The following is a 72,089-nucleotide window of genomic DNA, read 5'->3' on the forward strand; positions in this document are numbered from 1 at the left end:
AGGACTGCAGATGCTGGAGACCAGAGTTGAAAAATGTAGTGCTGGAAAAACACAGCAGGCCAGGTAGCATCCGAGGAGCAGGAGAATTGACCATTTCAGGCATAAGTCCTTCTTCAGAAATTATTCCTGAAGAAGGGCTTATGCCCAAAACATCGATTCTCCTGCTCCTCAGATGCTGTCTGGCCTGCAGTGTTTTTCCAGCACTACATTTTTCAACTATTATCTAAATGATAAGTGATTGCAGAGTAACCTGTGTGTCTTTGTGCATGAAAGTTAGCACACAGTACGGCACGTGATTCGGAAAGCCAATAGAATGTTATTGTTTATTGTGAGGAGAATTGAATACATAAGTTGGAACGTTATGCTCCAGTTATACAGGGCATTGGTGAGACTGCATCTGGAGTGTTGTGTATGGTATTGGTTTCCTAATTTATGGAGGGATGTAAATATGTTGGGAACACATGTAACAGAAAGTTCACTGGATGAATGTGTGAAACTGGCAGGATGTCTTATGACAAAATGTTAGACTGGCTTGAGTTGTATCCATCACAGTCTGGAAGAGTAAGAAATGACTTGAAACATATAAAATCCTGAAAGATATTAGCCTGAGAATGGGTTGTTTCTTCTACAGAGTCCAAAATTATGAGTTATTTATTGAAAATAAGGAGTTGCCATATAAGGAGAGGGAGCGTTTTGCTTTTCACAGAGGATAGCATGTCTTTGAAACCCTCTTCCTGAAAAGGCTGTGGCTGCCGAGTCTTTGAATCTGTTAAGGTAGAGATAGATTTAGTCTTAATATGCACTAGGGTGAAAGGTTATTGGTGAGAGATAAAAATGTGAAATAATCTAATCAGCTGCAATCGTATTGAATGGTACAGCAGGCTCAAAGAGTCAAATGACCCCCTCCCTCTCCTGATTAGTTTATTTGTTTATATGATCGGCTCTTCCACATAAGGTCAGAAATAGGTGTGCTCATTGATGAGTGCACTCGTTGTTACACTCATGACTCCTCAGATGACAAACTGGCCCATTCCATATACAGAAAGACACAGGCTTCAATTAATAATGGCAAATAAGATTTATATCTGACACACCTGCAAGTTATTGACCACCTTCAACACTGGAGAATCAACTTTTCAGCTGTTTAGATGTAATGGCACTGTCATCATTAAAATCCTCCACTATCAACATCGTTGGGAATGGTTCTGATGAAGAGCCATACCAAACTTGAAATGCTAACTCTGTTTTTCTCTGCACAAATGCTGCCAGACTTGCTGAGTTTCTCCAACATTCTCTGTGTTTGTTTCAGATTTCCATCATCTGCAGTATTCTAGTTTTCTTATACTCGGGGACCTTTAATCAGAAACTTGCTTTCAGTACTGCATTATAACTGTAGCACCACAAAGCAGATGAGAAATTAATCACGAAGAGAGTTAATGACTTGCTTGCTGACTTCACAAATCATTCTTCACCATCAGAAGGCACAATTCAAGAGCATGATACAATACTCCTGACTTGTCAGGGGCTACTCCAAAAACACTTGAGAAATTCAATACCAGCCAGGATAAGCAACCCATTTGATCATCATCCACCCAATACTGAGACATTCATGCCATATGAGCAGAACATTGTATTATCTGCAAGATTTTCTGCAGCAATCCACCAAGGCTTCTTTGACAAAAGCTTTCAAAGTTGTAACCCCTACAAGGTTAGCAGGTTGATTTTGGAGGTGGTCACCATCCTGTGTTTGAGACAAACACTTCCCTGGCTCTAATTCAAAATCATGAAACTCCTGCACCACATGGTCTGCAGTGATTCCAGAAGGTGGCTTACCACCAGCTTTTCAATGGTAATCAAAGATGTGCAATAAATGCAGGTATGCCAGTAATATTCTTGTTCCATTAAAGAACAAAAGTAGCAATTAGCGATCATTCACCTGAATAATGTCAGATAAACATGTAAGCAGAATTTAGCTGAGGCCATTTTCCAAGTATCTCCAGTGGTCACCTAAAATGCGTGTTAGGCCCCTTGAATATTTCCATTTCTTCTTCTTCTCCTTCAGTAGCATCAACATCAAAATTTGACACCAGCCTTTGGCAGCAAATAACAAATGAAGGAAGGTGACTTATAATGAATACAGATTGATATCCCTGATTGTTTTGCAGGAAAGCCACCACCAGGTGAAACCACATCAGGAGAATGATGAGACCCTTGTGGTATGTTTTTTTTGTGTGTGAACTGTTCTCTTCAGGTCTTGCAGCAGACATTACAAATTTCTCCACTGAAGACATTCACTTCACACCTTTAAACTTTTATAAGCACACTTTAAATCATAGAATCCATGCTGTGCAGACAGAGGCCATTCAAGTTTGCACTGACTCTCCAAACAGCATCTCACCCAGGTCCACCCCCCACCTTATCCACATAACCCCGCATTAACCAGAGCTAATCCACCTAAATGACACATTTTTGGGAGGAAACTGGAGCATACGGCAGAAACCCATGCAGTTAGGGGAAGGATGTGTAAACTCCACACAGACAGTCTCCCAAGGCTGGAATTGAACCTGGGTCCCTGGCTGTGAGGCAGCAGTGTCAACTGCTGTGTAACTGTGCTGCCCCTTTGGCAAATAATTGAATTAATGTTTGTCTGCTGTGGAGCACAGGACAGTTCTGTGTCTGAAACTGATTGCCATTACAGCGGATGAGAAGGAAACCTCTGTGAAGGACACAAAGAAAATCATCAAGAAGACTCCCACGAAGAGCAGTAAGAAATAGAAAAAGTCTGGGACTGAAAGGTACACCACAAAGGGATGAAACGGATTCACCCAGACACTGGCATCTCCCCACTCCACCCCCGCCCCCCCCACCCCCCCCGACACCCCCAGGCAATCAGCATCATGAACTTGCTTGGCAATGATATTTTCTGACATGTTGCAGGGGAGACTTCCTGCCTGGTACATCACAACCAAAGTGGCACCATCAGCTCCGGGGAGATCCAGACCATTGTACTCTTGCTGCTGTCTGGGGAGCTGGTCAAGCACGCTATGTTGGAAGGGACAAAGGCAGTGACCAAGCACACCAGCTCCAAGTGAAACACCACACTGTACTGAACAAAAACACCATAGATCCTGGACCATCAGCAAGATCAGCTACAATGGCCACATGTCTCACTAATGTTCATGTGGTTGCTTTAAAGTCCACATTAAATGTCCACATTTTGCTAGTTTAAGTGGTGGAATGTAATAGCCCCATGGGTGCAGACAGGGAGACCACTTAATAGGGTAGCAAGGTGCAGAGTGGACAGCCTGACACCTTCCTGATGCCCCCTCCAATGACATGTGGCAGGCAGTAAATCAAAGTTAACTTTCCTGCTTTTAGGGCAATTGAAGCCTTTAACTTGGCAAGTAAGGGCTTTATCCCACTACTGCATTATCTCACAACCACATGGATATTAAAATCATCTGTACATACATAGAAACTGGATTCAGCCTATTTTAAGTCAAGGCTGTCATAGCTGCACAAAGCCCTGTGCTCAAACAATTTAGTAGACATATTGGGTAAATACCATGGAATGCAGGAATATTCATGGCGGTTGGGATGAGGTGGGGGTTGTGGTAGGTCAAGGGGGTCAGCAAACGAGTGAAGATCTTTGTGCCTGTTAGCTAGGACAGCCAAGAAGCCACTAAAGTACTGGGTGTGGTTAACCCAAATGCAAATCCATTGAAGCATACTTGCAGGCTTAGTGCTGCCAGGATTACGGCAGACTGACTGAAACCTGTCGCCAACTTACTTTCATAAATGCTCAATTTTCTATTCAGTGAAAATAACAGATAAATAGTGATAGATTAGATGTTATCTCTCACAAATAATTTGCAAGCATCAACAGCAATGTTACTGCAAATCATGTTGTCAATATTTGCACAATATATGTTTGAACGAATAAATACAATGTTTTCAATTTGTCCATAATATAAAGTATTTTATGTCATATGATTAGAAAGAAGTACAAGATGGGAATTGAAAAACTTATTATCTTTCATTGTGCTGTATAGAATTTTGAATTTTCCACAAACAGATACAAATGCTAAGAATACTGAAAGTTTGATTAAACAATAGTATGGTAATACAATTGTGTAACTTTTCTCAAATGATTCATATAACCCAAAGGTACATTGTCATCCATCAGTAATCTGTGGATGATAGCAACAGCATTTTTAATTTGAATATTCCTTTTCTTTCTTTGGCACGCTCCTATCTCAATAGTTTGCACTTAGTGTTCAACTATGTTAAGCATTGGAGGTTGTGTCTCAAGCACCCATGGTCTCTGCTGGAGTTGCTGCAGATGAAGGCATTGGACTGTGGTGATCATAATTCTCTTCATGTGATAAAAGGTCCCATGGCACTTTTACCAGAAAGGCTGTCAGAGACTTCTGTTTACTACACAAAAGAAACGATTCTTATATCAAACTCTACCCCAATTGTAATTTATGACACAAACTGCAGCACTAGGTTCAATTCACTTGAAAAAGTTTGCCATTGGTGTCACAACACTGGCATGCAGTCTATAATTCTCGCTTTCCATTTAGGATGGTAGTAAGCTGTAAAAATGACCAATACTCAAAAGTTAGCCCTATTATTCAGAATTTTTTTGTAATTCCGATGCAAAGGATTCCTATAATAACAATAAAAATATAGAATGATGCATTACTCAATAGCCTTTTAATTAGAATTCATTTATTTTAAATCCATCTAGTCATTTGTTGATTTTGTTTAGATTTTCAAGTCAAATTTGAAGATGAATTCTTTATCAGAATTCAAAGCATCATCTGAAGAAGGTCTTTTTTAGTAAAGAGGGAAAAATGAATTCATCTTACATTATAATTGTATTATTGTTCCTTTTTGAAAATGCATACAAGCCCTACAATTATCTGGAAGAGCTACCCCTCTACCATAGAAAACCACATCACAATTCATTACATAGAGGTGACAATGATTGTTTCATGGTTTAAAATAAATGGTCTTTTCAGATGCTAATCAGTCCTTACTGTATTATCTGACTCATTCTTCAGTTACATGAGTTAATAATTTATGGAATGAAATGTGTTATAATTTTACTGTGTCAGAACTGTGTTGTAATTATACTAATGCTACATTTGAATTATTTACAAAAGATGGTTTGATGGTGATAATAACACAGTGCCTTTTGCCTTTCCTTCCACTAAGCTTCACTTAAAGATAAAAGGTTTGTAAAATACAAAAGAAACATCAAACCTTTAAGGACTGTGTGGCAGGAATTGTGTTGTATATCAGTAAATTTAACATGATTAGAAGTTTTAAGCAGAGAACAGTTATTCTGGAAAGTTCTAGGTGTGTGCCTTTGTTATTGTCTTTATAATCGTGATGTCAAGTTGTACGAAAGTACATCTTAAAAAATTGTGTTTTGAACAAATTGCATTTATATAGAACAAAGACATTTTTGTCAGTTAAATAACTGCATTGCTGAGAATGTTATTTGGAACTTTTCAAGAATATCACACCTGTTGTCCCATTCTGTGAATGGTTTATACTTTAAATCAGTAAGTTGGCGTAGCTGTTGGGATGTCAATTGATTTACAGAGGCTGTGTTATGGAAATAAGAACTTCAACAATTGAATTTTAATTTGTGCATACATGTTTTCAATTATTTATGGAAACTTTTCAAGGAGGTATTATCAGTAAACTCTTAATCAGCAATGGTTACTTCTGCAAAGTGACATTTACACATCTGTATGTGTAAATGTGTAAATCTCTCGATGGCAAGATGGCAGCAGAGTAAGATGCTTCAGTTGGAGCTCCTCTGCTCCATCCATTCTTTTTCTTTTCTTTCAAATTTCTAGCTTCAACTTACTGAAGATGAATGGAGGAGACCGGAGGTTGTGACAAGTCCCAGAGATGGCGACAAGCCCAGTCAAGGCCCAGAGGGGAGTCTGTGGAGGCTGCCAGCCCAGGCATGTTTTGGGGTTGATTCCCAGCCCAGGCCTTGTGGGAGTGGAGTATCCAGGCAAGTCCTTGGAGGTGAGTCCCAGGCCAGGCCTATGTGTGAGTGGAGAGTCCTGGCTAGTCACAGGCCAGGCCTTGTGTGAGTGGAGTGTCAGGCAAGTACTGGAGGTGTGTCCCAGGCCAGGCTGGTTTGGGAATGGAGAGTCCTGGCAATTCTTGGGGTGAGTCCCAGGCTAGGCCAGGCCAGCATGGGGCGGCAGGTCCAGATGAGTCCCAAAGACTTGGTGTATAGACTAAAAATTGAGAGATTTTAAAAAATAAAACTTCTGTATTCTTTGTTATCTTTCCATGAAAATGATAACAGATGATCAGTGTCCTTCAAGAAATTGTCATTGTCGCTACTTTTATTTTGAGGTTTCATATAAATTGACATACCACGGAATCTATACTATATAATTGATTGCCGAAGGAAAGACTGTGAAAAATGTATTCATAAGTATTCTATAGTTCAGCAATATTATATTTTTCTGTGCTTTTTCAGAAAAATGACTTTATCCAAGTTCAACATAGAATATACAGCACTTAAACAGAACATTAAGTTCTATCAGTTCATGTTGATGTAATCACATTTTATTTATGATCTCTGGACAAGTTTGTAACAAACACTTAAGAATTCTACATCTAGGTACCTTGTACTCAACATGGCACCAAAGCGGTGACGTTACAAACCTTTCACTGCACTCATTTCAGTGTCCATGACAATAAAGGCTATTCTATTCTATTCAATTCGATTCTATTCATGTTTCTGCCAGTTCTCTACAAAAACTATAGTAGTGAAATGGGAGAACACCTGAGGAAATCTAACAGTCATAGCCACAGATATTGCATTCCCAATGGAAACCACATTCAAGTAAAAAAATGGTGCCAAAGTACAACATTGTTTATATTCTATATCATTTTCAATCTCAGCTTCCTGTTGAAAGCATAGCATAGATGAAATTAAAACATGGTATAATTTTACACTTATAAGAAATGTTAATTTTTTAGTGGTAAATATCCTACTTTCAATTGATTTATCGAAAGACCATTTTGAAATACAGTTTCCAATTGGGCACCATAACTATAAGATATTCACCCACCTGGTAGGGATTATCAGTAATTGGCAAATTATTTGTAAGGGCAAAATGCAAAATCTTAATTTTACTTATTCATTCATAGAATATGATCATTGCTAGTAAGGTCAGCATTTGTTTCTGTTATCTCATAACAGCTCACATGTAATGTATAAATAATAGAGATATTACCTAGCTGTTCAGTGAAGGGCTTTTAGTACATGTGTTAATCTCTTTAATGTTACATAATTAAGGTCAAATGATGACCCACAAATTCATTCATGCACCTACACCTATTCTTGGTCATTTTAAAATGTTTATTTTAGTATAAAATGATTGATAGTAATATTTACCTGTGTTGCACAGTATCATCCTATTTAGACATCAAAGAATCATCAGAATATGTAAGTAAATGAAACACTGCTTCCCTGCTAGATGGGATATTAAAAAAAAACAGTGAAGTATTTCAAGTATCTTGCTGTTTATCAGTCAATAATAGATGGGCAACTCTTCACATTTTCTGTTAGTGTAGCATTGGTAAGTTATTGTCTACACTTGTTAGGATGTCATTTTCCATTATTGCTACATCATTATCTTCAAAGAGAAAAAAAAATTGCTTAAATCAAGTTTATTTTTATTTGTGATTTAAATATCTCTACCTCCTGTTCCACAGAACCCAATTTGTTGTTTTAGTTAATCAATTTCTCTAAATTACAGCAGTTTGTTTTTATAATTGATGGAATAACTGACGAACTAATGATCTTTTTCTTTGAGAATTTACTTGGGTTTTTCCTAATCAGATACCTTACATTCAGCAGAAATCGTCGTTAGCAAGACATTGGCTTCCACTGGAATGATAACAAATTATGAGAGTCCTTAAGAAATTGTCAATGCCTTTGCTTTTATTTTGAAGTTTTATATAGGTTGACATACCATATAATTAATTGCCTGAGGAAAAGGACTAGATTAGGTTAGGGTATCTGGTTGGCATGGATGGGTTGGAACAAAGCATCTGTTTCCAAGTTGTATATCTCTATGAATCTATAACTTCATGAAAAACTCTGCAAAATATCTTCTCATCTATTAGATAATTCAGCAATATTATAGGTTCCTGCACCTTTTCCGAAAAATGACTTAATGCAAGTTCAATAGCACCTGAACAAATCATTAGATTCTATCGGCTCATGTTGATTTAAACAATCCACTTGAAAACCACCCTATATTATCTCTTATAGTTCTGTTTCTGTAACTCTGTATTTCCTCCCGCTTCCTGTGCTAATTTAGCCATCTCTTTAATGCATCTTTTCTGGTTACCTCAACTACACCTTTTCATAATGAACCTCATATTAATAATTTTGAAGATTTTCCTTACTGCTGTTGAAATGTATATAATGTGAATTGTCCTAAGTTCCCCTCTAGTTCTTTTGCTAATAATTTTAAAATTTCTGACCCTGGTTACCAACTTGACAGAGGAAATTATTTATTCTTAGTATATCAGTATCTCTCAAAATTTTGAACACCTTTACGAAATCTCACCTTACTTTCTGTTCTCCAACGAGAACAAGTTCTGATTTTCTCATTTTTCCGCATCATTAAGCACCTTTTCCAGTACCATTCTCTTAAATATTCTCTATAGTCAAGCTCTTGGCATTCATCCTAAAGCATTGTTCCCAAAATTAAACCAATATTCCCTCTGAGGCTTAACCTGTAATTTGTAAGAATTTAACTTGTTTGTTTATTCTATTCCCCATTTACATAATTAAATATCCTCTATTCTTTTCTCTCTGTCTTATTAACTTGACCGTCAAACATTTGTGAATGTGTATTTTCATATATCACACTCCTCAAGCTCACACCATTTACATTACACTGTCTCTTTTTGTTGTTCCTACAACTTACCCTTTATCTGCATTAAACTGTATCAACCACATGTTTGTCAATTTCACAAGTCTATCAAAGTCCTAAAGAAGACTGTTCCTTTCCTTCTTACTAGTTTTTCTTGCTTGTCATGTGCTTATCTTTGTTCCCATTGTTAGAAATCACACAACATCAGGTTTATAGTCTAACAGATTTATTTGAAAGTATTAGCTTTCAGAGCACTGCTCCTTCATCAGCTAGCTAGTGGGGCAGGATCATAGGACACAGAATTTATAGCAAAAGATCATAGTGTCAAACAACTGAGGTGACATATTAAATAAACCTAGACTACTGTCTAGACAAACCTAGATAGCAATCTAGGTTTCTTCAATGTATTGCATCAGTTGTATGAAACAATGGTCTTTTGCTATAAATTCTGTGTCCTAGGATCCTGCCCCACTAGCTACCTGACAAAGAAGCGGTGCTCCAAATAAACTTGTTGGACTATAACCTGGTGTTGTGTGTTTTCTAACTTGACTCAACCTGGTCCAACAATGGCACCTCCACGCCATTTGTTCCCATTGTTAGACTTTCCTTGAACAAGTTGTTAGCTTGTCACCACAGGCTCTACCTTGAATGGTATCATTCTTTATCAAATATAGGTGACCAGGAAACTCTTCTGTCCCTAACGTCTGTCATAGGCCTATTGGAAGGACTTACAGGTCAACAATCAACCTATTTGGCTACATATGAACAATGAATGCACTTTTAAAGGCCATGAAGTCTGGGAGTGGGGCTTGAAATCAAAACTTCTGGCTCAGAAATGGGGATGCAATCCACTACATCACAAGGCTTCCCTCCTGCTATTCACAACACATCAAAGATTTGTACCACCTGCAAATGTCAAAACTGCGCTTGCAAGGCATAGATCTGGATTATTGAAATGGCCTGATCTTAAATGGAAATAGAAGATCAAACATGATTTGATTGCATGGCAGAATAGGTTTAAAAACCAAATGGCTTTCTCCACCCCCTGTTCCTTATATTGTTATGAATCCTAGGGCTCCAATTACATATTTTCAGTCAGAATAATATCTGTCAACCACTTCTTTCTGCCTCCTATCCCTTAACCAATTTCACACTCAAATTATCACTATATTTTTAAATTTCACAGTTATGTGGTTATATATTAAATGCATACAAAAGTACATATATATCATGTCTACCACACGGACATATTAATCTTCTCTGTTACTCCACCAGTTAACTGGTTAGTCAGACATGATTTACTTTAAACCCATCATGCTGACCATTTTTTTTCTCAACACTAACTTCTCCAACAGATAATTAATTTTGTCCTTGATAATGATCTCTTGTAGTTTTCCCATCACTGGTTGATTGACCTGAACCTTCCAGGTTCATTCTTCTCACCTTTTCTAAACCACAAACATGGTGACAGCAGAAATGAGTTTCCTGAATTTGAAGTGTTTGTTGTGCTACTGAAGGTATTTCCAGCACTGTTGAAGGGATTACTGCATTGTTGAAGGATGGACAGTTATCCTCATTGCATTTGGCCAATATTTATCCTTAAATTATTTCCAAGAAAAACCCCCCCATGTTATCTGATTTTTGTCACATTGCTGTTTGTGGGAATTTGCTGAGCGCAATTAATTGGTTGCTACATTTCTTACATTACACTTTGAAAAGCATTTCATTTGCTGTAAAGCAGTGTCAGAAGACTGGTGGTCATGAAAAACACTATGTAAATGCAAATATTCCTTTTTCTCATTTTAAAACCCCTATAGGTTTTTGTGAATCATGCAGCCTTACCATTTCTTTTAACAGCTCATTTTTGGGAGGCGACTGTTGCTATCAGCACCTACATTTATTGCTCACTGCAAGGTTGTGGTGAATTGCCTTCTTTTAAACATTGCTATCCTTAGGGCTGTTAGGGTTTTTGAGCAGATCCTGACTTGTTCTACCTGTAAGTCCAGATGTGAGCATTATAATGGGTGGAGATTACAGTCCTGTTTCAGAAACACGTATAATATTCAGCACCTTCTAGTTGTCAGAATCAAGATTACATTGACATTGACTTAGAATAAGGCTGTTTAGCCTCCCAGCCAAATAATTATGCACAGTAGATCGATTCAAAAGGAAAAACAAGAAGAAAAAGTAGGGTTGGAGAAACAAAGGCAGCTAGGTAATATCCTGTGCCAAAACCTGAACAGTAAACAAATTAGGGAAAGGACACTGAAACATGACAAAATATATTGCGTTTCTTTACTATTAGTAAGAATATTTCAAAAATCAGACACTTAATATTTTGGGATGCAAATAAAGCAATAATCTTCAATGTTAAGAGTAGTTAGAAATTTCCAGCTAGACTGAATGACACATTTCATTGCATTTCAGACTTCTTATATATTTGCAATAATTTTTTTCTGGATATATCTTCATTTTATCAAATATGAGCCTCACATCTGAATTACTTAAATGGTAAGTTTGTTCTTTGAAATCTACATGCACTGTTTTATTGGTAGCTTCATGTTTATTAAAATGCTGTAAGTAATTGACTTCCATTTTCAAAGTTGTAAATATGGATGAAGCATTTGAAATTAATTAACCTCATCAATGTTAGGATTCACAAGTGAATTTTTGTGGAAACAAGCTCATGGAATAAACATTTTGAAAATAAAATTGTAAGGAACTTTTTCACTTGATTGAGTCTTATATGTATCAAATTCAGCAAAAGCAGTGGAAAAAATAATTGATATATTTAGTTTTCCTTACCCATGTCATAGGCAGATTCTTGGGATGTTTCACAAATTTTAGATTGGAATTGCTTCACCTTTAATGAGCTTTCATTTATTTTAGCTCCATTTCTTTTGTATTTCGATTTTTTGTGAGCATAGTTACGAAGAAGCAACTTTTGACCTATTTTTTTCTGCCAACAAAGAAATGATAGAAGTCTCACCACGACTATGGCTGTGTGGGAAAGCTGTTTAATTTTTAATACAAAGTTCATTTGTCCATTCGATTGATGTAATTGATGTGCATCTTTTTCGCCCCAGGATACAGGTTAATAACTCTCTAACCTGAGGAAAAAAAGATTAAAGCAAAATATCCTGTGGTTTAGGTGACCATTAGTAATATTTTATTACAAAAAGGTTTCTCTGCCTGTTTACTAAGATCAAATAATGTCTTCGCACTTTTGTCTTTTCCAGTTTTCTGGCTTTCAAAAACAAGTCAAATAAATAAACTTAGTTGCAAAAATACAAAATATTATTTTAATAAAATATCTGTTCTTTAAAAAGAGATCAGTGACAACAGATGTTCTCCTTAACTCCATTAATGCTGAATTTCATTTGACTTTGTAGAATCTTGCTTCTTTTGCTATGTAGCACAGTACACGTAGAAAGCATAATGTTATAGTTAAAATGCTAAGTAACATAAAGTGAATAAACCTGTCAGCAGGGTGAAATGCAGTGATAGAATGACATTAGTTAATTTGATATTTATTCAGTGCTGTCAGTGTGAAAGAAAATTATGACTATGGATAAAAACGGTAGATTGTCAAATCTTACCGTCAACCTTATCATTTTTAATAAATGATCACTGTGGGATACTGAGGAACACACTGGCAAGCAAATATAATCACTGCACCTTTTTGTACTTGAGTTTAAATTCAGAACAGGCCAACTTTGTAGGTGTAGGAAGGAGGGAGAAAGAATCTCCACTCTCTTGTGACTGTAATATTTCCTTTACAATATGAATTAGGAGATGATTTAATCTACTCTTCAACTTCTGTTTAATGTTATAATTACAACTGCTGTACAATTCAAATCGTGCTTTTTATACTTGCAGTATTTTGGATGTAGTGGTTAGCAATGCTACCTCACAGCACCAGGAATCCGGGTTCAATTCTAAGTTCGGGCAATTGTCTATGTGGAGTTTTCATGTTTGTCTTTGTGTCTGTGTGAGTTTCTATCGAGTGCTCCAGTTTCTCCCCACAGTCTGAAGATGTGCAGGTTAGGCAGATTGACCATGCCAAATTGCTCCATATGGTCCAGGGATGTGCACACTAGTTGGAACACCCATAGTAAATGCAGCTGACAGGGCTTGGCAGGATGTGGGTCTAGCTGGGATGCTCTTCAGAGGGTCAGTGTAGATGCGATGGACTGACCTGCCTCTATCTGCACTGTAGGGATTCTATGAATGTTGTTTTGGCCCCAGAGTGACACCCATATTAAATTTGTATATATCTGATGCAATTTGCACCAAATAACATCTTGGTTATGGCAATAGCATGGAGATTACAAGTGTGTCAAAAGTATGCAGATTATTCTGATGATGATGTTAGTCAGCATGTAAGGCTGACTTGGTACCAGCACACCAACCTTGAACCTTGTCATTTGAAATAATGCACTTTCAAATGCACATTTGATCATATATTCAGTATCGGGAAGGATCAACAACTAATGATTTTTAAATAGATCATCAAAGACTTTCAGTTTTCTGCTGGTTTTGTTACAGTTTGCAGAAGCTGGGTAATTTCGAAGTGTTGATTGTCGTTGAAGTCTGCAGAGAAAAGGTTGAATATGGTGAAGTAATAGTTGCGAGTGCAAGGGATATGAGCAATGCACATGTTTTCAGTCATGTGTGCCACATTGACAGTCCCTTTCAGATTGCAGCAGAAAAGGCAAAAAGAGCAAAGTCATCAAATAGAAAACCAGCTGCCTGCAAAAGGAGGAGGGAGAAGTGAGGAAAGGCTCTCCAGAGGAGGCCTTAGTTATCCAGGGTCTTCTGAGAGTACCTTTCTGAAGCCAGAAGCAATATTTTCATGTGGGGCTCCTGTGATTGATGAAGCAGATGCTTATAGCTAGTGCTGAAAATATGTTGCTGGTTAAAGCGCAGCAGGTCAGGCAGCATCCAAGGAACAGGAAATTCGACGTTTCGGGCAAAAGCCCTTCATCAGGAATCTTATACTGCTTATAGCTAGTGGCACTGCTTGGAACCTGACCTGCAGTTTCCAAACAGGGTGAGGACAATGTTGTAAACTGTTATGTCATCTCTGTTAGTTCCAAGCTATAAAGTATACAACAGACAGTGTTATCAATATCTGCAAAAGTGATCATGACCCTGAATGTTTTCATGTTACCTTTTCCCTGGTTAGAAAGTGAGTCTAATTTAACCATCAGATTCTTATTCATAAGAGGATATCTCCTGACTTGACACAAACTTGCAGAATGTGGGGAAGAACACTGACACATCTTGATCTGAGTCTAGATTAGAGTGGTGCTAGAAACACACACCAGGCCAGGCAGCATCCGAGGAGTAAGAATCACAGGACAATATTCTGAATGACTTTGCCCTTGACCATCAATTGAAATTTCTACTTCATTAGAGCTGCCTGTCTGACTCTGAATTGGATTTGAACTGGTTTCTGGCACAACTTGACTTGGAGTAATTATTAGTGCTCTACCCATATTCCAACTATTCAACATATCAGACCCATTTGTTTCTCCCCTGTTGCAAACTTTTATCTGTGAAGGTAAAACATAAGCTCCAATACTGCATGTTGGCCTTTGATCCTTGAATTGGATGGAGAAAATGAGGACTGCAGATGCTGGAGATCAGAGCTGAGAATGCGTTGCTGGAAAAGTGCAGCAGGTCAGGCAGCATCCAAGGACCAGGAGAATCGACATTTCGGGCATGAGCCCTTCTTCAGGAATCATTCCTGAAGAAGGGCTCATGCCCAAAATGTTGATTCTCCTGCTCTTTAGATGATGCCTGACCTGCTGCGCTTTTCCAGCAACACATTTTAAGCCTTGAATTGGATGGCCAGTTTCACTATAGATCCAGAGATACTTGGCAATCACATCATGTTGTGTTGTGAGTTTCAATTCAATGTGATAAATCAATTCCAGATTAACTTGTGCTTCTTACTATACCACTTCTTACTAAGCATGGCTGATTTTTATTCCTTCAGTGTAATAATTTAGCCCATTGCTTCTTGCAGGTGACTGGTTCTCTCACTCTTCCCATTGACCCAAAGGTTATGATCAGAGTCAAAATCCATATTTCTGACTGAGGAAAGGTACAAATGTGGAAATGAATTATTACCAGTACAGAAGGGAGTTTTACATGGCTAGAGACACACACAAAGGAATCAGGACATACACAATATGGACATGATCACCATATGACGTATAAAATGAAAATTTATTTAAATTTGTAAAGAAATCATCACAGTAAACAGGCATTAGTGGGACATCTTATTAACCATAAAATAAATGATATGCATTGCACGTGCAAGACAATGGATTGATCACCTTACAAGAAATTCTCCAAAGATCCTGAGATAGCACCTTCCAAACCCATGACTATTTTCATCTAGAAATAAAAGTGTTCCGCTGCAAGCTACTTGTCATCCTGACTTGGAAATATATCACTAATCCTTCACTGTCGCTGGGTCAAAGTCCTGGAATTCCCTCCCAATAGGATTGTGGGTCAACCTACAGCACATGAGCCACAGCAGCTCGAGAAGGCACCTCATCATCACCTTTTCAAAGGGCAACTGAGGATAGTCAATAAATGCTGGCCAGCCAGCCATCAACACCCACTTCCCATGCGTGAATAAAAACTAACTAATAACTTGATTACTGTAAAATACATCAACTGCAAACTCATATAGTTTTGTAAAGAATGACAATGTATGATGATAGTTTTGTTATGTTATAATGAGAACAATGAAATAGTCAACATGGCTGCAGTATATAAAGCTCTATAAAAACAGCAATCAGAGAAATAGATACTTTGCAAGTGATTACTCCTGTTTTCTTCCCCAGTATAATAAATCACTGGGATATGATGTGGTACCTGGAGTGTCGGTCCTGCTGCTATTGCATGAACAACCTCAGAAAAGTGCTGTTGATTTTTCTTAATGGACTGCATTTACATTGGTCCCACATGGATGTGTGTGTTCTCATGAGCTGGGAGCACTGAGCAGTCTGCACCAACAGCTTATACAAAGCATTACCTAGTTATAAAGGAACCATGCTACTGAAGAAATGTGTTGTCACCAGAGCTTCCAGGAACAAAATTTACATTCCCGGTACATGCCAAATTTGTGAACCAATGTCTTTCTTACTTTTGCCTAATAAAGTGGCACCTGTCAATGGAGAATTCAGTAGGTTGGGGTGTTAATGGGGATCTCATGGCTTGCCAATACATACAAAATTGGTTCTCACCAGCTGGGAAGGCCAAACAATCTAAAGGATTCTGACAACTTAATATTGAAACTTTAACTTGACATGAACAATCAGAATGTTGGCCTCCAACACTGTTAAATTCCATTTCCTGCCTTTCTAAATGGTCAAGGTGGGCAAGGAAGATTCTGCTCCCCATTACAGCCTTGGTTGAAACAATGATAAAAGAGCTGAGGTCAAGAGGGGAAGTGAAAGTGACTGCCATCATCGAGGTCAACATTTGACCAAGTGTGGCATCAAGAAACATAAGCAAAATTGAAGTCAATGGAAATTGGGGAAGACTCTCTACTGTTCGGAGACATACCTAATACAAGGGAAGATGCTGTTATTTGCCCATTGGCTCAGTCCCAAGACATTGCTCTAGATGTTTATCAAGTCAGTGTTCTAAACCCAACCATCTTTTGTTTCACCAATGGCCTTCTCTGTCAAGTAAGGTCCAGAGTGAGGGTATTTGTTGATGTTTGCATGCCTTCTGTACCATTTATAATTGAAATACTGGAGCACTCCAAGCCTGCATGCTGCAAGTCACAGACAATGTTATGAATGTTCTGACTTGACATAAAATGTGGAAAAGAACATATGTACCGCACTAGTGCCAGGCAATAATCATCGCAAATAAGCTAATAATTAGCTATTGCCCTTGCATTCAATTGCATCATCATTACTGAATCTGTGATAACCCTTTCAAGCCCCATGGGGAATCACTATTTAATTTTCTTGTAGAGCTTGTTGAACATGAGTTCTCTTGTTAACAGACAATGGCTTGCCCTGGAACTCATCACCTGACCTCTTTATAAAGCAGATCCTAAAGGGGCTGTTGCGGTGCAGAAGTAGAGTTCCTATCTCTTGGCTGAGAGGATTGGGTTCAAATCCCATCTGTTCCAGAGGTATGTAATAACATTGCTGAACAAGATGATTAAAAATAAGGTTAAACAAATGGCAGAAGATAGAGGGGCATTTGTGGCATGGTGATAGTATCCCCTAACCCTGGACCAGCAGGCCTGGGTTCAAGTCCCACTTACTTTAGAAGTGTGTAATAATTCCTCTGAACAATAGAAAAATGTATATAAAGTTGATCCAACCCTTCCAACTCCATTTTGACTTTGCCTTTCCCGCTCTCCCTTCTCTCCCTCACTTATAATGGTTTACATTACGCTTAGTGAACGTTTCTTGTAAATTATTCAATTGGAAACATGAGTTGTGGTGATTGTAACAGCTGAAACGCATAGAATATCAGATTCCTGATTTGGGCTATTAATCTGGTCCAATGAGGGAGCTGAAAATGTGTTGCTGGTTAAAGCGCAGCAGGTCAGGCAGCATCCAAGGAACAGGAAATTCGACGTTTCGGGCAAAAGCCCTTCATCAGGAATGAGGAAAATGTGTCCAGCAGGCTAAGATAAAAGGTAGGGAGGAGGGACTTGGGGGAGGGGCGATGGAGATGTGATAGGTGGAAGGAGGTCAAGGTGAGGGTGATAGGCCGGAGTGGGGTGGGGGCGGAGAGGTCAGGAAGAAAATTGCAGGTTAGGAGGGCGGTGCTGAGTTCGAGGGAATCGACTGAGACAAGGTGGGGGGAGGGGAAATGAGGAAACTGGAGAAATCTGAGTTCATTCCTTGTGGTTGGAGGGTTCCAAGGCGGAAGATGAGGCACTCTTCCTCTTACCATCGTGTTGTTATGTTCTGGCGATGGAGGAATCCAAGGACCTGCATGTCCTTGGTGGAGTGGGAGGGAGAGCCCTGCCTGACATAAAATGGCTAAATGTCAGGCATACTGACACTCGGGTACCTGACTTTGTATGAGGCATCCCTATAGTCAAGGACTGTTCCTATGTAAGTAAAAGGTGATTTGGTGACAGGTTTGCAAAACTGGGACCAGCCGAAATACGCTATGAGTAGAGTCTCTATTTTTGTGTTCAACAATAAACAAAGTTCCTTTCTAGTTTAGATTCCTGTGTTATAAAACACTCACCATTAATATTGTAGGGTTAGCATCGACAAGAAAGTTAATTAGATTAGCCACATAAATACATTTGCTACAAAAGTAGGGTCAGAAACTGGGGACTCTGTGGCAAGTAATTCACCTCTAAATTCCAAAATTATCACGTGTATTGAAATGAATGATATAAGGTTGTTATAAGTGTTCTTTTCATGTTCACATGGCTTTTGAGATCTGATATGGGTGTGGGGATTTTATGAACTTCTCAAATAACTAATATTAGTGAATTGTATATTGCTAGGAAAAAGAAGTGTGATGATCACCAAAGTTTCTTTCACAACAAAACTTGAGAGCTTTTAATCTGCAGTAATACCTCCAATATTTCCAGAAAAAACATAATTAAATTCAAGCTTTAATATGGTATTAACTTCAAAGGATACATTTACATCAGATTCTCAGTCAAATATACTTATGGAGGAAGAAATTTTGAGGCAATACAAGGAACTGTGTTGATATCAATGGGGAACTATGGTAATTTGTAGTACCAGACAAAGTCAGATATTTGTTCCACTATTTAATGGTCCCAATGGTCTTGATCAGCCTAGCTGACTCAGTCAGCTCTTTTTGACACTGAAAAATTGTAACAAAATAAAAGCCATGAATGCTGAAAATATGATATAATTGAACATGCTGGAAATGGCTAAAGGCCAGTCATAACATCTCAGAAAGAAAAAATCCGGACCAGTATTTCACTGTTCAGCAGAATTTCTGTTGAAGTACGACTGATGGTTCGGCTGTAGATTTGTCCATTTTAAAACTGTGAAATAGCAGCACTAAAATAAAGGAGCTGATTAGTGCAATGTCCAGTGACCTACTTTTCAGAATGTGGTTGACAATGGCAAGGTCACATTTATTACCAGGCACTGGGTGCTTGTGTACAACATTTACTTCACAATTACTTAAGTTTGGAAGTGCTACCCTTCAAACTTCTTGGCAATTTACACAGAAAGGATTTGGAAATGATTAATGTCGAAATGCTGCATTATAAATTAAGTTCATAATGGTTAAGACACATCTTATAGCTCAATGCTAGAGCTTCTGGGATCCATCTCTGCAGCTCCTCGCAAACATTTCCAACACTGGGTTTGGTGCAGTTCAGCTTTGGAGGAAAGTAAATTCAAAGGGGAGGTGCAGTAACAGGCTTGATTGGAAGCATTACTGCCCAACCCATGGCCAGAGGGAGGAACTAAGCTTCAAACTTTCTAGTAGACAGAAAATAAATCCTCACAAATTCATAGGACCAGTTTTCATAAGGACTGGAAAAAAAGTCTATGACTTGCACTAGGAATTCAGATGTAGTCAGTTCAAGTTTGCAGCTAAATACTGAGCAGAATTAAAAATAAATCTTTTATGGGATGTGGACATTGCTGGCTGGGCATTTGTTGCCCATCCCTCATTGCCCTTGAGAATGTGGTGGTGAGCTGCCCTCTTAAACCTCAACAATCTTTGGTATATAATGACATACACAGCACTATTAAGAATGGAATTCCAAAATTTTAACCAAAAAAAAGTGAAGGAATGTTATGATATTACGTGTCTGAAAGGGGAATGTGTAAATGTTGGGTAACTGCCACCATTGTCTTTCTTGATGGTCGGGGATGTGGGTTTAGTTAATGCTGTGGAAAGGATGGAAGGAGACTTGATGAGTTGTTCGAGGGTACCTTGATGATCCACATTTAATCTGCTGTCTGCCTGTTGAAGACGCTAGATAGGATATCAAGCAGACAGGATGCTATTCCAGAAAAACAACTGCAGTTATTTTAATCCATAAATGGGATTGCATAGAATATAGATTTATGAGCTTCAGGAAGCGTAACAGATATAAACATGTGTGGAATTACAAACATAAATGGAGTTATATGCATTCTACAGAATAAAACCTGCAGTGGATTTCACATGAGCATACATGTAAGTCACTGCCTAATTTGTATTTCAAGGCAGACTACGTGATCAGGCTTTCAAGGTATCTGAAACATGTAACAAAATAATTACCTTTATAAATCTTTAGATGTTACACTGATACTTGATGATGTTGATATCATATTTTGTATACTTTGTCAGTTTTTGTTACTTTGCATCAAAAGGTTATATGAGTTGCAAAATGGTCTGATTAAAACTATTGAAGTCAAATTTAACAACAAAATATTAAGGACATGATTTCGTCAAACTATAAGTTTTACTTCTCGATATATTAGAAAGTATAAGTTGAGAAACTAAAGCCATGTTAATGAAAAATAAATTTAGAGCATATACCATAAAAGATTTTCAATTCAGATAAATGTTTGAAGTAATATGATTAGAAAATTAATAAAGAAAAAAGCATGGGGTTATTTAGTTAGAAATACAATTAGTCGTTATGATCCATTTGTTAATTTACTGTAAGGGTGAACTTTAATTGATTCAGTGGTGTTTCTTGACTCTGACTCATCTGTTCCACTGTATATATCTTTTTCCATTATCGACAACCATTATAGTTAATGTTGGGAAACATGCAGTTGGCTCCATCTGCACCCTGATCTCTATAGTCTCAGCAGGTGGGATCAGCACAGACCTCGCTGACTATGCAAAAATAATGTTTTTTTTTCTCAAACCTGTCCAATGTTTGATTGATAGATCTGGTTTAAATACATTAAGAATTTAAATAGTTTAAAATATTAAAGGCACCAAGGGAAACATTAGTGCAAAGGAACCAAATTTAGCCCCATGACGTTCAGATCATACCATCAACATCAGTTTAATATTTGAAGTTCTGATTATGTAACGGGATTTAAATCAGTTAAGCAAGCACCACATTGTGAGTTAACTGGAAGTAGGTTATATTACTTTAAAATATTACATTTAGCTGACATAATATGGAGAAATATGTTCAAGGATAAATCAACTGAGCAACATTTGCATTTATCCATGAATAGCAGGAATATTCACATTTTATATGCATGCTTGATCTACAGCCCTTTTGCATTAAAAACACCAATAGTTCTGTAAAGTGACCTGAATCAGTGAAACCTTCTTGATATAAATATAACGTGTTTCTGTTTACAAGTATCCCAATCTAATGGTTGTTCTGAAATCTGCCAAGAGGACCTAAACATTGAAGTAACAGCCAGAAACACATTGTAGGAACTCAGAATTAAAATAGTTGTTTTTGTTGGAATTCTGTAACATCAGATTTGTCATTGATCAGCTATAAATAGAGGCCATCATCCAGAAATCATTATTTAAAATTGTATTATCAGGCTTAGAGTAGTGCTTTTATGTTCTGACTAATGTCATTAGGGCTAATTTTAAAAATCTGTACTTATTATCCATGCAAAAATGATCTTATTCTGTAATGTCCCTCAACAGAGAGTTATTGTATCCTGTTCTGTTCATGCGAGACATTGATTTCAATGTGGAAAACATGAAGCACTACAAAGTACAGCCAAAAACCATCATTGTTGTTTATTTAAGATCACATCTTGAAAAAGGTGATTGTGCTGCAGATTAAGTATGGTGCTAAATTTAATTGAAGTCAATCAAATCATAATTGCACAATGGGAAGCACAAAAGCCCTGTCATCTATTTTTATTAGAAGATATGCAACATTTATATTTTATATACTTGAGTTCTATGATCTTGGCACTGAAAGAAAAATGCTTGCTTCATAAACAACACACTACAAGCAAACCATATATATTCAGTGCACATGTTCTGAGTAATGTGAAAGATTTCGAATATCTTGATGTAGGTTATATCTTGATGCAGGTTATATATGATTTATCCTTCAATATTAACTGATATCTTTGGGAGTATATTTACACTATTATGTAGATACAAATGCTAGCTAAAATGTCATAATGATTAAATTATCTAGGATGATAGAAAATGATCTGGTTACTGCAGGAAGAAAGAATCATGTAGCATAACCTCAGCAGCGTGGTATTTTTGAGGAGATTTTTGTGTGATCATTATGACCTCAATAAAAATTTCTAAATTTAAATTTAAAGTATTATCTTTGTCATTAAGTGGTAAAAGGCTTCATTGGCTAATTCCTGGGATAAATGGATTAACTTTGGAACTTATAAACAAGGATGTGGCATGGTGTTTTTATTGACAAATGTAAGATTCAAATGTAAGATTTTGACCGGGTATGTGCTGAGAGGATATTTTCCTTTTTGATGGATTCCAGAACTAGTAACATAGTTTAAAATCTGGGCAGTTACGTATAAGCATATGAACATTTAAATAGAAGCAGAACTAGACCATACGGCTCTTTGAGCCTGTTCTGTCATTGAGTAAACTCTTGACTTTTTGTGTTTTGAATTCCACATTCCTATTTATCTCCAGTAACTCTTGGTTCGCCTGCCCAACAAGAATCCACCCAGCCCTGTCTTGAAAATGTTCAATGATTCTGTCTCCACTGCATTTTGACATAAAGAATTCCAAGCTAGCGCAATCCTCTGAGAGAAAACAAAATTCAGAACATCTCTGCTATGAAATGACATCCCCCAATTTTTAAGCTATTAACCCTAGTTCTGGACTGACTTACAAGAGGAAATCTATATTTCACATCCACCTTATTAAGACCATTCAGGATCTTATTCACTTCAGTCACCTCTCACCTCTGGACTGTTTGACACTCCAGTAGAAACAAGAGTAGCCTGTTCAAACTGTTCTCATAATACAATCTACTCATTCTAGGTATCAGCCCTCCTCTTCTACTATCACCATGCAGTTAACTTGTTGTTTAATAAGGCTGACCAAAACTGTTCTCAACAATGTCCTTTAGAATTGAAGCATAACTTACTTAATTTTATTTTCAATGTGTTCCCTTTAGACTTCTTGATTACCAGAACACCCCTCGAAAACTCAGAATTATTCCTTTTTCTCACTCATGGAATGAGGGCATTGCGGGCTAGTCTGCATTTATTTTGTGCCCCTGTTTGCCATTGAGAAGGTGGTGGCGAACTACCTTCTTGAACAAGTGCAGTCTATGTGCGGTAGATGGACCCACAATGCCACTGGGGAGGAAATTCCAAAATTTTGGACCAGCAACAGTGAAGGAACAACGATATATTTCCAATCCAGGATGGTGAATGACTTGGAGGGGAACTTTCAGGTGGTTCTGTTCCAATGTATCTGCTGCCCTTGTGTTTTTAGATCAAAGTGACTGTGTGTTGGTGAATTCTACAATCCCTCTCTTTTAAAGTAATAGTCTGCCAATGACATTCTATCTGCCAGATATTTTGCCCACTCATTCAACCTGCCTATATCTGTCTGCAACTTCATTATGGCTTCTTCACAACGTACTTTCCAATCCACCTTTGTGTCATCTGTGAATTTAGATATCATGTCTTCATGCCCTCATTTCAGTTTTTGCTGCAAATTGTAAAAAGTTGAGGTCCCAGCACAGAACCCAATGGGACACTACTTATCACATCCTGCCAATTACAGAACGACTCATTCATACATATTCTCTGTTTTCTGCCAACCAGGCAATTATCTGTCCATGTTAATATCTTACTGCTACACCATGAGCTTTTATTCTCCATAATAATCTTTGATCTGGCACTTTATCAAATGTTTTCTGGAAATCCAAGTATGATGTGTCTGTAAACTCTTCTTTATGTACAATACAGTGTATTCTTTCAAAGAACTGCAGTAAATTGGTTAAACCTGACTTCCTTTGACTCTTCCCGACTACTTTGTTTTTGTAAATAATTCAGCTATACCCTCTTTATTGATTATAACACCTTTCCCCTGATAGATACCAAACTAACTGATCTATAATTTTCTGTCTTCTGCCTAGAACATAGATCAGTACATAAAGCAGTACGGCACAGGAACAGGCCTTGCAGCCCACTGTGTCTGTGTCAATCATTCTAAACAACTCTTATCTGCCTGCACATGATCTATATCCCTGTATTGCCTGCCTGATCTTGTGTCTGTCAAAAGCTTCTTAAATGTTGCTATGTATCTGCTTCTATCACCTCCCAGGCAACACATTCCAGGCACCTACCACCCGAAAAACTTGCCTCTCACATCTCCTTTAAACTTTCATCATCTCACCTTAAACAAATGACCCCCTAGTATTTGACATTTCCACCCTGTGAAAAAGACTCTGACTATCCACCCTATCCATACCTCTTATAATTTTACATAGTTCTATCAGGTCACCCCTCAGTCTCTAATGCCGTAACAAAAACAAAAATCCAAGTTCTCCAACTTCTCCTTAAAACTAATATACTCCAATGCAGGCTACATCCAGGTGAACCTCTTTTGCACTAATCCCAAAATCTCTGCATCCTGCCAATAGTGTGGCGACCAGAGCTGGATGCAATATTCCAAATGTGGCCTAATTAAAGTCTTATGCAGCTACAACATGTATTGCCAATGTTCCTACTCATACTCCTATTGATGAAGGCAATATGCCTTCTTTACCATTCTTTCTACTTGTGTTGCCATTCTCAAGAGCTATGGAGTTTGACCCCAAGGTCCCTGTGTATATCATTGCTAAGGGTCCTGCCATTTAATGTAAACTTTCCTATTGCATTTGACTTTCCAAAATGCATCAGCTCACACATGTCTGGATTAAACTCCATCTGACATTTCTCTGCCCAAGTTTCCAACCTATCAATGCACTGCTGTACCATACTGCACTACCCACACCTCTAACAATTTTTGTATCATTTGCAAACTTACTAATCAGACCACCTACATTTTCATTTAAATCATTTATATATATTACAAACAACAGAGGTCCTACCATGGATCCTTGTGGAGCACCACTGATTACAGACCTCCAGTCTGGAAAAAAAATCTCACCCTCACTCTACATTTTATGACAAAGCCAATTTTATATCCAACGTACTGACTCACTGAGGATCCTATGTGTCTTAATTTTCTGGACCAGCCTACCATAGTTTAGTAAAGTCCACCTAGAAAACATCCACCGCCCTACCCCCCTCATCAATCGAGTAAAAAGTGAGGTCTGCAGATGCTGGAGATCAGAGCTGAAAATGTGTTGCTGGTTAAAGCACAGCAGGTTAGGCAGCATCCAAGGAACAGGAAATTCGACGTTTCGGGCCAGAGCCCTTCATATCCACCACAAATTCACCTGCAAGTCATTCCTGATGAAGGGCTCTGGCCCGAAATGTCGAATTTCCTGTTCCTTGGATGCTGCCTAACCTGCTGTGCTTTAACCAGCAACACATTTTCAGCCCCCCTCATCAATCATCTTCTACACTTCCTCAAATAATTCAATCAAATTTGAGGGTCTGGACCTCCTACACATTAAGGCATGTTGACTAATCCTAAAAGTCTATTCTTTTCCAATTGCAAGTCAATCCTGTCCCTAAGAATCATCTCCAATAATTTCCCTATCATTGGGGTAAAGCTCGTTGGCCAATAATTTCTTGAAGTATTTCTGTTGGTCTGTTTAAACAAAAGAATAACATTAGCTGTTCACCAGTGTTCTGGGGCCTAGCCTGTGGCTAAAGAAGGTATAAAGATCTCTGTCAAGGGCCCAGCAATCTCCTTCCTTGTGTCCTTCAGTCTCCATGGATAGATCCGACTAGGCCCTTGGGACTTATCTACCTTAATGTTTTTTCAAGGCACCATTTCCTTCTTAATATCGACATGCCCTGGAATATCAACGCACCCCTCTCTAATCTTGCCATCACCATGTCCATCTCTTTGGTAAATACGAATGCAAAGTACTCATAAATGTCCTCACCTACATCCTCTGGCTCCATGCATAAGTTCCCTTCTTTGTCCTTGAATGGGCCTACCCTTTCCCTAGGTAGACTCTTGCTCCTAATATATGCACAAATGCCTTTGTACTCCCCTTAATCCCACTTGCCAAGGGCATTCTAATCAATCTAATTCTTTGTTTAAGTTCTTTCTGCTTCCTCAATATTCAAAATCTTGTCTGATTTCAGTTCCATGAATCCTACAATGCTTCCTTTTTCTTTCTGATGAAGCTTTCAATATCTCTTGTCATTCAGGATTCCTGAATCTTGCCATCCTTATCGTTTATCCTCACAGGAACATGCTGATCCTGAATTCTGATCAACTGGCCTTTAAAAGACTCCCACATGTTAGATGTAGATTTACCCTCAAGCAGTTGTCCTTCTTCTAATTACTTCAGTTCCTGCCTATACTTTTTAACTTCCCCCAAATTAGCACTTTCACCTGAGAATCAATCTTATCCTTATCTACAACAATCTTAAAACTCATTGAATTATTTTCACTATTCTCAAAATGCTTCACCACTGAATGTTTGATCACCTGGCCAACTTATTCTTCAATACAAGATCAGTATGGCTCCTTTCCCTGGTTGGAAAATCTATATATTGTTTCAAGAAACCCTCTTGGTCGTACTTAACAAATTATGTCCTTTCTCAGCCTCTGGTACTCAGGGAACCCCAGCCAATATTGGGGAATTTAAAATCACCCACTGCAACAATGCTGCTGTTTTCACATCTTTCCATGATACAGTTGCATATCCGTTCCTCTACCTCCTGCTGGCTATAAGGAGGCTTATGTTATAACCCCATAATAGCGATTGCACCTTTCTTATTCCTGGATTCTATCCATGTGGCCTTAATGGATGAGCACTGCAAGATATCCTCTCATAGTGCAGCTGTGACATTCTCCTTAATCAGTTGTGAAACTCCTTCATATTTTACATCTATCAAGTCTGAAACGTCTAAATCCTTCTTGATTGGAAGTGTTATTTTTGTGACTTTCCAGTTTGCTAGAACCTTTCCTAAATCTAGTGATTTTTGGAAAATTTACACTGACACATCTGCTACCTCTTTTAAATTTCTTGGATTAAATCCATTTCGACCTGGATCCTTGTCAGTCTGCAGTTCCATCAGTTGCTCAGTACCAATTCCTTCATGATTGTAATTTTGCTAAGTTGTGCACTCCACCTTCAACCACTTGATTTACAGTTATTACTGCAATGTCTTTTTGTATTCTCTATGGTGGAGAAAGGAACAAAAATATTTGTTCATTTCATCAACCATTTCTTCATAAAGCACTATTAACTCACTACTCAAATTTTCTAGAGGATGAATACTTTACTTACACTTTTACTTTTTAAATATCTGTGGGAATTCCTGTTTTCCATTTTTACTTTTCTAGCTAATTTCTTCCTCCTGAATTTTCTACTGTTCTTTATATTCTCATCTAACCTGCCATCTAACCACTCATCTAACCTGCCATGAATCAATGTGCAGATGCATGCATTTTCCTTAAGTTTGATGCTTTCCCTAACATTTTCATTAGCTATAGATGGTAGGTCAGTCATGGAGTCACAGAGATATACAGCATGGAAACAAATCCTACGGTCCAACTTGTCCATGCCGACCACATATCCTAAATAAATCTAATCGCATTTGCTAGCAGTTGGCCCATATCACTCTAAAAGCTTCCTAATCACATACCTATCCTGATGCTTTTTAATTGTTTAAGTTTTTTTAGAGCTTTTCTTTCCTAGTAGGAATGTTGTGAATATTCTAAAATATCGCCATTTAAAACTGAGATGAGGAGAAATTCCATCTCTCAAAGTGTTGTAAATTTTTGGAATTCTCTACCCCACATAGCAGCAAAGGTTGGATCAGTGAATACGTTCAAGGCTGATTACAGAGATTCTTTATCTAAAAGCAAGTTGAGGGTTATGGGGCTCAGGCAGGGTTAAGGTTACAATCAGATCAGCAACCATCCTATTGAATGGTGAAACAGGATCAATGGGCCAAATGACCTATTCCTGTTCCCATTCCTTTGGATTTTATGTTCTAAGAAATTATTAATATTGAAATGCAAGCGATTTAATTGGGGATTGAAACCAGAGTCAAATAATCAGCATCACTTTCCAGAAGTATTGCATTTGGAGAGAAAATTAGTTTTAGAATCAGAATTGAACTTATGAAGCCTTTGTTTTACTGTTAATCTGGATTATAAAGTCATATTATAAAATGTTCCTTTTTATTGAAATGACTGATGAAAACAATAAATTCCTTTGAAGCTAGTATCAGTGAATCACGAGGTAAGAGTAACTTTGTCACTTTACTGTGCATAATTTGCTATTAGTAGAATAAGATGTAATTTTACTGAACAAAAAATGCAATCCTGACACATAATTGCCTTGTGTGCTGACATCTTTGACAGGAGACTTAACTTGTTTTATTCATATTATGTAAAACAGAGATGGCAATCTACAGTAAATTTAACTTTAAACTTGCTCTTCAAAAAATTGCATTTTTTTTCTGATTATTCTGGTCATGATGTGAATTTTACTGGTTACAGTATCTCTTTGAGAGTGTTCAGTTGTGGAGGTAAAAGTGTCATTATGTCATTTCGGCCACTCCTTATTTCCCCCCACCCTTTGTCGATCTGATCGAGGGATTCAGTATAGAGTACCATCTCTTCCCATGTGAGTTATTTCTGAAAATGATTGCTGAACCATAAGGATTATACATTGTTTGGTTGCAAAAATAACTTAGAAGTGATCCAACATGTAATCTTAAAAGGAAGTTCTATTTGTCTATATTTCATTAACATATCCAAATATTTGAGAGCATTGAGTGTTAGCTTTCTGCTTGTTGCTAACACTTTCTATATTTTACTTTTTGTAAATTAATTATCAGACAATCACTACTTCTTCATTTTTAATGCAATCATTTCTCATTTGTACTTAGAAGAAAACATCTAAGCAGATATAAGCTGTTTGTACATATGCAAGGAAGTGTGACTTGATAGTTTAACTGTCAATTATAATAGACAATAGACAATAGACAATAGGTGCAGGAGTAGGCCATTCAACCCTTCGAGCCTGCACTGCCATTCAATATGATCATGGCTGATCATTCCTAATCAGTATCCGCTTCCTGCCTTATCTCCATAACCCTTGATTCCACTATCTTTGAGAGCTCTATCCAACTCTTTCTTAAATGAATCCAGAGACTGGGCCTCCACTGCCCTCTGGGGCAGAGCATTCCACACACTCACCACTCTCCCGGGGTCTCTTGCACCTGTATCCTCTCTGCCTTCCTCATCGTCCGCTCTCTTCTGCTCTCTTCTGGCATGATTGGTGTAATAACCTCACTGAAGGTCTTGTCCATAACTTAGGACGAGTCATGTTTAAGGCTTAAAGTACAAATTATCAACTGAAATGTAATATTTGCAATTTATTATTTGAATAAAATGAACAAAAAAGGAGAAAACTAAGTTTCTAAATTGGGTCTCTAATGTGGAAAAGATATCAAATTGTTGTCATTGCTTCCCTACAATGAAAGCAAGAAATTCATTCAGCAAATAATGCAATGTTTTCTTAATATTGGGGATTTGATTATCTATCACTGTTTGCTATGGTCTGGTCTGAAGAGAGTAAATATAATTATTAGTAAGTTTATAATTATTCAGTTTGTTTTGAATCCAAGTATATGGTACATGCATTTAGTGGCTACATTTCCACGCTGGAGCATTGATAATGATCTGTCTGTGTACCCCTGTTGTTTCAAACTTGTTACTCACCATTTAATTTCAGTTGCCTTCTCGAATGCAAATCTATCTTCAACAGATTGATCTACTTAAATCAGACTGCTGTAATGGGCAGAATTTCCCTGCTCCTGCAAGATTTGGCAAGAAGGTTTGCTGAATACTGTAAGAATGAAAAATGAGATTCTCGATGCTTAGGAAAAAATGTCTAATTTTCCCTTTACACTTTCGAACAATAAGATGAGGATCTTGCCAGAAAATGGCAAGGACCCTATTTGGCAGGCATTAACATCTCATTATTATATCATCTCCACTTGGTGAAATGCAAGTTGCTATTTTCCCAGTTACTGGTGGAATATTAGCTGGTTCCAATCCCCAACTTGAAAGCGAGAGCGATAACTTGGCAGCTGCAGCTTCCCAGCATTTTCTACAGACATCCACCTTGGCCAGCATTTTCCAACACCTCAGGGAATACTACACAGGCAGTGACTGCCTGCATCATTCATACATGGTGACAGGCTTCAACAAAACACCAGCCTCATCACATCATCATTGCACATCTCAGACTAACTTCTAATACATTTCTACATTTCAGCACTGTACATTGGAGTTCAATGACACCTCACATTACAAAGTTGCTGCTAGGCCACTTTGCGTAGAAGGGCCAGCACCCATTCTATGCATCCAAATGGAGAGCCCTTCAGGGTTTTTAACTTTCTTTCTCAGTGCTCCCTCACTTTATACTTGCTTGGATGCTCCCCACATCTCTGCTGTGCCTTACCTTTTAGTACACATAGAAAGCCAGGCAGTTTGTCATGCTTGCCAACACTGGACAGTCAATGGAATGGACATGTTGATGGAGGATGCTGTGCTACATCAATGTCACACCTACAGCATGTCGCAGCAATGTATATAATATACACAGTGAACATGCTTCAACCAATAGACCATGTCTGAAAGTCCAAGGAGTGTAATACTTGGTCCAGTCAAGGATGTCTTTTGTCAGTGGTAGGCTTGGTCCTTTCTCAGGCAGGAAAGATGATGAGGTTTCCAAAGTGAGTGAATAGGAAAGTGCAGAGGGCAGAAAGGTATAGTGGTTTGGTGGGATGGAGTGGCTGAGAGCCATTGGAGGAAGATATTGCATACAATACTGATGGTGGAAGATTTCAAGCCTTGGTGGTGCAATAACAGAATTAAGACAAGTGTTTTACAGTGGAGAGATGGTAATGGCAACTGCCCTTATGAAGCTCAGAAGGTAATTAACCTCTTGTGATATTTTTGCATGTCACTTTGGATACCGCAATGATCTACATCCTTCTGGTTACTTTGGTTTAGCCTGTCAGGATCTGGCACCATGGTTTCCTTTGGTGGTCCTGGGGAAAGAGAACAGCTCTCCTCTCCACCAGATCATCCATCAGGGGCTCTGGTCCCCAGTGTGACGCAGGATGCTAACTTGCCTGTCATAGTCATGTCATTTGTATTGCACAGCAGCCTACCATGGATGGGTTCCTGGCTTGCAATGTTTGAAATTGTGAAATGCTGTTGTTTAAATATGGTGCCTTTGGAATGAAAACCTGAAGGCCCCAGATTGCTGAGCCCTTCCACCATTACTGACTGCACGATAATGTGCAAGCAACATTCTAAAGGTGGGATGCATAATTAATAAGGTGAGCAGTGGAGTATCGGGTGAGAAAAGTCACCAAAGTTCATAGAGGGAAATGTGTTTATTGAGTATTCAAGGCCATTCAAAGACTGCTGCTATTAGCTTCTGTTTCATTTTAAACATAAAAGTTCCATTCCACGTCAAGGTTCCAAATGAACTATGATTAAGTGGTTTTACAAACAGATCCTATTGAACTGTTGGGGCTGCCCATGGCTGAAAGCAGACCACGATGGCCAAAAGCAATTTTTAGTTGACTTAGAATAGCTTGTCTGGTATAGTTTGTATTGGAGTAAATCATAGGTTAGAACAATCGTAGCTCTATTGCCAGAATATATCCAAGATAACAAGATTAAGAGAATACACAAAGGGTCCTGTTACAGACGCATAGCTGCAGTTGCTTTAACAGATACAGCTGGATATGGATTCCCTTGAGTATGCTGATAAAAGAATTCCATACTTAATTGATTTAAGGTCTGAGATCCATCACAAATAGATTTACTTTTGTTAAGATTTTCAGATAATCATAATTATAGATTTTTGAATTAATTATAGATTTTGACATATAACCTTAAAAAAACTGCAATAAGCATTAAAGAGATTCTACTAAAAATCCTACAGACAAGACTGCCGTGGCCAGCACGAGAAAACTCCACACTACTGTCAGGGATGATTGAATTACAGGTGCAGAAGTCAGCAGTTGTGGAATGTGGTTAAATACAGTATGCATTGTGAAAGTCCCAAGGATAGAAAGAAAGGTGTCTGGGAAACATCATGAGATCCTGGGAACCCAAAGGTTGCCAATCGTTAACTATACAGTCACATGATTAATTTGGGTGTATGTGTAATTAATTAATGATGTGATTAGTCTGCAGATGCCAAAGATGAGCTGAAAACAAATGTACAAACATTTCATTCTTACCTTTTTTCATTGAGGAAGCCTCTGACCCCCAGAGGTTTCTTCCTGCCTGTGTAACTTAAATAAACTCTTTGATGCTAGAAGTGGATTCCGGGTGTCAAGTGATTTATTTAGTCATTCCGCCCCAAAAGAACTTACCCCAGTTTGTTTTTTTTCCCCTCTCTGTAGGAGAGGAGTAGTAGCTCAGTCAGCAGTGGTTACAGTTGGGAAATAATTACAAATTGAAGGACAACTACTTGCACGAGCAGGAATCTGATGTTTCTTGTAGTTAAAGTCATGCAGAGCACATCCATGCTGTTTTGGCCAGTTAGATAATTTTTTAAATTCATACTGCACAACAGGCAAATGTGCATTTTATGAGTCAGAGAAAACAATGATTTTAGGAGGCAGTGATATAAAGTGGTGGAGGAAGGAAAATATGACTAATGTAATAAGGAGACAATGGCAACAATATTAAAATGGGGGAGAAGAAGAGGTTGCATTCTAATTTAATTCGTGTGACACATACTCCTGGAGAATTTGAATCCCCCAGAAATCTGTGAGCACATTGTCAGATCGGTAATTTTGGCCCTCCTACATCAGTTGTAGACGCAGCGTTAGTAAGCAGTTGATGCAAAGTAATGTATCAACTTTAATACTATGACAGGTAATTAATTACAAGTTGAACAAGTGTAAAAAATGAGTGAGTAAAGAAAGTATAGCGATTTAATTTTCATTTAAAGAGACAGGCTGCTGAAGCTTTCTATCTTGCATTCATCAGGACAAGTTCAAGGAAGGCAAATTTCGAATGGTCACAGCACTTTATACCAAAAGAGAAAAAAAGAACGGATTGGTAGCAAGTCAATTCTAGCAACCAATCAGCACCCATCAATGGGATAATACATTGTGATCATTTTAAGTTTGACATTCTTGTATTTATTCAGATGAGTGTAACATGCGAAGATTCAGCTCCATGCCTCTCTTTTCAGCAATATTCAAGTTCTAAATTTATTTTACCAGAAAGTCCTTTCATTATGTATTCCAATGAATGTGCAGAGCTTTCTCTAAGACAGAAACCTGTCATTATAACACCATAAGACCAAAAGACATAGGAGTGGAAGTAAGGCTATTCGGCCCATTGAGTCCACTCCGCCATTCAATCATGGCTGATGGGCATTTCAACTCCACTTACCAGCGTTCTCCCCATAGCCCTTAATTCCTCGAGACAACAAGAATCTATCAACCTCGGCCTTGAAGACATTTAGCTTCCTGGCCTCCACTGCACTCCGTGGCAATGAATTCCACAGGCCCACCACCCTCTGGCTGAAGAAATGTCTCTGCATTTCTGTTCTGAATTGACCCCCTCTAATTCTAAGGCTGTGTCCACGGGTCCTAGTCTCATTCTTCACGAAACCAGAGATACCATAATATGATCTCTCTCCAATAGTGGTAGCTTATGTTTTTATGTAGCACTTCCATTTTTCTAACTGAAGAGTTACATTGAAAATGAAGAGTATCTTGGCTTCCAGTTGAAGTTTGACCGCAAGTCACTTGGCCCATAAGGAAGAAAGAAAACAGTTGTTTAGGTGTTTCTTGGATTGAAACAACCCTAAAAGCAGTGGTAAACAGAAAAGAATAGGTGGGTGAAAGAAAGTTATGGAGAAGATGCAGGTGGCTACTGAGTCAACAAATAAAGAACAAAGAACAATTCAGCACAGGAACAGGTCCATTGGTGGAAATTGATTTAGCTCAGTTAGCTGGATTGTTGGTTTGTTGTGTAGTATGATGCCAACAGTGTATGTTCAATTCCCATCACTGGTTTGAGGTTACCATGAAGGACTCTCTTTCTCAACCCCTTGCCTGAGGTCTGGTGGCCCTCAGGTTAAATTGCGGCCAGTTGCTTCTCTCTAATATGTGAGCAACTCCTATGGTCTGGTAAGACTGCAGTGACACAACAACAGGCCCTTTGGCCCTCCAAGTCTGCACCACCACATTTTATCCTTCTATACTGAAGCTGCCTTTACCTACAGGATCCATATCCCTCTATTCCCTTCCGATTCATGTATTCATCCAGCTGTTTCTTAAATGTTGCTATTGTGTCTGCTTCCACCACCTCTTCTGGCAATGCGTTCCAGGCACTCGCCACTTTGTGTGAAAAATGTGCCTCACACATCTCTTTTAAACTTGCCGTCTTGCATATTGAACCTGTGTTCCCCTCAAAATTGACCCCTCTACCCTGGGAAAAAGCCTCATATTTTCACCCTATCCACGCCATTCACAGTCTTATAAACATCTATCAGGTTGTCCCTCAACCGCCTGCATTCCAGTGAAAACAAACCCAACTTAAGCAACCTTTCTTCACAGCTAAAATCCCCTATACCTAACAACATCCTGGTAAATATTTTCCGTACCCTTTCCAAAGCATCCACATCCTTCTGATAGTGTGGTAACCAGAACTGTATGCAATATTCCAAGAATGCCCAAACTAAAGTTCTATAAAGCTGCAACATAAGCTGTCTATCCTTACACTCAATGTCACTTCCAATGAAGGCAAGCCTGCTTTGGACTTTTTTTTACTAACTTTATCTACCGTCACTGCCACCTTCAATGATCTTTGGACCTTCATACTTAGATCCCTCTGCGTATCAATACACCAAAGGGTTCTGCCAATCACTACATAATTTCCACCTGCACTTGACCTTCCAAAATGCATCACCTCACATTTGCCCAGATCAAACCCCACCTGCTAGTTTTTTGCCCATACCTTCAACTGTTAGATTAGATTAGATTAGATTCCATATTGTATGGAAACAGGCCCTTCGGCTCAACAAGTCCACACCAACCATCCAAAGAGCAACCCACCCATATCCCTACCCTGGATTCACCCCTAACCAATGCACCCAACACCATGGTTAATTCAGCACGGCCAATCCACCTGACCTGCACATCTTTGGACTGTGGGAGGAAACTGGAGCACCCGGAGGAAACCCACGCAGACATGGGACGAATGTGCAAACTCCACATGGACAATTACCTGAGGTAGAAATTGAACCTGGGTCCCTGGCGCTGTGAGGCAGCAGTGCTTACTACTGAACCACTGTGCCACCCCTCCTGATGTATCCTCTGACAATCTTCCTCACTACCTGAAAGTCCACTAATCTTTGTATTGTCTGCAAACTTACTAATTAGACCAGCTATGTTTGCCTCCAAATCATTTATGTAGATCATGAACAGCAGAGGTCCCAGCACTGATCCCTGTGGAACACTACTAGTCACAGCCCTCCATTCTGAAAATCATTCTTCCAACGCTACTCTCAGACTCGTATGACCAAACCAGTTCTGTATGTATCTTGCCAGCTCACCTCAATACCACGTGACGTCACCTTTTGTACCAGTCTGCCATGAGGGGCCTTGTCAAAGTCCATGTAGACAACATCAATCGCTTTTCCCTTATCCATCATTTTTGTCACCTCCTCAAGAAAACTCAATCATGTCAGTGAGGTATGACTTCCCTTGCACAAAGCCATGCCATCTATTCATAATGAGTCAATATGTTTCTAAATGTGTATAGATCTTGTCCCTGAGAATCTTTTCAAATAATTTCACTGCCACTGATGTGAGACTCACAGGCCTGTAACTTCCAGGATCATCCCTGTTATGCTTCTTTGGTTCTTCACTTGAAGGAGGGATTACCAACCTTTGCTCTTTTAAACAAAATCATTTATATTGTCATGTAGCTCTGTCTAAGGTGATTCTTCAGCTGAAAGTCTTGATGCTCCTTTTCAGTCATTCTCTCAGAGCTAGGGGGCAATATAAAAGAGACAAAGACTCTAAGGGGACCCTTATGAACAAAATATTTATTTTTGATTTTAAAAAACATAAATGAAAATAAACTTATTTTTATGGTTAAAGTTATAAAAGTTAAATGCTTGATACACTCTCTGGACTCTTCAAATCTTCATGTTACATTTTGTCATCTCTACTGAGGTTAGATGATTATTGGATCATATAGTACTTAACAGCTTGTTAAATGTCTGTAGTGACAAAAACTATTAAATCACACTAGTCCCAATTTCCTGCACTAGATCCATAGCCTTGAATGTTATGACTCTTCAAGTGGTTATCCAAATACTTTTTAAAGGCTGTGAGCTTTCCAGCCTCAAATATCCTCCCAACCGTGTAGATTTCCACTACCCTGTAGATTGAAATGTATTTCCTCAAATCCCCTCTCAACTTCCTGCCTTTCACTTTAAAATTATGCCAGCTTGTTTCTGATCCTTCAACTAGGGTGAACAGCTACCTTATGTTCACTCTGTCCGTGCTCCTCATAATATTCTTAATCAGGTCCTCGCTCTGCCTTTCTCTGCTCTAAAGAAAACAACACATGCCTATCAACCTCTCTTCATAGCTTAAAAGTTCGATTCCAGGCAATATCCTGGTGAATCTCCACTGCCCCCTCCATTGTAATCATGTCCTCTCTGTAGTGTGGTGACCTAGAACTGCACATACTACTCCAGCTGTAGCCTAACCTAAGTCTTTACAGCTTCAACATAACCTCCCTGCTCTTATAATTGTCCTGCCATCTTCAAGGGATCTGTGAACAAGCACTCCAAGATCCCGAGTGTTCGGCCATTCATTGAGTCCTCCTTTACTTGTTACTTCCAAAGCGCATCACCTCACATGTCAATTCCATCTAACACTGATCTGCTCATGTGACTAATCTGTTTATATCCTCATACAGCCTAAGTCCTTCCTCCTCACTGTCAACCATTGACTAATCTTCATGTCATTTGCAAACTTACTTAGCAGTCCCCCAACATTTTCTTCTATATCATTTACCTACATATTTATATAAATTACAAACAATAATGGACCCAGCAGTGATTCCTGTTGTACGCCAATGACATCAATCTTCAGTCACAGAAATAGCCTTCTATCATCATCTCTGTCCCCCACCAACCTCACCCTTCAACTCCCCCCACCCCCTCACCCATCACTATTTTGGATCCAAGTTGCCAAGTTGCCCTGGAGCCTATGTGTTTCTACCTTCTTTATCAATCTCCCATGAGAGACCTTGTCAATGGCGTTGTTGAAATCCATGTAAATGACATCAACTGCAACACCCTCACCTACACCATGTCACCACCTCAAAAAAATTCATTCAAGTTTGATAGGCATGACCTCCCTCTGACAAAGTCATGATGACTATCCCTGATCACACATTGCCTGTTCTCTCCAATAGTTTCCCTATCACTAATGTAAGATTCACTGCTCTGGAATTCCCTGAATTTACTCTACCACCCTTCTTGAAAAGTGAAACAACAACATTAGCTGTCCTCCAGTCCTCCAGTACCCCCAGGGATTAAATAAGCATGCAAAGGAATGCTTTTGGACACATAATTTGTATTTTTCAAAATTTCCTTGATGATCCATTGTCCTGCAGCCAGAGTCGCTGTTATCCGAAGGCAATTGGTATTTATTTATCGACTGCATTTGTCCCTCTGAAAGAGAGCATTGACAAATGGAAATTAAATACATCAGGTGTTCCTGCCTACTTTTTGCTGCTTAACTGTGGGTCAAATTTTCTGAGGGCCATTAATCCAGTAGTGAAAGCTCCTGTTTGAATCAGGCTCCAGCTTTATAAATACATAGAAAAATAAATCAAGTGAACATATTTTCCAAACTCACTGCCGAGCAATTTTTCTTCAAACAACTTCTGGCTTTTAGAAGTTGTTTGTAGATTTCATTCTCTGTATGGAAGTATTTTGAAACTTTTAGCAATGTGGTTGTTTCTTATTCTTCTAAGAGTTGCGCCCCTGAGAGGCAGGAGAAGGACACAGTAGAGTTGAAGTTGGAGGCCAGCAATTTTGTTTTAGGTGATTGGTAACTATTCCAGGGATTTTAACAAACTAATACAATGTATGCTTTCTGGAACAAAACAGTTTAAGTTAAGGAATACACCATTGGACTGGTGTTGGCATGCTATTTGAAAGGTATCACTGACCTGAAAGCAAAACAGACCAGTCACAAATAACAATAGTCTGAGGCTGACATACCAGAATCTCCCATATAATTCACCATTCATCAACTGGTTTATACTTAATAAACTAGAACAATTATAAACAGAAGGGAATTTATTAATTAGGCAAACATTTTCGATTTGCCTAATTTCTGAAAACAATGGTCTGATTTTGCTATGCCAATAGTAAGTGGACAGCTATTTCTGGGAAAATCTGACAGCAGCATTTGGCATTGGCTCATGCATTGTTAAGTGCAGAAAGTTGCAGCATGGGACTCCTGCTCTTCCAAAATGTGCTGTTATAGTTTTCACTGGTGGAATCTGCACATCACTGTCATTCAGGCAATTACCCATTCTTCTTTTTATAAAAATGGTTGAAAGAAGCTGGGGTTTGTGCATTCAGGAATATTTGACTTTTTATCAGTGTACTAAGTGATAATTACTACTGAAATGCCTTTCTAGACTGTCAGATGAAAATTTGTCGTGCAAGTATTAACAATAAACCTTTGCACAGTTTTACATTTCAGCTCTTATTATGTTTTCCATAACCCTATCTGTATTTCCAATATTTTGCTTCCTGTGCTATGATTCAAATATAATTTATATTTCCTGTTATTTGTATGTGTCAGTGAAGATTATTTGTTCTCACTGGTTGAACAAATTCCCTGCTGCTTGTCTTGCATCCAGATGCCATAAATGTGCTGTAAAGGGTGCTGAATTCAAGCTGATGTCAAAAAGAGGAAGGTTCCACTGATGAGCCTGTGAAAATAATGTGGGTGACAGGACATGAGATGGATCATAACAAAATCTGAACCATTATCTTTCATAAGTTTTAATGTGCATGGTTCACCAATTTTTGGAATTTCATTTACGTCAGCTACAAGATTGTCACTGATGCTACACTGAACCTCAGAATTTACGATAGAGAAAAGTAAAAGAAAAGCAGAATATTGACATTTTAATGTTATTTTGTATAGATACACTTTAAAGTTGTTCCAAAATAAGTAATCTGCATGAACAGAAAATTTACAAGCAAAAAATTGAATTCGGCATACATTTCAGAAGAGCATGCAATGAGAAGTGCCTTGAAATATTACGTATGTTACAAAGTGCCTTGAGACATGTTGTAATAGAGTTTAGGCTGTTATCATTACTGGCAGCCTGGAACATTCTCACAGCAGGTTTTCTGAGTTAGATTGCCCCCTGCTGCTTGTATACAATCGAAGGAATAGAAAACAACATTGGAAATCTGCCATAATCTAAAGCATTTTCAAAATAAAAGAATATTCTGATCAGTTTTAAATGTGTTATGTAGCAATTTGTATGGTGCTTAAAATTGCCTCAAAACACATACAATAATACAGTAGGCCTGGCAAAGTCTAAACAGCATTTAAAGTGGAAAATGCACGTTTGCCCCAATTTCTGTGTGCACCAAGGAAAGCTCTGAAGCATAACACAACATATTGAAAGCTAGAAAGACCAAATTCACAAGCGTTGCATGCCTAAGAGAGTTAACATGCAATTAATTCATTAAGCTTAGATGCCAGTGAGCTGAATGTGAAAACAGCAGTGAATTATATTTGGAAGGGCTTTATTAACTTATTAGCTTATTTTCAAAACTGTTTTTGAGATGTGAGTAATAAATTGCCAGAGTAATTTTCCTATGTCAATGACTCATTGTATGGTTAAAATTATTTTATCCAAATAAATTATTATGCATACACTATTTTTCATTTGAGTATGGGATCTGGTCAGCGTGTATCATCCATCCCTAATTACATTTGAGAAGGTACTTGTGAGCTCCCTTTTAATCTGCTGTGGTCTGTATGTACAAATTATGCAGACAGCACTACCTGAACTGATTTGGATATTATGCAGCAATATTTAATGTTTAAATGCAAGTATGATAAAGTTAACATTAGAAAAAAGGTTTTTAAAACTATTACAGAAGCAAACATATTTGAATAACATGCTGTAATGAAGAAAATTGCTTGTCCAATGCCATTGATATTTAATATCAGTTCTGACTAAATTATATAACTGTCATTATGGAAATAAATAACCATGTTGTAAATTTGTGATGCAGAATTTTCAGAAGAAATTGTTCATCTTTTTCTTTATTAATAGTTGAGGAACAGCCAATTTATACTATAACTCATTATTTACTGCATAGGAAAGGTAAAAATAAACAGTGCTGACATTTTAACTTTTTTTGTAGGTAGATTTTAAACTTAATGCAGAATGACTAATCTGCATGAATGTAAAATTTAGATGTAAAATATTGAATACAGCATACATTTCAGAAGATCCTGCGATAGAGATTTTAAATCCTTGTGATTATGTGACAGGGCCAGCAAGGCAAAGAGATAGAAGAAAGTTACAAATACAGACAAAATGCTATTATTTTTAAAATTATAACCACTCAATTTGCACTATATTTTGCAACAAAAGTATATGCTTATGTCTCAATAAAAACAATTTTAATATTCTGTTTTCCCAAATTGCCATGGCTCATTCACTGTGAAAGGAGCAGCAGATTGGACTATACGCTGAGAAGCTGACAAAGCAATTTTGTTTAAAGATTCTCTGGAATCACACTGCAAGATCTTTCTCTCTCTTAGCAAGCTTTTGTGACATAATTGCATCCACAAGAGAATTTTAACTATATTTCTCAGAGGAGTGTGGAATCACTGTAGCATTTGATGATATTTGACAGTTACTGCTGTTACTAGGACCCAATGGTTCTGCATTCAGGTCAGTAAATAAATGGCTGACCTGGATAAAAGTCCCAAACCAAGGCTGCAGTACAGTTTTCTATTCATAGTATCTGATCCAAAAACACACTCCCCACAAAATATGCTATAATAATCTGTATTTCAGAATCAGAGAAGTTTATCCTATAGCATTCTGGTTTAAGAAGTGTTTATTAATAATAGGCACATGATAATACAAAGAGCAACTTAAAACTCAAATTGTAAATGAGTAGTCATGAACTATCATTAGTTGGCGGCACGGTGGCACAGTGGTTAGCACTGTTCCCTCACAGTGCTAGAGACCCGGGTTCAAATCCCGCCTCAGGCGATTATCTGTGTGGAGTTTGCACATTCTCCCAGTGTCTGTGTGGGTTTCCTCCGGGTGCTCCGCTTTCCTCCCACAGTCCAAAAATGTGCAGGTTAGGTGAATTGGCCACGCTAAATTGCCCATAGTGTTAGGTGTAGGGGAATGGGTCTGGATGGGTTGCACTTTGGTGGGTTGGTGTGGACTTGTTGGGCCGAAGGGCCTGTTTCCATACTCAGAGTAATCTAATCTAATCGTTGTAAGGTAGCATAGCTGAATCATTCTCATTTACATTCAGACACTACAAGCTGGTGAATACACTACTGTTTCCACTTCTCTAGTCAAATCTGAAGACCATTTGCTGAGGACGAGCATATCAAACAACAGTAACAGAAGCAGAACAAAATTGAGTATGCGGGAGCCCAAGCAATTTCAAACTAGACCAGATTAGAAAAGTTCAGTTTAAAATTGACCAACCAGCATTGAGAAAGCAGAGAACATGCAAATAATTCAATTTAAATGATTCAGTCCAATTTAGTGCCAGCACCATCATAGATTCATGCCTCAGTCCTCTTCCCCCATTCTCTCATTAATACTTAGTCATACATTCAACCACAAAATAAAATCTCACAGTGTACATTTCAATGCCAGGACTGTTTGAAGATTCTTCCCTGAGGCAGAATTTTGACATTTTCTATTCTTCCATTTCAGTGGGGCTGAAAGAACAGTGTCGAGTCCCTGAGGAAGCATGCCTATCACAACACACAGAGTGTTCTTTGCCACTTTTGCCAAATACCAACAAAGCTACACATGCAATCCAGGGGATATAGGGAAGGAAAATGAGAAACAAATCAGGAATCAAAACTAAAGGGACATCTAGCAACTGGGTGAAGTCTGGTAAAATTTTGGTTACAAAAATGAGGGAAGTTATTTTTAAGAGTTTGGTCAAGGTGCAAATTGAGCATTATACCACGACATGTTAGAATTAGACAGGTAGACACAGAGAGACGACAGTGCTCAGAACCGTCATGATTTATGTGAAGTTTTGAATCAAGGACATCATCAAACGTCAGCAAATGCTGTAACAACCCCGGATTGTACTAAATATAGAGAATTTGAATCTTTTTAGCAAAGAATTTCTCCTCAATATCAGAGATTCGGAAATATTTCTCAATCATATCGAGCTTAATGTTCACAAGTTTTGGCAGAGTGCTTATTGATGCAATTCATGGCACATTGTCCATCATGGCCCATATTGATTTTAGGCAAGCAATCTTCTCATTATTTATGCAACCAACTTTTTCACGTGCCCATCTTGTGGAATGGGGTGGAAGGAAAGGCAGGCACACTCTCCACTGTTGTGATGCCCATGCCTCTGGCACTTTATTTAAACTGCAGCTGGGCACACTTCAGGCTCAGAAAGCCATGAATTGTCCCTCACACTGTGGTGTTCAGCTATCTTTATGAAGACCATGACTCAGTATAGAAGCTGGGATCCTGCTTTGCGGAGATGCTGTGAATGGGGTGAGGAAAAGAAGAGCAGGACTGTATCCTGCTGACCTGCAAAGGATGTCTTGTCACACTCAGCCAACCTGGTCCAAGAAGGTGACCTGGGTCAGTATGGTGTTGCAAGTTAAAAGAAATGCCGAGCAGTGAAGGAAGAAGATTATGGTCATCTGTTCTTAGCAATGATTTCAAGTCGCCAGTGTTGGATTGGTGTGTACAAAGTTAAAAATCACACAACACCAGGTTATAGTCCAACAGGTCTATTACGAAGCATTAGCTTTCGGAGCACTGCTCCTTCATCAGGTGGTTGTGGAGAATAAGATTGTAAAACACAGAATTTATAGCAAAAGTTTACAGTGTGATGTAACTGCAATTACATATTGAAAAAGACGTGGATTGTTTGTTAAGTCTCTCATCTTTTAGAATGACCATGTTGGTTTCATTTCTTTCCTATGTAAATAGCAAAACTTTTTTTAAAAGTTACATTCTCAAGTGAACTTTATCAATTGGTATCGTGTTGGCCCAGATAATGTATGAAAGGTGTGAGTTTCCCTGCATGATTTTTAACTTTGTTCTTAGCAAGGGTAAGTGCAACTGTCTTCTCTTTGTTACTTCACACTCAAAGGACTAATATTCACTCTATCTCTGTTGAATGATTCTCACCAAGGGACATAGGCTTCGATTCTCACTACAGCATGCAGCTCAGTCACTTAATGACTCTCACCCACATCTACCTCCCAAACTGCTAAACCTTCCCATCCAAGGCACTTCCTACTGAATCACTGGGGATATCTCACCACCTCTCCTGCACTTGAAACACCATGGATGGCTTTCCAGCTCTCCTTTTGCAGGAATAAATGTCTCATTTATTTCTCTCATTGCAGGAATAAATGTCTCACAACTGGACCGAGAGTGGAAGACGGATAGGGTGAGGATGGGTTGTCCGATGTCAGGTTCCTCAAAGTATTTGAGGAGCCGATTTTCATTTTGGTCAGAGAAGAGCACAGCTGCTCATAGAGTCACAAAGAGTATTCACAGGCAACCAACCCTGTAAGCTTTATCATGCTGTGCTGCTTTCCCATTACCACCAACGCTAACTCATTCCAAACCTGTGTAAATTTCCAACCTTTTTACTCCTCTCTTCACCTAGGCAGACACTAGTGGTACCAAGCAAACCTCACCCTGATGAGGTTAATTCTGGAGACCCTCAAGCCTATCTCCATCTCTGTCTCTAAGGAGAAATCCATTGAACTCTTAGGGGATGCACTGGTGAAGCTTCCTCCTGCACCCTCCAGAGACTTTCACTCAGTTGGTTCTTGATCTGATTTTGACAAAGGGAGCACCATCTACTGCACACATAACTGACACATCTCTGTAGATGGGCAATGGAGAGATGCTCCAATTTCTGTCACTGAAAGGACAATTTGAGACCAGGTACCTGTTCAACCTGGTGCAGAAGGTATTGCCCTCATCTCACCCATTCATGACAGGATCGAAAATGCACAAATGGGTACAGGAGCAGCAGGCAGGTTTGTTAGAGGCAGTCAATAAATTGGAACATAGAATGGTAGGATTCACAAATGGCATCAGTACAGTGCTGACTCCAGCATGCATGGGTTTGGCTGCCTAATGGACAGGCTTACTCCTGCCATAGAAACCAAAGTCTTCCTACTCAATGTTTGCCAGGTGTGTGAACAAAGCTGCACTCCATCGCTCTAACCATAGATGTTCAGCATTACTAGCAAGATAAGAGGGGGCCAAAGACCATTCAGTTGCCCCTTCCTCACAGCAAGAGAGACAGGTGCCAAGAGGCCCCCTAAGGAAGAAGAACCCACTGAAGCTTCCTATCAAGACACTCCTAGTGTTGTTGTTGGACCTGGAGAAATTACACCCACTTCAGAGATAAACAACCTCTTCAAATGTTTAATCTTTCCTCTTCATTGTATTTTTAAGTCCTGGCAACATTATTGTAAATCTCCTCTGTGTTGTCTCTTGACCATTTTTTTGTTCATTCTTAGAATGTAGGTCCATTGCAGGTTAACCCACAATGTTCTTAGGAAGGGAATTCCAGGATTTTGATCCAGTGACAGTGAAGGAATGGTGATATATTTCTAAGTCAGGATGGTGAGTGGCTTGGGAGGGAACCTGCAGGTGGTGGTGTTCCCATGTATCTGCTGCCCTTGTCTTTCCAGGTGGAAGTGCTCGTGGGTTTGGTAGGTGCTATCTGAGGGTTTTGGGTGAATTTCTGCAGTGCCTCTCATAGGCAGTACACTCTGCTACTAATAAACATGGATGGTGGAGGGAGTAGGTAATTGTGTATGTGGAGCCAATCAAGTGTGCTGCTTTGTCTTGGATGGTGTCAAGCTTCTTCAGTGTTGTTGGAGTTGTACCCATCCAATCAAGTGAGGAATATTCCATCACAGTTGTGACTTATGCCTTGTAAGGTGGTGGACAGGCTATAGACAGATTGGAAGTGAGTTATTTTCCATATAATTCCTAACCTCTGACCTGCACTTGTAGCCACTGGTTATATGGTGAGTCCAGTTGAGCTTCTGGTCAATGGTATCTCTAAGGACGTTGATAGTGGAGGATTCAGTGATGGTAATATCATTGAATATCTAGGGCTGATAGTTAGATTAACTCTTATTGGAGATGGTCATTGCTTAACATTTGTGTGGCATGAATGTTATTTACTCAGTGTCAGCCCAAGCCTAGATATTTTCCAGATTGTGTTGCAGTTGAATATGGACTGATTCAATATCTGAGGAGTCATGAATGTTACTAAACATTATGCAATCATTGGTGAACATTTCCACTTCTGACCTTATAATAGTCTTTGATGAAGCAGCTGAAGACGGTTTGGCCTCGGACACTGAGCTGAGGAATTCCTGAAGAGATGTATGGAGCTGAGATGATTGACCTCCAACAACCATGACCATGTTCATGCTTTGTGCCAGATATGACTCCAACTAATGGAGAGCCTGACCCTGAATTGGACAAGCCCCTTGAATAACTGAAGAGGCATACCCAAATCTTTGGCCCAGTAAGTATCAGACCCTGTAGACCTTCAGATATAGCCATTTAGTTGAAGTATATACAGTCTACGAAAGCTGCTGAAACATACTGTAGGTGTGTCATTGAGGAGATACAATGATATACAGCAAAATAACTGCCCTCTGACTATTCAGTGCTTCAAACTGTGACAAGTAGCCTGCCCTTTCCTATGCACTAAAAATAATTCAAGCCACAGAGGCTAGCAACCTTCAATTTCCCTGGGTTGGGGAGTCCGGAAGGTATAGGTTTAGGTGAGTGGGGAAAGATTTAAAGGGGCAACCTTTTCACGCAAAGCGCGGTGCATGTATGGAATGAGCTACCAGAGGAAGTGGTGGAGGCTGGTACAATTACAATATTTAAAAGGCTTCTGGACAGGTATATGAACATGAGGGGTTTAGAGGGAAATGGGTCAAGTGCTAGTAAATGGGACTAGAATAATTTAGGATAATTGGACAAAATGGACAAGGTGCACTGGAGGGTCTGTTTTCATGCTGTCCAGCTCTATGACTCTCAGTAAATTCAAAGTGAGTGAGCACTAAGAAAGTAAGCTAAAGGCTGTATGATACATCCTGCATAGATGCATGAGATGCATGTCTGCCCCTACACACAAAGTAACCTGATGGTCATATGCAAAGTGGCAAGCTGCTGCAACCAGGGAATGCCTTGGAATATCATATTGGGAATGATGACTTTTTCTTTTCATATGGTAGAACAGGGCAATTGGGAGCTGGAGGTGAGTTGGACTAGTAATTCAATGCAAGTTCATGGAATTAAAGTAATCATTGTTCATTAGTAAAATTCAAATCTTGCTGTTTAAATCTTAAGGGGAAAATCCATAAAACATTTTCTCGATGTCAAAGTTCTGACTTTTTTCCATTTTTCAGTATTTTTCCAACCTCCTCACCATTGCCAACGCTGCTCAAGGGAGCAGAAAATTACATCCACTGTTCAGCATGTGAACACACAGGAAGCAGTAAAGGCAGTTCAGGAAGCAGCAATAGTGCATTCAGTGGGAAGTAAGTGTGATAATTCACAGTGACAGGTGACAAGACTTGCACAGGTCCAGGGAATTGTAAAATTAGTCAACTTAATTGCAGCCAGTTATGAGTTGGATAGTAATTGGTGCTCAAAATCGAATTGCCCTATGCATTCTAGAAAAATGAACTGCAGATATAGGATTGTAAAAGCACATGCCTTTTTTTTTGCCTCCAATTATGATGAGTCCAAAACAATATTACTCGGTTGAAGGAAGGGTGAACAAGCTTCTGGAAGGGGATAACAGACAAAAAGTTAGATGGTGATGTTTTAATTTATTCTTTTATGTAACATGGCATAAATTGTTTATGTCTAATTACTCTTGAGAACGTGGTGGTGATGAACTACTTCTTGAAATGCTACAGTCCATTTAGTGCAAGTACAGCCTTGGTGCAGGTATGAAGAGATTTCCAGGATTTTGAACCAGTAATACTGAGAGAATAACAATGTAGTTCCAACTTACGACTGTGTCTGGCTGAGAGGGAAACTTGCAAGTAACGGTGTTCACATCCATCTGCCGTACTTAATACATTTAGGTGGCAGAGGTTGCAGGTTTGAAAGATGTTTTTGAAGAAGCCTTGTTCAGTGCTGAAATGCATCTTTTAGATGTTACACACTACTGCCACTGTGCATCGGTGATGGAAGGAGTGAATGTTTAAGAGGTGCCAGATGAATTATACCTGATATTTTGTTGAGGAGTTTAAGGCTTCATCACAAGATGAAAAAAATGTCAATGTCAGAGGCTGGCATTGGAGGAAGGGTTTATGTTCTTATGCTGCAAATGTGTTGCTGGTCAAAGCACAGCAGGTTAGGCAGCATCTCAGGAATAGAGAATTCGACGTTTCGAGCATAAGCCCTTCAATAGAGAATTCGACGTTTCGAGCATAAGCCCTTCAATAGAGAATTCGACGTTTCGAGCATGTTCTTATGGTAATGGTGCAAATTGAATGTTACACTGAAAAGGCAGCTTCACCTGAACAGAAATATCAACATGTGGCAAGGCTAAATAGAACATGGAGGAGATGTACGGAGGGGTGATCTAAATTCAGATGCCAGTATGACAAGGTCAGATTTGAGATAGTCAAAACACTAGAAACAAATTAGGAATATAAAAAGAAACTTGTTTGAGATAAATCATGAGAATGTTATCAGAAAGGAAAAAAGATGCAATCAAGTAATGGCAGATAAAAATAGGCATTAGGGGATATAACAAAATTAATGCAAAAATTAGAAAAACGAATAAGTGTCACCAAACCAAATTTGGAGGCTGGATGAAGTGATGCGTGTGAGTGCACAATGCCTTCAAAACAAAATTGGAGCAGCTATAATAGACAGTTTTAATCTTGTCAGTAAAGATGTTGTAAGATTGGACAGTATTGGGAATTTAATGTTCCAAAATTTTCAAGAGTGAAAATAGGACAAAATGTAGATAACTGTACGGTAAATGATTGTATTGCTGCATTAGATTGTTAGCATTTCCCAGGTGATGCATTATATAAGAAGATCCATTAGGGTAAGAAACTGTGCTACTTTTAGCATGTATTTTGTGTTATTAAATTGTGGGGATGAAGCAGAACTAACTGAAGATCTGCTGACGATGGGGAGGAATGGAAGAACAACAATAATTTTGTGTGATTTTTAATGATCCCATGATGAATTGGTATAAAAGCATGTATTGAAGCTAAGAATGCTTTTTAGAATGTATCCAGCACAGCTTACTTATGCGTAATGTTTCTAGTCCAATTCTAGAACTGCTTGATTTAATTCTGGCAAGTCAAGTGGGGACAAATAATTGATGGGAAAGGGAAAAAACAAATGCCAATCACAAACAACATTGTCAAATTCAATGCAGAATAATGAAGTTGGGTTAGATTGGAAAGTTTTTGGCCCAAAACATTTAGTTTTGAGAAATTAGCAAACAGATTTGCAAGGAAACAGTGAGAAATCTTAACAGGACGTGTAAAGTTCAAATTATATTTCTGTATGTTAGAAGTGCGTGCATCACAAAGTAGAGTTTGATGGATAGTTAGATGTTAGACTAAACTAGAAGCAAAAGCTTTTTTCAAGTTAGAATTAATAATACTAGGATTGCCGATGCTTATGGTATGCACCAGGTCAAGCACTGTCAGGCAGGAACTCCCTTCACCATTCATGTAGTGGGAAGAATACCAAAAAGCAAACATTGCTCAAGGGAGGGCAAAACTGTGAGGCTGTAAGATGTGAATGACATAAGTGTGCAAAACGTCAAGGTCAGGTAGGTTTGAGCAGAATCTTCAGAGCCCCATTCAATATGGGTAGGAGTGAGAAAATTGGAAAAATAGGATGAAATTGGCAGTGATGAGACTGAGAACAAAAGGTTTGATTTTCCAATGAACCGTTTAATGGAGAGGCATGTATCTCACTCGTGAGCAGCACAATATCTGTTTGCAGCCGTTAACATGTCATTATTATCCAATCCTGTCCATTTATTTGCAGTTTTCCATTCTACCACCCATTGGATTGAAAATAAATGGCAGAAATTCTCAAAATGAAAGTCAGAGCAGTTATCTGGATGATGAGAAATGTTGTAAGTTTAGTTAAAATGGAAAAAATTAAACATATGTAAGATTTAGGAAACAAATCAAACAATGTCTATGAATTGTATAAAAGAAGCAGAGAAGAGTTTATAGAAGAAATGAGGAGGTCTAAAAGGTCTATGAAATGTCCATGGCAATTCCAATCAAGGAGAATCCCAAGACAATGTAGATGTATAATAGAAACAAGAGGGTAATTAGGGAAAGGATAGGTCTACTCAAGGACAAAGCAAGGAATTTATGTGCGGAGCCTAAGGAAGTGGGTGAGGTCTTTTATGAGTACTTTGTATTGGCATTCAGAAGGGGAAAGGCATGGATAATCGATGGTTTAGAGAGGGATTTGTTGATATTCCAGAGGATGTTGATATTAAAAAGGGATGCTTATGTAAGATTTAGGAAAGTAATTGAACAACGCCCTTGAATTGTATAAAAGAAGTAGAAAAGAGCTTATAAAAGAAATTAGGAGGGCTAGAAAGGCTATGAAATGTCTATGCTGAAAATGTGTTGCTGGAAAAGCGCAGCAGGTCAGGCAGCATCCAAGAAACAGGAGATTCGAGGTTTCGGGCATAAGCCCTTCTTCAGTAATCCTGAAACGTCGAATCTCCTGTTCCTTGGATGCTGCCTGACCTGCTGCGCTTTTCCAGCAACACATTTTCAGCTCTGATCTCCAGCATCTGCAGTCCTCACTTTCTTCTCCTATGAAATGTCCATGGCAATTCAGATTAAGGAGAATCCCAAGACATTATATATGTATAAGAGGAACACAAGGTAATTAGGGAAAGGATACGTCTACTCAAGGATAAAGGAAGGAATTTATGTGTGGAGCCTGAGGAAGTGGGTGAGGTTTGTTTTATGAGGACTTTGCATCAGTATTTAGCAAGGAGAAAGGCATGGATAATCAAATGTTTAGACAGGAGTTTGTGATATTCCAGAGGATGTTGATATTAAGAAGGAGGAGATGTTGGGATTCCTGAAAAATATGAAGGTAGCTATGTCCCAAGAGCCTGATAGAATCTCATCCAGATTACTGAAGGAGATAAGAGAAGAGACTGCTGGGGCTTTGACAGAGATCCTTGTATGGTTTTTGGCCACAGACGATTGGAGAATAGCTAATATTATTCTTTTGTTTATGAAGAACAACAGGGAGAATCCAGGAAGTTATCAGCTGGTGAACCTTAAATCAATGATAGGGAGATTATTGGAGAAGATTCTTAGCGACAGGATTTACTTGTATTAGGAGAAGAATAGATTTATTAGGGATAGTCTGCATGATTCTATGCAGGGGAGTCTTGTCTCTCAAACTTGATTGAAGATTTTGAGGAAGTGACAAAGGTGATTGGAGGGTAGAGCACGGCTCCACATGGACTTTATCAAACCATTTGACAAGGTGACTCATGGTAGGCTGGTTTAGAAGATCAAAGTGCAAGGAATCCATGTTGAGTTGGTATGTTGGATACAAGATTGGCCTGGCTGTAGAAAGCAGAGGGTAATTGTGTGTGGATATTTTTTCTGACTGGAGTCTATGACCAGTGGTGTTCTGTAAGGATAAATGTAGAGACCTCCTTTTTTGTAGCATATATAAATGAATTGGATGAAAATATCAGTGGTTTGATGAGTAAGTTTGCAGATGACACAAACATTTGTGGAGTTGTGGATAGTGAGGAAGGATATTTTGGGAGAAAATATGGGTCCCGGCCTACCCATGGTATGGCCACAAAACAGACAACACAAAATGTCTGTACTTAGCCACTAAGCCTACCCACAATGCCCCAAATTGGCCAAACAAGCAGCCCCAGACATCACACATACCTCAGGACATGACTCATCCAGCCCCAAGCTAAGAGAATATACTTCTTCAGATTAACTGATAATGAGCCTCGAACTCCACAATAGCCCAGCACCTCTGGTGCCCTTAGGGCACAACTGCTCCCAAAAGGAGTCAAGCCTTCTCAGAGCACCCAGACAAGGAGGCACCAAAGGTACTTCGCTTGCCCCCTCAATACATTGATACCAGGATGAAACCCACTGCTACCTACTCCAGCGAAGGATCAGAATCTCCTGAGTCAATTAAGAAAGTCATCATCAGACACCGGACACTTGAATCTTTGCAAAGAATGAACTTTATTTCTTTTTCTTGTACAACTCACACCATTGTCTCATAACTCACACTTCATTGTTGTAAGGGTATTAAAGTCCACTGTAGTCTCTGTTCAGGGAAAAAGCTGTGGTTTCTTCTGAACAGCCTGTCAGTGACTGTTTCAAAGGGGTCAAGTCTCTTCTGCGATATCACTGTTTGGTAAATAAATCCTTGTCAGTTGTCAGTCCGATCTGCATGTTTGTGATTTCTGATTAATTGGGCTAAATTCTCTGACAGTTATCAAAAGATGCAGCAGGATATAGACTAGCTGGAAAGTTGGGTGGAGAAATGGCAATTGAAGTTTAATCTCGGCGAGTGCGAGATGATGCATTGGGGGAGGTCAAAAGCAAGGGGAAAGTATATTTTAAAGACAAGACCCTTAGGAGGATTGATAGACAGAGGGATCTAGCTCCCTGAAAGTGGCAACACAAGTGGATAAGATGGTGTAGAAGACATACATATGGCATGCTTGCCTTCTGGACTAAAGTGTGCAGTTCTGGTTCCTGCATTATAGGAATGATGTGGAGGCTTTGGAAAGCATGCAGAAGAGATTTACCAGGATCTTGCCCGGATTGGCTATGAGGAGAGTTTGGATAAACTTGGATTGTTTTCATTGTAGTGTTGGATGCTGAGGTGCGACCTGGTAGAAATATATAAAATGATGAGAAGCTTGGATAAGATGAATAGTTGGAGTCTCTTTCCCAGGGTGGAAATTTCAAATAATGGGGAGTATAAGTTAAAGGTGAAAAGGGAAATTTTATAGGAAATTTAACTTTAGGAGTTTTTTACATGGGGGGTCATAAGTGCACAGAACACACTGACAGGAAAGGTGGTAGAAAAAAAATGACAATAAACTTTCAAAGACTTGAGTCAGACACATGAACAGGCAGAGAATAGAGGGATACGGACTATGTGCGGGCAGATGGGACTAGTTCAGAATAACTTCGTGGTCAGCACAAATATGGTGGTTCGAAGGGCCTGTTTCTGTGCTGCATTGTTCTATGTACCAGCTCAGTGCCTGACCTTCTGGACCATCACCTTGGACAAAAGACACTGACTGCTCATGGAATGCTCCAAGGGTAGTGACTGTCCACAATCTCCATGTCTGGCACTATCCAAGTATGTGCAATGTGAATGAGCACTAAATCAGCAAGTGAGGAGATGCAGTATGATCTAATCTTTAAAATGGGGCCTGTCACTCTGCACAAAATGTCCTGGCAACTGTGTTCCAATGAATGGTGCCAGTGCACTCCAAAGTGAAAGTGTACCATTGAAGTACAGAAGTATGTTATAATTAAAATGGAGGGGGTGTGTCATGAAGTGGAGTTGGTACATGTCCAATGACAATTTCTGTTGACAGAGACAGGGAGATTGTAGGTCATTGCTGGCTTGGAGCATTCCCTGAGGTGTTGGTGACTTTTGTCCAACCTGGTCACCTGGAAGAGCAGGCAGTGAGCTGGAGTTGCCAGGTAACCATCCTGACTTTCATGTTGGGAATTTCCATTTAAGTTTCTATCTATTGGGTGGTAAAATGAAAAGCTGTAAATAAATAAAGCAAAATTAGATATTAAAGACATGTCAATAGCTGCAAATAGATATCTCACTGCTCACTAGTAAGATTCCTGCATCTCCATTCAACAGTTGTTTGGAGAATTAGATGTTTCATTCCAATTGTCAAGAATCGCATCACTGCCAACTTTGTCATATTTTCCAACCTTCTCACCAATGCCCACATTGTGTGGGACTGGGAAGATTCTGCCCATACCTACACAAGAAGCAGGAATTGCTGGTATAAAACATGATCAGGTGCCAATGTAGTTCACCTTCTATTACTTACTATTCACAAGTTATTATGATATTGCTGCTGTTGACAGGTGACAGCAATCAATAGCTACTAATTAGTCTGCCAAAGATGTTGACATTGAGTGGGGAAAACCTACTGGAGCTCTAGGAAGAATCATGAATGCTCAAAGACAGTTCCCTAAAGCAACATTGGTGGCCACTCCTCCCTCCAGAAAAAAACTACACACACAAACCCATTTATTACAATTTGCATGCCAGTCGAACTGCAAAAAATTGCAGTGTACAGCCCTGCCATCTCATTTTCCACAGATAAACTACTGGCTGGCCTTGTCTTTCAAAATGCCTGAGCCTTCTGCTGCACCTATTCTGGGGATCATAGTTGGAAAATGTGTTGCTGGAAAAGTGCAGCAGGTAAGGCAGCATCCAAGGAGCAGGAGAATCGACATTTCGGGCATAAGCCCTTCTTCAGGAATGAGGAAGGTGTGCCAAGCCAAGGTAGGGAGAAGGGACTTGGAGGAGGGGCATTGGGAATGCGATAGGTGGAAGGAGGTTCAGGTGAGGGTGATAGGCCAGAGAGGGGGTACGGGCGGAGAGGTCGGGAAGAAGATTGCAGGTCAAGAAGGCGGTGCTGAGTCCGAGGGTTGGGACTGAGATAAGGTAGGGGGAGGGGAAATGAGGGAGCTGGAGAAATCTGCATTCATCCCTTGTGGTTGGAGGGTTCCTAGGCAGAAGATGAAGCCCTCTTCCTCCAGGCATCATGTTGCCATTGTCTGGCGATGGAGGAGTCCAAGGACCAATGGTGCAACCTATGGTTCATGCATTTTTCTTACTTTCTACGTTAAATGTAAAATTTCCTGTATATCTTGTGAATGTTTTCAAGAACATTTACATGCTACAGATGCACAAATAGCAGCTGAAGGACATCTGACAAACTTGTGCCAATTTCCACATGGATATTCTTTTAATGAATAGAAATATGATGTCCCATTTGATAAATTTGGCTTTTTGTAAATTGCATGCCATAAGGGACAACAGTGGAACAGAGTGGCAAATTTCATTAGCATAGGAAATGTTTGATCACATCCATTGGGTATAAAGGATTCTACGTAATTTTATATCAAATTCACAGAGTCACAGAATTATTACTCTGCATAATGAGACCATTTGGCCCATTGTTTCTGCCTGGGCTATCTCCAAATAAGTAATTCACTTTGTTCCCTTCTCTTGCCTTCTCCCTTTTAAATAGTTTTATTTTTGGTTTTCCTGATGTTGGTATAAATTGACATTATTTTGGTACTTAGAGATTTACCCAACCATGAGGTGGGCAATCTGAGCAGCAGGTAGGTGCAATCACCTGCAGAACTGTAAACAAACACACTATTTTAAGCTACAGTAACTGCAATGATTTTTTTTTCAATTGCTGTTGAGGAGCTCATTACTTCTTGCACTTTGAAGAAAGGCATGTTGAGAATGTTGGAATAATCTCACATTATATGTTAAAGGAGAATTCAATACACAAGGAAATTAGTTACATATCTTATGCTGGAAGTACATTCATAAGGGTCCCCTTTTTAAGTCCATAAATCACATTTGCCTTTCTCTGGACAAAACGTGATGAGGTAAATGAAATTAACAGTAAAAGTATTAAAATATTGATAGCAATCATTCCACATTCATGCTTTACCAATTAATTATTAATTCCACCTTGAACATAGTTTGAAGCAGGATTCATTTTATCTTTACTGTTCACAGCAAGATGTTTGATGCTTTCACATCGGTTTTCAGCACTCACCAACATTTTGACTTGTAATTATGGTATCTTTTATGCTGCTCTGTGGATGGGAACAATCCGTTATTAGTTTTCTATGGAGAATGAATTAGAACTTAATCTTTCTTTCAATATCAATAAATTATCTGTCCTTTCTATGAGAAGAAATGAATTTGTGAGCTATGGTCAAGGCTCTAAAGGAAAGCAATAAGATGAGTTAAAGAAAACACCCACATGTCACAATCGTATGTGAAGAGGCAAATTTGTGCAAAGTGTGTTTGTAGAATGCTGCCCTGATGTTAATGAATGTTCCTCAAACGTTCTGACTCTGTGGTGGTCTTGCGATTGAAGGTGAAGGACTAAATGGCTCGTTTGTCTCAGAGACACTACTGCCATGATCTGTGAGTTAGAGTACATGGAGAGTGGTGATAAATCAAGGACATGGCTATGATGTCAGAAGTATTTAATAGGCTACCAAAATTGCCAAGGTTTGATACCTCTTCAGAACTCTCTGGTTGGGAGTCCAGCCCTGAGTTTCCCCCTGCACTTTCAGTCTTTCTGGCCCTAACTGCAGAGGTCACATTTCTAGTCACAACTGACTTATTGCTACACTTCCTTCATGGCAGCGGGCATTTGCTTAATGTAGATGTAGATTTCTAATCATTGCGAACAATGCCCCCCTTAATAGATTGAAAAGAACTGGAAGATAGAAAGCATAGTAACCTTAACTGCAAAAAGCAATCCAGGCCTGGTCATAAATCTTGTTATTGGAGGCGTCATAGGTCCGTGCATTTCTGAGAGAAGTGCAAAACCTTACATACTGCTTTTCTGGGAAGTGTATAGATATTACTTTGGGCCTTTACCGTCTATGAGAAAAATTGAGATGTTTATAAACTCTTTGAAATGGACTCCTTGCCTCAACATGAGGGCGGCATGGTGGCACAGTGGTTAGCACTGCTGCCTCACAGCACCAGAGACCTGGGTTCAATTCCCACCTCTGATAACTGTCTGTATGGAGTTTGCACATTCTCCCCGTGTCTGCGTTGGTTTCCTCCGGGTGCTCCGGTTTCCTTCCACAGTCCAAAAATGTGCAGGTTAGGTGAATTGGCCATGCTAAATTGCCCGTAGTGTTAGGTGAAGGAATAAATGTGGGGGATTGGGTCTGAGTGGGTTGCTGTTCGGAGGGTCGGTGTGGACTTGTTGGTCCGAAGGGCCTGCTTCCACACTGTAAGTAAGTAAGCTCAATGTATTCCTTCTATTTGCTGCTGTGACTCTTCCTCTGAGGGGTAGAATGGAATAGACAAGAATTGCCAGTTTCAAAAAATGAATATTGCCACTATCACCTTTGGGAAAGCTGTCCAGTAGTAATCAGCAAAAATAGTGAGATGACATACAAGGGACAGAAAGGGTTAATGTCTGAAAGGTGTCAGAAACTCCAACCACTGCGATGTCAGAGATCGTGTGGGAAAGAGACTTTGGATAGACTTGCATGTATTATTGTGATTTTGTACATAGTTTATAAGTAAGCATGAAGCTAGTTTCTGTTAATACATACAAGTATCTGAAACTTCTATGGGCCCAACCCTAAGCCTCCATATTGTATATACTAACCCAATGTTGTTATGGTAAGTCCTTATAAAATCCTGGGGAGACTGGAGAAGTTGAGATTGTTCTCCCTGCAAGAAAAGGATAAGAGGAGATTGGGCAAGACCTGGGAAATGTAGACCAGTCAGCTTAATGAGCAGTGATAGGAACAATGCTGTAACCTGAACTGAAAGTGGAGAAAGACACATAATATGACTTAAGGTATCAGGATTCTGAAAATCTTCACAAAATGAACAAGAGGAAAAACACAGTGGCTGTTATTAAATTCTAAATAATGTAGCACACAAAGAAGTTGGGTAGGTACTGAATTAGTAACAAATTGGCTAAAATCCAAAAAGAACAGTAAGGTAATGATTGAAGAAAACAGGACAGTAGCAAAGTAACACCACTGGACTAGTCATCCAGAGATGCAAGCTAATGCTTTGGGCACAATGGTCAATTTAAATTCAATTAACAAATCTGGAAGTCAAAGCTGGTCTTTGTAGTGGTGGGTAATGATGAAACTATTATTGATTGTTGTAAAAATCCATCTGGTTCACAAATGTGCTCTAAGACTCTTAACTGAAATGGTCAAGCAAGATACTCTGTCCAAGGGCAATTAGAGTTGGGCAATAAATGCTAGCCCAGCCAGTGACATTCACATTCCAGAAAGACCGCAAATTAAACACTGTTTCACAAGGATGAGTGCTGAATGAACTGTTTTATATCATTTAAATTAATAAAATCAGTTTTAAGAGGAGCAACTCCATATAACGTTGAGCAGCTAATACCAATTTGGGAGGCATAGCTAACATTGAAGAATACTAAATACAAGATGACATTAGAAAACATGGAGACTGGGTGATTAAGTAGCAAATGAAGTTTAGTGTAAATAAAGAAGCAAGAATAAAACAGTGGAGTACTCAATGAATGACAGGACACGAGGAAGATCAGAGGAACAGAGGGATCTTGACGAAAGAACAAAGAACAATGCAGAACAGGAACAGGCCCATTAGCTCTCTAAGCCTGTACCGCCACATTTTGCCCTTCCATACTAAAACTGTCTTCACTTACAGGATCAGTATCCCTCTATACTTTTCCTATTCATGTAGTCGTCCGGGTACTTCTTGAATGTTGGTATGGTAGCTGCTTCCACCATTTCCTCTGACAGTGTGTTCCAGGCATTCACCACCATTTGTGTGAAAAATGCACCTCGTACGTGCCTTTTAAACTCCGTCACCCCCCATACTCCCACCCCCACCCCAACCCATCCCCGCACCTTGAACCTGAATCCCCTAGGAATTCCAACCTGGGAAAAAGTCTCATACTTTCCACTTTTGATGCCATTCACAATCTTATAAACCTCTATTAGGTCTCCCCTCAACTTCCTGCTTTCTAGTGAAATCAAACCCAGTCTATCCAACCTTCCTTCATTGCTAAAATGCCCATTACCAGGCAACATCCTGATGAATGTTTTTTGTACCCTCTCCAACGCACCTACATCCTTCTGGTAGTGTGGTGATCAGAACAATATTTCAAGCGTGGCCTAACTAAAGTTTTGTAAAGCTGCTTTGAAAGTAAGCTGTTAATTTGCAAGTAAAAATAATAGGTCACAGTATTATTTAAAGGGTGAAAGATTGCAGCATACTGTTGTGTAAAGGGTCTTGGGAGTGCTCATAAGTGAATCGCTAAAAGTTGATTTGCAGGTGCAACAGGTAATCAGGATGACAAACGGAATATTGGCTTTTGTTGCTAGAGGGATTGATTTTAAGAACAGGGAGGTTATGCTGCAATTGTATAAGGTGCTGGTGAGGCTGCACCTGGAGTATTGTGTGCAGTTCTAGTCTCCTTACTTGAGGAAGGGTATACTGGCTTTGGAGGCAGTGCAGAGGAAATTCACCAGATTGATTCCAGAGATGAGGGGGTTACCTTATCAGGAGAGATTGAACCGTCTGGGACTGTACTCGCTAGAATTTAGAAGAATGAGAGGGATCTTATAGAAACATATAAAATTATGAACAGGATAAATAAGATAGAGGCAGGCAAGTTGCTTCCACTGGTGGGTGAGACTAGGACTAGGGGACATGGCCTCAAGATTAGGAGGATTAGGACAGATATGAGGAGGAACTGCTTTTCCCAGAGAGTAGTGAATCTATGGAATTCTCTGCCGAAAGAAGCAGTAGGGGAAGCTTCATTAAATACATTCAAGACACAGCTGAATGGGTGTTTGCATGGCAGGGGAATTAAGGGTTATGGGGAGATTGCAGGTAGGAGGGGCTGAAACAACAGATAGATCAGCCATAACCTTAATGAATGGCAGAGCAGGCCCGATGGGCCAAATGGCCTACATTTGTTTCTATTACTATAAAACTATGAAACTAACACTGCAAGCAAGATTTTGCCTATTATGTTTGGTAATTTAAGTAAGAGCAGGTATGTATCTACCCCACAGTGTACTCCCCATGATTTGTTGGAGTGTTCAGGAAATAGTGGAAATAAATGTTGATTCACATAACATTCATATCCAGATCCTATGATACAACAGGTCTCAAAGTGAATAAGCTGACCACCTAACTTGGGGCCCCTTTGAAGAAGCTGGCCTCCAGCATGAACGCTGGGTTTACTGCAGGAATGATCATTCCCAGTAATAGCAGAGTAGACAGCAAAGCAAAAAAAAAATCAGTCCTGTGGTTTTATTGTTTGCTTATAAAACTCCTAGTGTTGGCTATATCTTTCAAGAATTGTTCAGGCTGATTCTGAAAGCACATGCCAGTCATTGCACGGAAAATGACATTTTAAACCAGATGATTCATCAAAGAATCGATGAAAAATCTTGTGTTTGTTGTGGACATTATGCTAAAAAGTTTGGTTTTAATCTTAGTTGCCAATAGAAGACAAATTTTAGTATAGCAACAAAAGAGAAAAACTGGTCTCTTGAATTCTTTTGCTGGATGTATTCTTTTTTTAATAGTTCAGTGATAATCCTGATGCCTGTTGCATCTAATATAGCCTGTGTGTAAGCTTCATACTGATTACTTATTACCATGACTGCATCTTCCAGTCAGCATGAACATACTGATGCATTGCTGCAGACTTTAGTGAATGAGGTAGATTGGATGCTTACGAAATCAGTGAGAGCTATCCTGTAGCTTTTAAAGGAAAAGAATGTTTTAATTGTGGTTGTAGCATGTGCTGGAAATCCATCTCAAATGCTTCTACCTGCAGAAAGCCACATCCATTAGAAAGAGCACCCACCGTGACCTCCTGAAGATCAACTAGCCTTCATCATGGAGAGAAGGAGAAATGCATCTGTATGGGGTCCTGCAGGAGTCTGTGCTGCAGCCTCACCTCTTTACAATTTATATCAATGACTTAGATGAGGCAATCGCATGCATAGTGGCTATATTTGCAGACAGTCTAAAATAAGTAAATAAGTATGTTGTAAATATGATGTAAAAAGGATGTAGACTGATATAGACAAATTAAATGAGTGGGCAAAAATCTGACAGATTGAGTATAACGTGGGAAATTTGGTTTGCTTTGGCAAGAAGAATGAAAAAGTAGAGTATTACTGAAATGGAGAATGACTGCAGAATTTCGAGGTGCAGAGCGTTCTAGGTGTTCAAATGCATCAGTCACTAAAGGCAAGTATCCAGGTACAGCATGCGAAAGCTGATGGAGTGTTACCTTTTACGAAGAGAGGAATTGATTACAAAAGTAGGGATATTATGCTTCAGATATACAGGGCATTGGTGAGACCATATGTCAAATACTGTGTGCAGTTTTGGTCTCCTTGTTAAAGAAAAAATTTAAGTACTTTAAAGGTAGCTCAAAGATGGTTGACAGGATTGACACCTGAAATAAGAGGGTTGTTTTATAAGGATAGGTGGCACAGGCTGGATTTGTTTTCAAAGGAGTTCAAAAGTGCAAAGGGTGATTTGATTAAAATGTATAATATCCTGAAAGGTCTTGACAAGATAGATGTTGAAAAGATGTTTCTTCCCTGTGTGATTCCAGAACCAGGGGGCTGTTGTTTTAAAATTTGGGGTTGTCCTTTTCAGGACTGAGATGAAAAGAAGGTTTTTTCTCTCAGCAGATTGTAAATGTTTGGAACTCTGTCTCAGGAGAAGTGGAGATGGAGGTAGATAAGTTTTTGTTAGGCAGGAGAATTGAAGGTTATTGAGAGTAGATGAGGCTGTAGAATTCTGGACACAAATAGATCAGACAGAACCTCATTGAATGACAGGGCAGCTTGAAGTACTGAATGCTCTACTTCAGCTCCTAGTTCATAATTTTTGAAGGGGGCAGGAGGTCTTTCAGACACATGCTTGTCAGACAATGGGAGTATAAAACCTGGTGGTCAATGCTACGAATCTAGCATTTACGATGCAGTGCTACAAGTTCAATGAGCTTATATATGCACTATTGTATTCTGTAGTGCTCAGTGCTGCAGCATTCATATGTTGTGTGATTTCTGCTTGTGCTGTAATGGGAGCTGAGATATTGTCATCTGGGCATTGCATCATAGTTGTGCCCATTGCCTACAAATAGTTCAGAGAAGGTTTACCTCGACTAATATTTGAAATGAACAGGCTAGGATTGTATCAGTGAAGTTTAGAGGGCTCAATGGGGACTTAATTGGAACAAATAAGATCCTGAGGGGACTTGACAAGGTAGAAGTGGACAGGATGTATCCTCTTATGGGAGAATACAAAGAAAGGATCACTGTTTAAAAATAAATGCTTTGGCCATTTAAAACAGAGATAATACCTTTCCTCTTGGGAGGTTATGAATTTTTGTCACTCTCTTCCCAAAAATGTAGTCAAAACAGTATTTGAATATCTTTAAGGCAGAAGTGGATAGATTCTTGGTAAGCAGAGGGGTAAAACATTATCAGAGGCATGCGGGAATGTGGATTTGATGTTTACCTGAACCATCTCTGACACCTCCCTTCCCTTCCTGGACCTCTCCATCTCCATTAATGACGACCGACTTGACACCGACATTTTTTACAAACCCACTGACTCCCACAGTTACCTGGATTATACCTCTTCCCAACCTACCTCCTGCAAAAATGCCATCCCATATTCCCAATTCCACCATCTCCACCGTATTTGCTCCCAGGAGGACCAGTTCCACACAGAACACACCAGATGGCCTCCTTCTTTAGAGACTGCAATTGCCTTTCCCACGTGGTTAAAGATGCCCTCCAACGCAACTCGTCCACATCCTGCACCTGTGCCCTCAGGCCCCACCCCTCCAACCATAACAAGGACAGAATGCCCCTGGTGCTCACCTTCCACCCTACCAACCTTCGCATAAACCAAATCATCTGCTGACATTTCTGCCACCTCCAAACAGACCCCCACTACCAGGGATATATTTCCCTCCCCACCCCTTTCTGCCTTCAGCAAAGACCGTTCCCTCCGTGACTACCTGGTCAGGTCCACGCCCCTCTTCAACCTACCCTCCCATCCTGGCACCTTCCCCTGCCACTGCAGGAATTGCAAAACCTGCGCCCACACCTCCTCCCTCACCTTCATCCAAGGCCCTAAAGGAGCCTTCCACATCCATCAAAGTTTTACCTGCACATTCACCAATATCATTTATTGTATCCATTGCTCCCGATGCGGTCTCCTCTACATTGGGGAGACTGGGCGCCTCCTAGCAGAGTGCTCTCTGCCTGTATTTCTGATGAAGGGCTTTTGCCCAAAATGTTGATTTTACTGCTCCTTGAATGCTGCCTGAACTGTTGCGCTTTTCCAGCACCGCTCTAATCTAGACTCTGGTTTCCAGCATCTGCAGTCATTGTTTTTATCTTGTTAATTTATATCAACCCTACTCTTGTTAAATCCTGAAGCAGGTTTGAGTGGCTGAATAACCCACTCCTGCTCTTTGTTTGTTTGTTGGAAGTGTTTTCATTTTTTTTTGCAAAAGTATACTTATTCATAAAAAATCTTTATGCACTTACATGGTTATGAAGCAGTTTGATTTTGTACATTCTTTGCACACTTGAAACAGAGATTGTGGTTTGACTTTCTCAACTGTTACAACAAACCCAAAGGCATTTCTTCATTGTAGTATGCAAAGTACTATTTACATGTTCTTGAGGCAAAGGTAGAGTCTAATAACTGAATGGATCAAAATTGTACTTTAGCAGAAAAACCTCATTTGGTGGTGTTACCCAACTGAACTTTAGAAACAGTTGCTTTGAGGGCAGTGTGTAGTGTCTCAAACAGATCAGGTGTACATGAAGGATCTCACAGAATCTTATCACCACCAGCCAGGCGATGTCTTGGCTCTTGTTGGAAAGTTCTGGTGATGAGGCATTCTTCCAAATGATTGTTTAGGAAATGTGCTGTCTGCAACACTCAGTTGAAGACTCTCTCTGCAAGTGGCTTCAAGTTCTGCACAATGTCCTGTGTCAGGTTCATATTGGATTCCCCATGCTCCTTAACATTGTGTGTAGGCTTACTGCTGTGTTTCATGCATTCCCATTTGCATTCTTCTGTGGCTGGCCCCAACAAAGAGCACATCTGACTCATTTTCAGTGGGCTGCCACTTGTGTTATCTTTGTCTTATGGCCTGGTTGCCTCATGCCCAGTGACTCAATATGTAAGTCTTATTTATGTGATGGCCTTTAACTTAATGCATCAGTATCTGAGCTGGTGACTAAACGAATCAGGAGACAGTATTTCTTTCTCACTGTTATATTGTGCTCTCAACATTATCTGGACATGTGGCTGTCCTTGAGCACTCGAAGAAAACCATAAATAGCAAGTTGTGGGGAGAGGAGAAAAATAAGTTGTTTATGGTTACATGTCTGAAGCTTGTAAATTTAAAAGAGTTTGTGTGAGGAGGAGGAAGATTAGGTATGCATCCAGTTCTATCTGATATAGTCATAGCCCATTGCTAGACATTGAGACAGCAGTGACCATTTCAGTGATGGCCAATATCAACTCCACCATGAAGCCGGTGTGTTACGCACATGTGCCTGATTCCCCATAGGTTAACTGCTGCCAGTTTCTGTTCTGTGTGAACTTGTCCTGAAGAGAGGGATGTTTGGCAGTTAGTGCACTTCCAGGGTTGAATAACTGGCGATGCACGCAAGACCTTATTGCCATCCTCAGTTTACATCCTCAAGACTTTCCTCCAGTTATGCCCACAGTATAGTGATTAGGACCCATGGGCAATTTTCCTTTGTCTAACACAGGGCAATTCCAGATAGCAACACAACTACAGTCTTGTTGAGATCAATTAACCAAGTGAATATTTGTTTAAAACTATGATACTCTAGTGTACGTAAATTTGTTGCTGGCTTTTGCTATGAGTATAAATAGATGATTCATAAGACCAACTACACCTTTCAATTTGATCCTTTCAATCTAAACATTAGAATAGGAGGAGATGATGGTTCATGCAGCCTAAGGTGTTTGTTCAACCGTTCTGCAATATCAAGCTTTGCCACATAAGACAGTCAAAACCATTTTCAATTCCATGTGCAAAGCAGCGTATAAGCACCATTCAGGGAAGGAACTATATACGTTTTGTTCATATTTTCAGTTGAGGAGATTGATAACTGAAACTGGTATAGATTTAAATGTGTTTTATCTTGATGAATGCAGAAACTGGAGCAACTGAAATTGCATTTCTGATGAACGTTTCAACTGAGTAGCTACATGTTATCTTTTGAGACCTTCAGCATATAGTTTTATATTTACGAAAACAGTAAGTAATTATCATCTGAACTTCATTTAATGAGGTGTTTAATCAGTATGTGTGTCATCATTAGTCCCACTCATAAGAATGAGATTATTATGGTTATAATCTCTACAAACAGTAGAGTGATCAGAAAAATAATAACTTTGAAAAGGACATTTCTCTTCAGTGAAATTTTAGCAATATTTTTCAGTTAGATGTTATATGAAAAGTACATGCTGACATTTCTCAGACTTTTTTCGTATTTTGACTGTTAAATTAATTGTTCACATCCTGCACAAGGCAGTTGTATTAAGAAAGTTAGCTTTTTAAATTGCTGTGGGAGCAAAATGATCTGAATATAGTTTTAATTTTCTTTGCAGCATCTTTATTTTTCTGCATTTTAATATGAAAGCTGTCCAGTGAGTATTTATCTGATGATATGCCTAATACTGCAAAGCAAGTTGTTCTGTTGACTGCTTAATAAAGAAGCAGAAAATACAGCTCAACACAAAAGATAGAATGATTTCACTCAGCAGGCCATTCAGCCCATACTGCTAGTGTCAGCTGTTTGATCGAGCTATCGATAAATCCACTGTCTGCCCTTTTCTCACATCCCTGTAAAGTATTTTCTTTAAAGCATTTATCAAAATGATTTTGATCCCTTTTTTAATTCAATGAAGAAAGTTCTTTACAAATCTGACAGCGTTTTCTCCTGAAGAAACACCACCCTTGACCCCTCAGTCTTTCCACCTCCAACCTCCATTTCGTTTGAATTGGTGTCATCTTTTTACTCTGTTTCATCCTCTCCCCCATCACCTTTCCCCAGTACCACTAGCAAATAACACCCAAAGTCAAAAGTGACACCTTATTTCACACTAGTGGACTATTTTTCTTAAAACTGATGACAAAAATTGACATGGCTGATTACATGATCTTTCTCAATGTCTTGTCTATTGTCCAGTAGGTTGGGATTGACCTTGTCCAGTTCAATTCTCATCCATCACTTCATACTTAGATAATCTCCTGTCCTGGTTTCTCATTTCACTCCAATGTAATTGCTTCAACGATTCAGGATTCAGGACACATAACCTGTGTCCCCACATATTTTTGTTTTGCTCCTGACATGACCTCCAAAGTCCCTGTGCATCACACGTCAATGCTAGGAATGGTGCCTGATTAGCTTGCTCAATTTTGCAGACCAATTTCTGTACAGCCTCAAAGGAATGAAAACAGAAATTGCCAGTGAAACTCAACATATCTGGCAGCATCTGTGGAGAGAAAAATGGAGTTTCCAATCTAGTGACCTTTTATCAGCTTTAAGGGAATGTTGTCCATGATGTCCTTCTATTTGTTATCTAGATCCTGCCCTTCAGTAAAGTGTTCAACAAGGCTCCCCATGGCAGACTGGTTAGCAAGGTTCGATCTCATGAAATACAGGGAGAACTAGCCATTTGGATACAGGACTGGCTCAAAGGTAGAAGACAGAGGGTGATGGTTGAGGGTTGTTTTTCAGATTGGAGGCCTATGATCAGTGGAGTGCCACAAGGATCGGTGCTGGGTCCTCTACTTTTCGTCATTATATAAATTATTTGGGTGTGAGCTTAAGAGGTATGATTAGTAAGTTTGTAGATGACACCAAAATTGGAGGTGTAGTGGACAGCAAAGAAGGTTACCTTAGATTACAACGGATCTTGATCAGATAGGCCAATGGGCTGAAAAGTGGCAGATGGAGTTTAATTCAGATAAATGTGAGGTACTGCATTTTGGGAAAGCAAACCTTAGCAGCTCTTATACGCTTAATGGTAAGGTCCTGGGGAGTATTACTGAACAAAGAGACCTTGGATTGCAGGTTCATAGCTCCTTGAAAGTGGAGTCGCAGGTAGATAAGATAGCGAAGATGGCGTTTGGTATGCTTTCCTTTATTGGTCAGAGCATTGAGTACAGGAGTAGGGAGGCCATGTTGCAGCTGTATAGGACATTGGTTAGGCCACTTTTGGAATGTTGTGTACAATTTTGGTCTCCTTCCTATTGGAAGGATGTTGTGAAACTTGAAAGAGTTCAGAAACGATTTACAAGGATGTTGCCGAGATTGGAGGATTTCAGCTATAGGGAGAGGTTAAATAGGCTGGGGTTGTTTTCCCTGGAGCATCGGAGGCTGAGGGGTGACCTTCTAGAGGTTTATAAAATCATGAGGGGCATGGATAGGATAAATAGACAAGGTCTTTTCTCTGGGGTGGGGGAATGCAGAACTAGAGGGCATAGGTTTTGGGTGAGAGGGGAAAGATATAAAAGGTACCTAAGGGGCAACTTTTTCATGCAGAGGGTGGTGCGTGTGTGGAATGGGCTGCCAGAGGAAGTGGTAGAGGCTAGTACAGTTGCAACATTTAAAAGGCTTCTGGATGGGTATATGAATAGGAAGGGTTTGGAGGGAAATGGGCTGGGTGCTGGCAGGTGGGACTAGATTGGGTTGGGATATCCAGTTGGCATGGACGAGTTGGACAGAAGGGTCTGTTTCCATGCTGTACATCTCTATGACTCTATGACTCTAAGACTCTATAACAGCACATAAATTTAACATCAGGTTTCACAAGTCTGCTGACAAAACCCAGCAGTGGTGTTAATGCCTCAGAGTCTGTGTGATATTTGTCTGATATATAATACTGGAAGAAATGGAACTTTATGCTAAAATGTCCTGCATTCTGAACTCCAAAAATTCCTCGCTAAAACTTACTGTCTCTATTTCTTTCTCAAAACAAATTGCTTGTATGATTATAATACCACCCTTCCAAGCAAAATATCCTGTGGGCATTAACAAGCAAAATGGGCACCAAGTCACGAGAAATCGGCACAAACATTCTGATAGCATATTCTGTTGCATAAAGGGGAGTTGTGAATGAGGATCCTGTGGAATTTGTGATATTACGGACTCCGAAGGAATTGCTTGGGAAAATGAAGATTCTGCTGTCAATTCCCTCCACCTGGAAACCTCTGAATGCACCCATTTAATTCACAGATGTTAGATGGTTAAGAGGTATGCCATTCAGTAAATAATTACTCAAGGAAAGTCTAGACACCAAGAAACTATGAAGTGCAGCCTGAAACATACTACACACATCCTCAAATGCACCTCTGTTAAACACATTACAATCCTGAACTGACACGTCCTTAGGACCCAATGCCCTCACCACCAGCACAGGGCCCTATAACCTCTTGTATCCCCAGGACGCAATACCATCCAACGAATCCTGGGATCTGACCCACTCCCTCTCTTCTCCCCCACCTGCTGCCCATCACTGAACATGACATATTTTGCTCTCCCAGGACCCAATACGTACTCCTACACAAATCCTACTCATTCGGTTCCAGCATCCCTTCCCTTAGCCACAGCAGACTCACAACCTCTTGGTCAACCCAAACTATCTGAAACACTCCTTCACTTACCTGACTCCCTTTGCACCTTGTACTCTAGCCCTTACCCTCCTTGCGCCTTGTCCACTTAGCACCCTTCACTTGTGGCAATGAATCTCACATTCAACTCTCTACTTCGCCTTTTACAAGAGCTGTTAATGTGGCTGCCTGCAAGGATGGATCTTTAAAGTACAGAATACAACAACTGTTGGTTCGGTAATGCACTGACTGTTCTCAATGTGCGGAACCTGTCAAAATGTTAAGGATGGCTTTTCAATTCTGAAGGAGTCCTTTCACTCAGCAAAACCAAAAGGAGTGCAGTAGCAATCTGAATGTGCTTTCCACTTCTCCTTCCACAGCCTATTAAACCAAGACTAATAGCTTCAAGGAAGTCAGTATGAAGAGTTGACTTAAAGGAGGTGAGAGAAATAGTGGTGGAGAGGTTCAGGGTAAACGCTTAAGGTCAAGTGGCTAAAAAGACAGACACCAACAATACAGCAGTTACATTTGGTGGTAGACAAGGGGACAAGGGATCTCAGACTGGAGGGAGGTGGCAGAAAATGGTTGGGAAAAGGCCCTTGAGGGTTTTGGATAGATTTTAAAGATGAGAATTCTTAAAATTGTGGCCAGATTTGAAATATGCCACTGGATATTCAGTGATGTGTGAAAAGCAATTTGTTTTATATTTCATTATATTTCTGATTTGTTACTTGCAGACAATGGGTAGATTCTGGGGAGTCAGGAGGCAGAGTTCATACCTCTGACCTGCTCTTCAAGCGACATTGCTTAAATAGCTGGGATAGTTCAGTTTCTGGTCAATGGTAAAAACAACCCTTCCTTCAGGTACCAGCCTCAGACAACCAGACCACCCCACCCCTTTCCCCACCCAAAACCCTCCCCTGCTTTATCTCCAACTTTCCTTACATCCACCCAAGTCCTGAAGAAGGGTTACATTTGAAATATCGACTTCTCCACCTCATGATGCTGCCTGGCTTGCTGTGTCCTTCCAGCCTCCTGCTTGTTTGCCTATAGTAAAAGAGGCATGGCAATGGAAGAAAATTCTGATGGGAAATGAAGATAAGACTTTGGTCTAACTCCTGAATATCTATTAAAGTGATTACCCTCTTAAAATGACTCTGGCTAACTATAAAACTGACAGCTCCAACCACTCACACTGACCCTTCCCATCACCTGACACTTAAGGACCCCCACGGATATCCGATAGCTACACCCTAACCCATAAACTCTCATCTCCTTAGACATTTGACTGATCCATCCCCTAGTTCTCAAATTGATACCCAATGCCTCACTGGATGTGCCAAACTCCCAAAGGACATCCGACTTACTCCCTACATGGACATATGACCATGCTGTGCTCCTCCTCCTTCCAGGCAGCCATGTGACCCACACGACCCACCTCGTTTGTAAGAACACCTGACTAACATGGCACCCGCTATCCTTACACAGCTGGCACCCACTCCTTCCATCCACTTGCCACCCTACCTGTTCTCCACTTAACCCCCCGACTCTTTAAAACCTTAGCCACTCACTCACCTGCAACCCTATCCCATCATACACTTACCTGTCAGCCTCCTCCCTCACTCACTCACTCACATGCCATCCTCTCCTATCATACACATACTCCCTCAGTTACTAACCCGGCACCCTATCTTCTCACCCACCGTTGCCACTCCCCAACAGTATGGCCTGAAGACTCTGCACTTCTTCCTTGGAAGGAGGTCAGAACAGTCTCCAACCCCAACACCCTTCTTTGCCTGGCTCAGCTCATTCTCACTTTGAACAATTTCTCCTTTAACTCATCACACTTTCTCTCATTAAAAGTTTGGCCATGCAAACTTGCTGAGTAATTGCAAAAGATGCAGCACATTCATCAGCTCTCACCCTCCTCACTCTCCAAGGTCCAAAACAGACCTTTTATGTGAAATAGCATTTTACTTGTACTTCTTCCAATTTAATCTAATGCATTCATTGCTCACAATGTGGTCTCCTTTATATTGATAGGACCAAACCAGAAACTGGGTGATGACTTTTGCACAATACCTCTTCTTTGTCCATAGGAATGACCCCAAACTTTCAACTGCTTGCTGTTTTACGAAATCACCTTGCTCCCATGCTAACATTTCCCTTTTTGGCCTGCTAAACTAGCATGTAAAACTGGAAAATACTGCAATAAAACTTGCACAGTGGAAAAGAAAATATTTGGAAGTGTCTAAAATATGACGGTAATTTTTCTCTATTCAGCTATCCTAATAACCTTTCCTATTTTGCATCTGAGCTACATTAAAACATAATCTTCCAACTTTACATCTTTTATTAAATTCTTCACCTTACCTTACACAATCAATTAATGAAATATTTTTTACAGAAATGTCAGAAATTATTTTCAACCAGAACTATTTATATGTCCCAAGAATTTCACGTATTTATAATCAAAAATCCATTGACTTAAGTAAGGTTTATTAGAATTGCTGACCGCAAACTTGTACCTAAAATATAGAGTAAAGGGTTAACTATACCTTTATTCTAATAGTAGTTGCTAAGCATATGCATAAAGAGATATGTCATAACGATGTCTGAACAGGCCGTAACCAGGGATGAAGTGAGTATTATCATAGACAGACCCTCTCCTGTATGATTAATAAAACCTTGCATGAGCGTGGAACTGATTTTACAACAGAGAACTAGGTTAATGTAATGTAAGGAGGAAGAAAAGCAGAAAGCTTTAGGGAGGAAACCAAAACTTTACTAATTAGTCTTCAACTGACAAGAGAAATTTTAATGTTCCCTATTCTGTGGAAATTGTGGTAATGGAGTTAAAATACAAAAAGGAAGAGTTAACACTCCATTCCTCCTTATTACCCATCCACTTATGCGTCTAAGTCAACTAGACAAAAGCTGTTCTAATGGTATTGTCAAGCTTCTACTGACATTTTAGAAGACCAAAATTTATTCCTAACCAGCAATGAGTCTGTTAAATGTTTGGAATTGGCTTCTGTTATGATCTCAACTGAAGTTATTGCTGGGCAAGTCACATCCCAGACTGAAAACTGGCTTGATGTATCATACTTATGGGGTTTTTTTTGGTTATAATGAGATGGTCTTTCACTGAAACACAATGCTGCAGATTTTGTTTTAACAACAAAACAGGTTTATTATACAAAAAGAAATGAAGATAAAATCAAATAAACCAAATTGTATTTTGTCTGCGTTTGTTTGTTCTTACATTAGCCAAGTTCTCTGTTGTACATGTAACAGAAGCTTAAAGATTTAGAAACATGTGATAAAATAGAATTGCCCCATTACTCTTTCAAAATGCATACACCAGAAGAATTAGCTCAGTTGGCTGGATGGCTAGTTTATGATACAGAATGACATACTGATGTGGGTTTAATTCCCACAACAGTTAAGGTTACTATGACTGATTTAATATTAACTTGTAAGGGAAGGTTATAGGGAGGTGGAGTTCTGGATTATCAGATCAGCTATGATCTCATTGAATTGTGGAGTCAACTTGATTGGTCTTTCACATCAATATTGTTTAATTTGACTGTGGCTTATGTGCCAAGCTTGAGAATCTGATAGGCCATGGGACATGTTGAAAGAATTTACAAGATGCTACTCAAGCTGTTTGACCGTGTCATAAACACACACTCCTATCATGTCCTGGAGTACAACTTTAAAGCTTCCAGACTAGAGGTATCACAACTGCATCAGAACACTGCTTGTCCCAATATCTACATTGAGTTGTTACCAAGACCAAATTGAATACAAACTTTTTAGGATATGCAAGCACATTTTTCAGAGTCCAAAGCAGAACAAATGGAATTCCTGTTCTGCCAGTGAATGACTCTCCCATACCAACACTATTGGGAGGGGCACTTCACCAATCAAATGTTCACAGAAGCTAGCACATCAATGATATCAGAGTCAAAATCCTAGAACTCCCTCGTTAGTGGGTTTACTTACATCAAATAGGCAGCAGTGTTTCAAGAAGGCAGCTCACCACCACCTATTCAAAAGCACTAGGGATGTTTAATAACTGCTGTCTCAGCCAACGACATCAACATTCCTTGAACGAGTATAAAGAACATCCTCTTATACTTTAAAGTGAATGAATACTGGAAAATTAATGGAAAGATCAACTTCAATGAGTTACATTAAACTCAAGC

Source organism: Hemiscyllium ocellatum, chromosome 17, assembly GCF_020745735.1.
Source record: "Hemiscyllium ocellatum isolate sHemOce1 chromosome 17, sHemOce1.pat.X.cur, whole genome shotgun sequence".
Taxonomy (NCBI): domain Eukaryota; kingdom Metazoa; phylum Chordata; class Chondrichthyes; order Orectolobiformes; family Hemiscylliidae; genus Hemiscyllium; species Hemiscyllium ocellatum.